The sequence below is a fragment of the Coturnix japonica genome, chromosome 30 (assembly GCF_054131305.1).
Source record: "Coturnix japonica strain WE chromosome 30, WE-NBRP24, whole genome shotgun sequence".
NCBI classification, from domain to species: domain Eukaryota; kingdom Metazoa; phylum Chordata; class Aves; order Galliformes; family Phasianidae; genus Coturnix; species Coturnix japonica.
In genome coordinates, this window is record NC_140692.1 from 2856135 (window position 1) to 2918352 (window position 62218).

At 45.0% G+C, this 62218-nt stretch overlaps 3 protein-coding genes, 3 long non-coding RNA genes and 1 pseudogene across 11 annotated transcripts; all 7 read left to right on the forward strand.

Moving 5' to 3' along the window:
• The first annotated feature begins 16884 nt into the window (after window positions 1-16884).
• LOC146755803 (obscurin-like) lies at window positions 16885-22228 on the forward strand (annotated as a pseudogene).
• A 635-nt stretch (window positions 22229-22863) lies between these two features.
• LOC146755804 (uncharacterized) lies at window positions 22864-26590 on the forward strand. Its single transcript, XR_014937930.1, has 3 exons — window positions 22864-23000; window positions 25433-25699; window positions 26323-26590. It is a non-coding gene; the product is annotated as an uncharacterized LOC146755804 (long non-coding RNA).
• A 4436-nt stretch (window positions 26591-31026) lies between these two features.
• Window positions 31027-35122, forward strand: LOC146755805 (obscurin-like). Its single transcript, XM_085525245.1, has 3 exons — window positions 31027-31254; window positions 31884-32150; window positions 34959-35122. The coding sequence occupies exons 1-3, from the start codon at window positions 31176-31178 to the stop codon at window positions 35120-35122; spliced, it is 510 nt and encodes a 169-aa protein (XP_085381371.1). The 5' UTR covers window positions 31027-31175.
• Window positions 35123-35554: 432 nt separating this feature from the next.
• On the forward strand, window positions 35555-36578 carry LOC146755806 (uncharacterized). The gene is made up of 3 exons (XR_014937932.1): window positions 35555-35869; window positions 36242-36310; window positions 36438-36578. It is a non-coding gene; the product is annotated as an uncharacterized LOC146755806 (long non-coding RNA).
• A 1454-nt stretch (window positions 36579-38032) lies between these two features.
• LOC146755807 (rho GTPase-activating protein 32-like) lies at window positions 38033-38979 on the forward strand. The gene is made up of 2 exons (XM_085525246.1): window positions 38033-38210; window positions 38530-38979. The coding sequence occupies exons 1-2, from the start codon at window positions 38033-38035 to the stop codon at window positions 38958-38960; spliced, it is 609 nt and encodes a 202-aa protein (XP_085381372.1). The 3' UTR covers window positions 38961-38979.
• A 4035-nt stretch (window positions 38980-43014) lies between these two features.
• LOC146755808 (uncharacterized) lies at window positions 43015-47132 on the forward strand. Of its 6 annotated transcripts, XR_014937899.1 has the most exons (6): window positions 43015-43149; window positions 43659-43849; window positions 43927-44054; window positions 44350-44757; window positions 46341-46483; window positions 46966-47132. It is a non-coding gene; the product is annotated as an uncharacterized LOC146755808 (long non-coding RNA). The 6 variants fall into 6 exon arrangements; XR_014937900.1 differs by lacking the exon at window positions 43927-44054 and having other exon boundaries at window positions 43647-43862; XR_014937897.1 differs by lacking the exon at window positions 43927-44054 and having other exon boundaries at window positions 43659-43862.
• A 202-nt stretch (window positions 47133-47334) lies between these two features.
• LOC146755809 (rho GTPase-activating protein 32-like) lies at window positions 47335-49275 on the forward strand. The gene is made up of 2 exons (XM_085525225.1): window positions 47335-47605; window positions 47816-49275. Exons 1-2 carry the CDS (start codon window positions 47539-47541, stop codon window positions 48271-48273), a joined length of 525 nt encoding a protein of 174 aa, XP_085381351.1. The 5' UTR covers window positions 47335-47538; the 3' UTR covers window positions 48274-49275.
• Window positions 49276-62218: the final 12943 nt, after the last annotated feature.

Consider the following 62218-nt stretch of genomic DNA (forward strand, 5'->3'; position numbering starts at 1 on the left):
TTGCTTTCAGTCACTGAATATACCAAGGCCAATTGCTATGTGTCATGGTTTTGTAATTTTGCTCTCAGTCTTCCACATCATAACATCATGTCAAGTATGGATACTTCTGTTGAATGTGCAGTCCACAGAAGAAGACTACATATCCCAGAGAACAACAGGAATAACAATAAGTCACGGGACCAGGACTCTATATAATCTCGTTCCCAGGTTGGAGTGCCCTCCTTCTTCTCTCGAACTTCTCGGAGAGTGGGAAGCGTTCCAGCCGTGTCGCCTAGAGTTCACAGTAGGCCTCTCGGTTTTCGGAGACTCTCTCTCTCTCTCTGTTTCGTTTGATTTGTTAGCCTTAATTATATTATATTGTGTTATCTTGTATTTCGATATCATATTTAGTAAAATAAGTTTTTCCTCCTTAGATTGTCGCTGTTTTATCCCACTCCCCTTTTCCCCCTCCTTTCCAGGCCCCGGGGGGGGGGGCGTGGGGTGGCTTCCCCTGTCACGGGCATAGGTAAATCTAAGTAACCCGTGACAGATTTTTTGGTGGAGAATGCGGGCATAGAGCTTTTTAGCTTTTAGAACAACTCTCTCTTTGCTCTTAAAGAGCTTCGTTACAGGAGTGTTGGGAGTGTTATCTTTCCGTAGCTGCTCACGGAGAACGTGACCTTGAAATACCAGACAAATTGTCAACATTAAGGGCTGCTGCACATTCTCAGCATTGCTATCTAACTTTTGTGTAGAAAACAAAGGGATTTCTTTCTCCCTTAGAGCAAAGCTAGCTAGCTCTGACTTTTACAGAGCCTGCCAGCTATGAATCCACTCTTCATCCCAGTTGCTCTGTTTAAGGGATTGAAAGCAATTATGATCTTCTTAAAGTATTGGTCAACTATTAACACCATAATTTGGTGTTGTGGAATTGTGCAGATATATAGCCTAATAAGGTGGATACTGATGGAGACACCTGCCTGGTACTTTTACGAGATGTGGTATGGTCAGAATTTTGGCATCTACACCTCAGATGGAATTGTGAATCTTACAAACACTTGCATCCCAGATGGAACAGGCAATTTTACAAATACTTGCATCCCAGATGGAACAGGCAATTTTACAAACACCACTATGTTTAATTCATTGTACAGGCTAAAAAAACCCTTTTTATTTAGGTTGTACTCTCAGATTTCCACACGCTTTTCAATAACTGAGATAGGGTTCATACTTGCATTCATGTTATCACTATCAATGCATGCATATATGTTCCTATGCATTCGTTCTATGCGGAAGTCTCCTCCAGAACCAGAGAATGATGACTGGCAGGGAATATGGAAAGGTTTAGGAAAAGTCTTAGAAGCATGGGGACCCGCAGTGTCATGGGATTTCACTCTTGAACACCTAAGGGACCCTAAGAAATTAAGTGAGTATTTGGGTCAGAGATCTAAGGAGGTAAACCTTATGTGGGGTTTGGCTTATGCATACCGTGCTTTGTATCATACTATTCTGGAGAGAGAGAGTTTCCGATCTGAGATTCAAGCCCAAGTTAATTCTGATCAGTCACAGGAGGCATCAGTAGCAATATCAGTTGCCCCTGTGGAAGGCAAGAAATGGAAACGGGTGTCCATGCGTCTAGAACGAAAAGAAGGAGAAGCACAGGGGGGGGGCTGCAGAAGACCCAGGTGCCGGGCATGGAGCAGTACCGAAAAAAGCAAAGGCAAAAACCAAGAGGCATGAAGAAGAGACTGATGATGAGGAGGAAATCACCTATTGTCGACCTCTGAAGCTGACTGAAATCCAAGGCTCAAGAAAGGAGTTCACACGGCGTCAAGATGAAGGTATCCTTGCTTGGTTGCTTCGCTGCTGGGACAACGGGGCCAACAGCTTGTCTCTAGATGGTAATGAAGCTCGCCAACTAGGAAGCATTAGCCCAAGATGCAGGTATCGACAGAGGGATTAGCAGATGTTCGGATGGAGCTGCCACTCTCTGGTTGCGGCTGTTAGAAGCCGTGAGAGAAAGGTACCCCTATAAGGATGCTTTGAAGCCTAAATTTGATAGTTGGAATACCGTCCAAAAAGGTATTCAGCGCCTGAGGGAATTGGCCATGGCGAAAATGTTGTACAGCCCTGATCCAAGCGAACTTGACCCTGAGAGAGTGAGGGCCGATCCTGACATGTGGCAGAAAATCACAAGTACAGCACCAGAGAGAATTGCACAGTCATTGGTATCAGGATCTAAAGGATTCGTGGACAGATGGCCCCGAGTTGTTGAGCTGATTATAATGCTTCAAACCATCGATCAGCAGCTCCCCCAACTGCATGCCGCAGTTTCTGCCATCTCACGGCTAGAAAACCGAGTAGATGAAATGTGCAAGAAATTGTTTCCATCAACTAATTGTAATGATCCTGTAATAGTATCAGAAACAACTGATGAAGGTCAATCCTCGTACGGGCCACCAGGTCTAATGAAGGATCTGATCAAACTAGTCCAGTCCTACTCCCCACCTGCATCATCAAAAGTCTCAGCTGTTAAACGCACACGCTTCCCAGCTCGAGCAAAGAACAACAGTACGATTGCACCGCGTGTTTCCATGTGGCGCTACCTACGTGACCGTGGAGAAGACATGAGGAAGTGGCATGATCAGCCTACTTCTGCACTACGAGCACGGGTGAAAGAACTGCTAGACATACCAACCACCAGTGGAGTTGCTCCAGTCATCACAGGTAACCAATAGAGGGGCCCTGCCCTCAGTCAGGGGAGGGAAAGGGATAATAGAGTTTATTGGACTGTGTGGATTCGATGGCCTGGCACATCAGAACCACAGGAATATAAGGCGCTGGTGGATACCGGTGCACAGTGCACCATAATGCCCTCCAGTCATGAAGGGACAGAATCAATCCATATTTCTGGAGTTACTAGGGGGCTCTCAAGAATTGACTGTGCTGGAGGCTGAAATAAGCCTCACTGGCAAAGACTGGCAAAAACATCCTATTGTGACTGGCCCAGGGGCTCCATGTATACTGGGTATTGATTACCTCAGAAGGGCGCATTTCAAGGATCCTAAGGGATATCGATGGGCCTTTGGGATAGCTGCTGTAGACATGGACAACATTAAGCAGCTGTCTGTTTTGCCTGGCCTGTCAGAGGACCCGTCTGTTGTGGGGCTGCTACGAGTAAAAGAGCAGCAGGTACCGGTTGCTACAAAGACAGTGCACAGACGGCAGTATCGCACCAACAGGGATTCCTTGCTCCCCATTCATGATTTGATTCGCCAGTTGGAGAATCAGGGAGTGATCAGTAAAACTCACTCACCTTTTAACAGTCCCATATGGCCAGTGCGTAAAGCCAGTGGAGAATGGAGGCTGACAGTAGACTACCGTGGCCTGAATGAGGTCACACCCCCATTGAGCGCTGCTGTGCCGGACATGTTGGAACTCCAGTACGAGCTGGAGTCAAAAGCAGCCAAATGGTATGCCACCATTGACATTGCCAATGCCTTCTTTTCTATTCCTTTGGCCGCAGAATGCAAGCCACAGTTTGCCTTCACCTGGAGGGGCATTCAGTATACTTGGAACCGTTTGCCCCAGGGGTGGAAACACAGCCCAACCATTTGCCATGGGTTGGTCCAAACTGTACTGGAACAGGGTGGTGCTCCTGAACACCTGCAGTACATTGATGACATTGTTGTGTGGGGCGATACAGCAGAAGAAGTTTTCACAAAAGGAGAGCAGATAATCCGGATTCTTCTACAAGCTGGCTTTGCTATTAAGCGAAGCAAAGTAAAAGGACCTGCCCAGGAAATTCAGTTCTTAGGTATAAAGTGGCAGGATGGACGTCGTCACATCCCAGCAGATGTGATCGACAAAATCACTGCCATGTCTCCACCAACTAGCAAGAAAGAGACACAATCTTTCCTGGGTGCAGTAGGCTTTTGGAGGATGCACATTCCAAACTACAGCCTCATTGTAAGCCCCCTTTATCAGGTAACGCGGAAGAAGAATGATTTTGCATGGGGCCCTGAGCAGCAGCAGGCTTTTGAACAGATTAAACAAGAGATAGCCCGTGCTGTAGCCCTGGGGCCAGTACGGACTGGACAGGATGTAAAGAACATCCTCTACACTGCTGCTGGAGAGAAAGGCCCTACTTGGAGTTTGTGACAAAGAGCCTCAGGAGAGACCCGAGGCCGACCCCTGGGATTCTGGAGTCGATCATATAAGGGGTCTGAAGAGTGCTACACTCCAACTGAGAAGGAGATCTTAGCCGCATATGAGGGGGTTCGGGCTGCTTCCGAAGTAGTCGGGACTGAAACACAGCTCCTTTTGGCACCTCGACTGCCAGTGCTGAACTGGATGTTCAAAGGACAGGTTCCCTCCACTCATCATGCTACCGATGTCACCTGGAGCAAGTGGATTACGCTGATTACACAGCGAGCGCGAATGGGAAACCTCAATCGTCCAGGAATCCTAGAGGTAATCATGGACTGGCCTGAAGATAAAAAGTTTGGAACATCACCAGCAGAAGAGGTATCACGTGCTAAAGAGGCCCCACCATACAACGAATTACCAGAAAATGAAAAGAAATATGCCCTATTCACTGACGGATCATGTCGCATTGTAGGGAAGCATCGCAAATGGAAAGCTGCTGTGTGGAGCCCCACACGACAGGTTGCAGAGGCCACTGAAGGTAAGGGAGAATCAAGTCAGTTTGCAGAGGTAAAAGCAGTCCAGCTGGCCTTAGATGTTGCTGAACGGGAGAGGTGGCCAATGCTGTATCTTTATACTGACTCATGGATGGTGGCAAATGCCTTATGGGGGTGGTTACAGCGGTGGGAACAAAATAACTGGCAACGGAGGGGAAAATCTGTTTGGGCCGCTGAACTATGGAAGGACATTGCTTCCCGAACAAAGAATATGGTTGTAAAGGTGCGTCATGTGGATGCACATGTGCCCAAAAGTCGGGCTACTGAAGAACAACAAAACAACCATCAGGTAGATAAAGCTGCTAGAATTGAGGTGGCTCAAATCGACTTGGATTGGCAGAATAAGGGCGAATTATTTCTAGCTCGATGGGCTCATGAGACCTCAGGCCATCAAGGAAGAGACGCAACATATAAGTGGGCCAGAGACCGAGGGGTGGACTTAACCATGGACGCTATTGCGCAGGTTATTCATGATTGTGAAACATGTGCCATAATTAAACAAGCCAGAAGGATGAAACCTCTCTGGGAGGAAGGGCGATGGCAAAAGTATAAATATGGGGAGGCATGGCAGGTTGATTATATCACCTTGCCACGATCTCGCAGTGGTAAGTGTTATGTACTCACTATGGTAGAGGCAACCACTGGGTGGCTTGAAACATACGCAGTACCCCATGCAACTGCTCGAAACACCATATTAGGTCTTGAGAAACAAGTCCTGTGGCAACATGGCACCCCAGAAAGAATTGAATCTGATAATGGGACACATTTCAAAAATTCTCTTATAAATACTTGGGCCAAAGATCATGGCATTGAGTGGATTTATCATATTCCCTACCATGCACCAGCTTCTGGTAAAATTGAACGATATAATGGGTTGTTGAAAACTCTGTTGAAAGCAATGGGTGGTGGAACATTTAAGCACTGGGAGAAGAATCTGGCAGAAGCCACTTGGCTGGTCAATACTAGAGGATCTGTCAATCGTGATGGTCCTAGTCAATCTAGCCCCCTACACACTGTAGAAGGAGATAAGGTCCCTGTTATACATGTAAAGAACATGTTGGGAAAAGCTGTTTGGGTCCTTCCAGCTTCTGGAAAGGGCAAACCTATCCGTGGAACTGTCTTTGCCCAGGGACCTGGGTGCACTTGGTGGGTAATGCAGAAGGATGGGGATGTTCAATGTGTGCCACAAGGGAATTTGATGCTGGGGGAGTGCAGTCAATAATTTTATGTATCTATATATATATATATATGTTTGCATGTGTAGTGTATTTTAGTTATTATAGTTGTACATTTAGTTATGTTACATGCAATTCTACTATTTAGCTATCACAATTTTACATACGTGTATATATATGTATATATATGTATATATTAACCATGATGTAATAATGTAGAATAAGGGGTGGAATGTCATGGTTTTGTAATTTTGCTCTCAGTCTTCCATATCATAACATCATGTCAAGTATGGATACTTCTGTTGAATGTGCAGTCCACAGAAGAAGACTACATATCCCAGAGAACAACAGGAATAACAATAAGTCACGGGACCAGGACTCTATATAATCTCGTTCCCAGGTTGGAGTGCCCTCCTTCTTCTCTCGAACTTCTCGGAGAGTGGGAAGCGTTCCAGCCGTGTCGCCTAGAGTTCACAGTAGGCCTCTCGGTTTTCGGAGACTCTCTCTCTCTCTCTGTTTCGTTCGATTTGTTAGCCTTAATTATATTATATTGTGTTATCTTGTATTTCGATATCATATTTAGTAAAATAAGTTTTTCCTCCTTAGATTGTCGCTGTTTTATCCCACTCCCCTTTTCCCCCTCCTTTCCAGGCCCCGGGGGGGGGGGCGTGGGGTGGCTTCCCCTGTCACGGGCATAGGTAAATCTAAGTAACCCGTGACACTATGCCAGGCACATTTATGGCATCAGTGAACAAATAATGAGTTAAAAATTGTAATAGACAGGAGCCATCTATTCTTTTAAAACTAGGTGACCAAAGAAGAATGGTCCCTCTAGAGTCAAGCTGTTTAGAACTAATAGCATCAATCAGTATCACATAGGTAGATTACTTCCCTGCTTTAAGACCAACTTGTGAACATTTGGTGCTCCTAATTAAGCCCTCTTGATGGCATTTTTGTCTGAGCCACGTGACATTTTGTGATAGGAGTTACTGCTAGTGTTCCCTTAACCCTACACCAAAGTAGGAGGTATCCATTCTCAGGGAATCATGCAGGCTTCCTCTGGATTTGATGCTCAGAGACAGCCCCAGAACTTTTTAAATCTTAGCTTAGCTCTCATCCAATAATGTTCATCAAACAGTGCAACTTGTCCTTTGGGGATGCCTTTGTTCTGCATCAACCAGTTCCAACGGAGTCTTCTCTGCTTGTTTTAGATCAGTTTTTCAACAGATAAAGCCAGGGTCTTTGAATTACAAAGTGAAATTGCAGAATGCATGATTCTCAACCAAACAGAACGGGAGGTGGAATGCAGGGTGAATACCTGAGCCAACACCACCTGCAAGAAATCCTTCAATATCTTAGGAATCTCTAGCCATCCCAAATCCAGTGTTGTGCTTGATCTATCATCTCTGCTGAGTTTTTAGCTAGCTGATGGTGAGCATCATGGTGGTGATGGGTGAGCAGTCGGACTAGAGGCTCTCAATCAACCTTAAGGATCCTGTGATTAGAGGAACATGAACGTGCTGTTAAAGGTCACAAGCACTGCACTGCAGCATGAACATACACAGTGAAAGGTTTCAGTAGAGCTTCAGTTCATAAATGAGGACTGGGTTATGCATAACAGGATCAAGATAGAAACCAGAAAACAGATCTTAACGCCAGGTTCTGTGAATGCAGCCAGCTGAATTTCACAGATATTGAATTTCAATGACAATTTCTTGTGTTATTTTACCCTCCAGCTCCACCCTGAACTGGAACAGGTCAGTGACAAGCATTACTCCTCCAGGCTTGACCTGACAGTGCTTTACTTGCACTATGAGCTAATGGCTGTGCTTACAGCACCTCAGGGAGACACCTCAGAGATCACAACGTCCTTCGGGTACAGCAGGAGACACTCAACTCTCCAAATGTGGAGTTTAATTTGTCAAAAGAGGAGACAGGATTCCCATGCTAAGAACTTAGGACCATTTCAGTCAGAGGTTTAAAGATGATGTAAGTGCTGAGGCAATTCATGAACTAGAAGAATGAAGCCCAGATGTCAGGGCTCAAGTCATGTCTCCAGCCCCAGCTGGAGATAAGGCTGTCTTGAATTCATCACAACACAGTTACATTATTTGCTCATACTGTGGATTTGCACAGGGACAACAGTAAGGTCAGAATTGCTTCAATAGAGATATGCAATCTTTGTCCTAAATACTGGAAAACCACAGGGTTGGACATATAAAATGAATTAAGTCTGAAGTGCTTTGCATGGATTGCGATCCCATGTTTGCCTCACAAACTTACCTGAGACTTTCCAATCAAAAATCAGAGTGTCATCTCTAATTTTGCAGAAGCATGTTCCCTTGTCTTCATTCGTTACAGCTGAAGCCACAAGCTTACGCACTTTCCCTTTATCTTCCATTGTGAATTTCTTACTGGTTGTGATTTCTTTGCCATTTTTGTACAAGTTCACCATGACACTGGCTTCAGAGGTCTCAGAAACAAATTCAGCTTGTTTTCCAGCAACGGCCCTGATAACTCCTCCAGTTGTCTCTTTGTTTATGAAGTCTGCCAGTGCTGAAACAAAATATGGACACACAAAATATGTATGATGGTAAAGAACTGCAGGGACATTGCTGACCATGAGGCATTCATTTATCATAAAACCAAACGTACACGTTTAATCCCAGTTCTAATTGCTGGATTCTAATTCAGAAGCTGGCAAATTGGCAGCTTTTATAAACCACGTACCAGATTACCTTATCTCCACAAGTTGAAGGACATACACTGTACAGGGGACAGAGCCAAAGGAAGAAGCCCAAGGCTTCAAGAAAATGTTTAAAATAGGAAAACTGAGGAAAGAATTGGAACAAGCAAACTAGAAGGAAATCAATGGAGGGGGTTCTATTACTGCATTGTAACCCCCTGGCAAACAAAATGAGCCTAAAAGATGGAGATATCACTTAGGACTGAAAAGAAAATCAGAATTCCTTTATGGAAATTAATTGGAGCGCAAAAGTTAGATGATGAAACTGGCCCCTATTAACACACAGTGGAACAATTGACTTCAAAGATTCAAAATCTCACCACTTTCTTAGCCAAAAGTTTAAGCCTATGGCCACGGTCCTATTTTACTCAGGGTAATGGAGTTTGTTTTCCAACTTCTTGTTAACATATCATTTCAAAACAGCGCACACAACTGAGTTGGGTCTGTTGAGACAGCGCAGTCAGAGCTGCTAAAATCAAAGTCTGGATTATGCATGCATTTGTTCTGCAGTTCCAAGAACACACATGTATAATACAAATTCAACAACGTTCTACAGAACGCCTGTCTTTTAGGAGCTCGAGAGCCAGCTGATGGACACTGGGATGCCTGAGATCCTGTCAATGCATTTAACTCCATCCTATCATACAGTCAAATTTCATTCATTTTTTCAGCAACTGTCTCTTATCATTGTAGTTCCCTCACCACTGCTGGATGTGAGCCCAGCCACACAAAAGCAGCTGCTGGTTTTCACTGCAGATACTGCAGGAAGGAGGAACAGCCTCCGGACTGGACCAGCTGAGCGTGGCCCTATCAGGATTTGCTCCAAAAATCTTATTACCAGTAGTGCTTCCTGCTGAAATACATGGGGGTCCTCCTTTGATTCCAACCCCAACCCACCTCACCATGCCCCCTGATAACATCCATCAGGGCCACATCTCCACAGTTCCTGAACACCTCCAGGGATCCCACCACCTCCCTGGGCAGCCTGTGCCAGTTAATTCTGTGGGCAGACCTGCCAGTATGAAATATTATGCTAACATGACAAAGAGAGAGAAGAAAAGCAAAATTAAGACTAGCTGACAAGCCTTGGCAGGAAGTTCTGCTCTCCATAAATTCAGTCCCATTATTCAATTCTCTTTGGAGATGTCTCCATGCCTCTCTGGAGTTTGTTCTTTGAGAAGAAGCAATTAAGTAAGCTCTCCAATGCCAAAGTGCATACACTACTCTAGGGCTTTGTTGTTTCTCCATGGATCAACAAGGGTGACAAGCCAGCAGAATATGATGAAGAGCCTCATTCATATTCAGTGTAAAAAAAAAAAAAAAAGGCAATTGTTGCTGGGAAGAAGGTGCATTTGCATTTGTGTCATCCGCAGAGGGTACTGCAGAAATGGAAAGTCTTCCACTGGAGCAAACAAAGGGCTCTCATTTATTGCAATCAAGGCCCAGCGTGTGGATCTCAGAGATCAGACCTACACCCTGCAGCAAAACAGAGACCTGCGTGGGAAAGTTCAGTTTCTCTCTACATCTGTGTAAGAAAAAGCCCACCATGGAATGACAGCTAAGTAAACATCCCTGTGACTCTTCACAGGTCTCTTCTACATTTGGGATCACTGCTACAAAAAGAGATGTTGACATCATCTCTCGTGGCCACCCTGAGAGAAGAGCAGGAAGGCTGGGATGCTCTTTTTCCTCTCTTTCCCTTGATTTCCTCTGGATCTTAGGGACAAATCACAGGACTGAACACAGAAATCAAATGGCTCTACAAAGCAGATTGGCCAGTTCAAGTCAAAACAGCCACTGAAAACACCCCACATGCTGTCTGACAACAGCTGGACTGTCGGGGAGTCAGGTGAATGCAGTCTGCTGGCCCTGGGCAGGAAGAGGACAGCCCAGACTGTCACATACCTTTCACTGAAAGCTGATAGAGCATTTTATCCCCCTCACAGATGCACTGACAACTTCCAGCATCATCCATTGAGACGCTGTGAATTTTCAGGGTGTGTTTCTTCCCCACAATGTGCAGTTCATAATTTTCACTGGCCTTGAGCTCCTTCCCATCCTTCATCCACTCCACAGTAGCGCCTGTGGCTGAAAGCTCAGCCTGCAATTTGGCTTCCTCATGCAGCCGAGCGGAGATCTTTTCTACATCTTTGCTCTTATTGGTAAATCTCACTGCAGCACCTGTCAGGAGCAAAGGCCTCATTATTTCAATTTATATCAGGCTAACGTGGTCAATGTTTGCTGCAACATCTCTGAAAAAGTATCACCTTCTGTTCCTGCACTCAGCATTGTGTCAGTGCTGAGCAATTCAAGATATTTCATTTGGTCTTCTTGCCGGATTTACTAAGTAAAAATCAACCAAACATCTCCTTCTACTGATTAAGAATGCTCTAAACATGCTTCTGCAGAGGTTTCCACCCAATGACAAACAGGTCCTTCCATAATGAATGTTTATCTGTTCTATTTGGTCATGCAAAGCTGATTGATACAGATATTATTGGAATGATTGCTCCCCTACTTCTAAACTATTCCAGTGCAATCAGAAAGGCTGTCTGAACCTGGAGCTGAAAGTACTGCTCTATGGTGATGCAGTGGTAAACCTGCTGACTGAATGCACTGGCCAAGAGCTGTGAACTGCAGACATTCATCAGCTGGCATGAAGCAATCTGGTTCAGATACCAAGCAGCTGGGTAGACTGGCTTACCCTACACTCAGTGCTATCATGTTTAGGTCATTACCAGGACTCACATCAGTCCATGGGATGCAATTTCAGGTATTTGGTACAGGCAGTGAATGCCTGCAGCCCCAGTTCTAATCATCAGATCACAGCAACTATGCCTTGACTGGAAGAGGAAAGGAGAAGGATCAAAGCAAATACCTCTCACTCTCATCTTGGTGCTGACATCAACATTTTTGGTAACAAATTTCACTTCTGCTCCATCATCGTTCTTGGTGATGTTCTTTATGATTAGGCTGTGAGTAGTTTGGGTTCTCTTGATGATGCAGGTCTCGCTTTCCTGTAAGACTTTACCATTGAGGTACCAAGTGCCGCAACACGTTGTTGTAAGGTCAATAGTAAACATGGCATCCCCTCCAGGTACAGCTTCACCAGTTGTTAGGGGGGATTTCACAGCCAGGACTGGGTCTGAGGAAGAACAACATGGATGTCTTAATGCTCTTTAGATGCAAGTCTGGTATCTCATTTAGAGATGGAAGATTAAATCATAGGGACATTTCTACTTCTCCCTATGCATGAGTGCTGGAAGAAGCACTTCTATGCTTCAAATCTGTTACAGAAAGTTCTGCCTCTTGCACATGTGAGATATCAAAAGATAAGGATATTCATGTCTCTGTCACAGAAACAGAACTTGTATCACTTTAGTGGTAGCTGGAAGTTGATAGGAGATAGGAGAACTAGGAATAAGGGAAAGCCTTTGGTGTGTTAATGCACTACTATCCTTAAAGTCAAAGGAAACATCTTTAGGGAACCAACACAGCTGCTCAGCTCACACTGACCCAATTTCCATTGGGGTTTTTGTGCTTACCAAGGTGCACGCTCCCTGGGAATTCCAGAGACGGGCTCTGTCCATGCGCATTGACTGCAGACACTCGGAACTGTTCATCAGCCTCTTCAGACAGATTGCTCACCGTGAACTCTGGGACAGGGACATGAGACTCGTGGCACCTCACCCACGTGAAGCCAGTTAGTTTATTGCCTTCCACAATGTAGCCATCTATTAGAATGGGGCGTTGCATCTTTGGAGGGGACCATGCCAGCGTCACTGAGGTTTCTGTTTTATTTTTCACCACGGGGTCAGCTGGGGGCTGGGTGGGAGGTTTTTGGGGAGCTGAACAGAAAGAAATACAGAAATATTAGCATAAGGTCATGTAGGCTGGAAAAGACCTTCATGATCAGCAGACTCAACTTTCAGCATGACCTACTGAGTCCCACCATTAACTACTGTGGTACCTGAGGACATACATGAAGCTTATTCCTGCAGGTATTTGCACAGTGAATATATTCACCCTCTGGTTGCTTTGGAACGTTTTAGAGGTTAAAATCCCATCAGACTTTTTCACTGTGTGCAGCCACTGATACAGGCAGGAGGCTGGGAATTACCTGATGGGCTCTGGTTACAGACTACTGACACAGTAAAGGATTGATTTCATTTCATTTTGGCCATCAGAAAGTTTGGTGTCTGGTTTAATTCACCCAATTATAATTTAAAACTCCAAGTATAATCCTATGGAGAGCAGCGCATTCAGGAGAACTCATCTCATCTTCATAAACCTGAATGAAATCACAGAATCCTAGGATCACGGGAGGGCTTGGGTTGGAAGAAACCTTCAAGATCATCCAGTTCTAAACACCCTGCCATGGGCTGGCTGCCCACTAACCAGCTCAGGCTGCCCATCACCCATCCAGCCTCGCCTTCAACACCAAGGACAGGCATCCACAGCTTCTCTGGGCAGCCTGAAATGGAAGCAATGAGCCACATGTTGAAGATACTCAAACATTCATGACTGTAGAGAGAGCCAAATACTCCATACATATTGCCTGACTGGTCAATGGTATTAAAATGCCAACAACAGACTCATCCAGCTCACTGAAAATGGTGTGAACATGGCGAAAAACACCTTCCTAAGATCCAACCTAAACCTCCCCTGTCTCAGTTTAAAACCATTCCCCCTTCTCCTATCACTATCCACCCTCATACACAGCCATTCCCCCTCCTGTTTATATGCTCCCTTCAAGTACTGAAAGGCCACAATGAGGTCTCCCCGCAGCCTTCTCTTCTCTAGGCTAAACAAGCCCAGATCCCTCCACCTTTCCTCATAGGAGAGCTGCTCCAGCCCTCTGACCATCACAGTGGCCCTCCTCTGGACCCACCCCAACAGCTCCACATCCTTCCCAGGCCTGGACACAGTGCTGCAAATAGGGCCTCACAAGAGCTGAGCAGGAGGGGACAATCACCTCCCTCTCCTGCTGGCCACCCCTTTTTCAGTGCAGCCCAGAACACGCATGGATCTATCTTTTTCATACGGATATTCCCATAGATGTACATATATATACCACACCTACACACCCACAATCTGCTACAACTCCATAGAATTATCAAGGTTGGAAAAGACCTATAAGATCATCCAGTCCAACCATCACCAATACTTCCCAGTTAAATCATAGCCCTCAACACAACATCCAAACTTTTCTTGAACTTCCCAGGGTCGGTGACTCTACATGAGAGAAAAGGGCACACAGATAAGGGATTCTGCATTTGCTATTAGCAGGGGTGGGATGAGACCGAGCACTGCCCCAGCTCCTGGGATAGCGCAGAAGGGCTGAGACCTTCCAGCTGCTTCCACCCAGGGTCACACAGCAAAGCCGACCCTGCAGGAGTCTGCATCATTCTTTGCATGGCATTGCTAAGAGGAAGATCCCCCCCCCTACCCTTGGCTCCACACTCCAGCTGCTGTCTGCCATCTGTAAAGCCACCACAGCTCTCCTACTGGAGTTCCCATCTGCACAGTGACAGCTTGGTTTCTTCTTACTGTCCAAACAGCCACAGCCTCAGTGCTTCTCAAATCTCCCCTTTTCAGCTGATTTCCTCTTTCTAGTGGCTGGGCAATTCCTCCCTCTCACAGTCATCCCTCTGCCCCACTCTATGCCCACAGACCCACAGAGGGCACACAGAGCCAGCCCTGTCCCAGCAGCTGCTGCTTCACATCTGACAGTCTCAGGAGCTGAGATCCAGGCCGAGACAGCACTGCCCAGACATGGTTTGTAGGACGTTTGTGAGAGGAAATAGGGAGGTTTGTGATTAAACCTGCCCCCTAAGGAGGAAGGCAATGCTGCCTGCAGCCCCAGCAGGCATTAGAAAACATTCCCTAGAGTCCCCATAAACTCCCTTTACAGCCCCTGCACAGCTCTATATAACAGTCTTACAGAACTACCTCTAGTAGAAGCAATCTCCACACAGAGATCCTTTCCCAGTGGCACTCAGCCCTTCAGTGGGGTCTAAGAGAGCTGCAGCCAGATTCAAACACAACTGCTCACACAGCTCAGCTGCCTTCACCTGTGCTCCTGACGCTGACACATTGCAGCCCCACATCCCCCTCTGCCCCCCCCACAGCCCCACACCCCCCTGTCCTCCCCGCACTCCCCATCAGCCCATCCCACCTCAGTGCTGCCTCTGTCTCTTCTCTCCTCTCCCCGTCCCAGCGTCGGCCTCCCCCGGCCTCCCATTGGGCAGCTGCAGCTCCGCCGGCTCCGATTGGCTGAGCCGCAGTGCGCGGGAGTGGCTGTTGTGGGGGGGGCAGAGGGGGATGTGGGGCTGCAGTGTGTCAGCGTCAGGAGCACAGGTGAAGGCAGCTGAGCTGTGTGAGCAGTTGTGTTTGAGTCTGGCTGCAGCTCTCTTAGACCCCACTGAAGGGCTGAGTGCTACTGGGAAAGGATCTCTGTGTGGAGATTGCTTCTACTAGAGGTAGTTCTATCAGACTGTTCTATAGAGCTGTGCAGGGGCTGTAAAGGGAGTTGAGGGGGAATCTAGGGGGCATATGGGGCTGTGGTGGGCCATAGGAGGACTAGGGGCTCTAGGGGGCTCTGAGGGTGTGTAGGGGTTGTGGGGAGCTATTGGAGGATATGGGCAGGTATGGGGCTTGAAGGGGTGGTGTATGGAGAGATAGAGGGTTGTGGGGGCCTTAGGGTGATATGGGGCTACTGGGGGCTGTCGGGGGCAAATATGGGGAGGAATATGGAGTTGTAACAGATTGTGGGGGTGTAGGTGTGGTATATATATATCTATATATATAGATCTGTCATTGTCTTCATTCGAAGAAATCTGAAAATAAAGAGTCCCAGCTGATAGTAAAGACTACCCAGAGGGATGGGATGACCATATGGACTGTAATGAGGATGCATTAGAATGTGTGATAAACACTGTAAAGCAGTGTTGCTCCGGGAAATGGCCCAATACGACACAGAAGCAGCTTTAAATATCTTCCAGTCACAAGCTGTTCATATCTAATGTCTGTTTTACCCAATGTTTTCCAGTTCCAGAAGCAGAGGATGCCTTTATCAACAAGCAGAAGGTGCAGAAGGAGGTGAAGGCTGCACCAACAGAAAATGCCACTCTGAGCTGTGAGGTGGCCCAGGAGAAGATGGAGGTGAAGTGGTACAAGGAGGGGAAACTGATCACCTGGAGCAAGATGTTCAAGGTGGAGTCAGAGGGCAAACAGCGTCGGCTGGTGCTGAGCCAGGTGGAGAAGAAAGATGCAGGGGAGTACAGCTGCGAGGCTGCTGGCCAGAAACTCACCTTCAAGATTCATGTCACAGGTAAGACAGGTGTTGTCTGAAATACAGCAGAGAACAGTAAAGTAAAATCTAGTTTCTATTATACAGTGATCCAGTTGCAGTAGTCTGTGCTGAGGATTTTTCCCTATACTTGATTGCCTGGGTTTGTAGAAAGTATTTGGTTTTAGTATGGCACAACGACCTGTTTCAGTCTGTCTGTAGAATAATAATTACTGATATATGTACAATGGAAGCAGTATTCAAGACATTATTCAAATCTCTCCTGTGCCTGAGATCCCAAACTGTAATTCCTGTTCACCGAAACATTTGACTAAGCTAAGTATGTGCAGTGAGGCTGGAGTGCATGTTGTACGTGCAGCCTTTCATGGCAGGAGAAGCAGGAACTTCTCCTAGTAGTACACTGCCTTTTTACTATGCCTTTATGTTGGAGGCTGCATCTGGATAGGTGAGTCTGCTACTCCCAGTAAGAGACCTGGTAGAGCTGACTATTCCCAGAGCTCAAAGTAAAATAGATATCTGGAAATCACACACAAAGAACAAAGGACTGCGTTGGTGAGCATATTTCCTTTGTGCCTTTGACAGTCACAGTTGTGGCAATGGTAGAGGCCATGAGGAGTCTGTTCAGGAAGCCAGGAGTACTGTTCTGGGTCATGAAAAGGCAGCCAGTGGTTTGACTATCACATGTTTATGTGTTTTGATGTTTCACAGTGGGTTTTAAGTAAAAGGAACTCAGGTTTTGGTTGCCTGCAGGACAGATGTTCTTTTGGGTTCAATATGTTTGCATAGTGACTTGCAACCATGGGACTGGTGTTCAAGGACCCTCTTGGTTCCTTCAGTTCCTAGGTTCTTTCTTGCCTAGATTTGACACTTAGTTTCAACAGAAGAGCTGATATTCTCTAGTGAAGGCTATTAGTTTGGGCACAAGTGGTAACCTAAACCTGTTCCAACCGGTATATAAAGACCTGCAAGATGCTCACATGTCAGTCCCTCAGTCAATACTTTTTCTTTTCTTCCCTCAGAGCCAAAACCTGTGTTTATAAACCAGGAGCAGGTGCAGAAAGAGGTGAGTGCTGCCCTGACAGCAAGTGCCTCCTTCAGCTGTGAAGTAGCACTGGATCCAAGCGAAGTAAAATGGTACAAGGATGAAAGACTGCTTGCCTCCTCCAGAAAGTTCAGAATGGAATCTGTGGGCAAAACACGGCATCTGGTTGTGGAGCAGCTGGAGAAGAAAGATGCTGGAGAATACATCTGCGAGGCTGCTGGCCAGAAGATGACCTTCAAGTTGGAAACAACTGGTGAGCATTCGCTTTGGGAGCACTAAGCAGCTGTTTATGTGGCTTAGAGGAAGAGGAAGTGAGCCATGCCAAAGGGAAGGTGGTGTGGTGCAGGAATGCAGTTGAGATCAAACCCAGCAAACGTTTCCAGATTGATGAGGAAGGGGTCAGAAGAACTCTGGCAATAAGAGGGATCCAGGCTGAGGACGAGGGAGAGTACTTCTGTGAGTCCAGAGATGACAAGAGCAGCATTAGCATCACCCCCAAAGGTATGTCTCTGGAAATGAAGGCTGGCAGTGTGGAAGGATCCTTGGCTTCCCTCATCAGCCATTACAACACTGCAAAGCTGAGTTCATTTGTGTGTTTATGCTGTTCTCTGTGTTAAGAGCCAAGTACAAAATTTCTTTCTCTCAAAATAACTGTGGAACAACTGCTTCTGAAGAGCACAGCAGTTAAGTGGGCAAATCAGCCTTCAAGGCTGGAATTAAGCATCCCAAATGTAAGATGGGATTTTTTTTACCCCTTCTTTGCCTCTTTTCTTCTTGCATCTTTGTAGATGCAAGGAGGATCTCCTCTACAGACAGGGGATGTGAGTGTGAGTTATGGTGATCACTTCCTGCGAGTCATAAAATCTGATGCTTCCAATAAAATCATTGACTCTGTTGGCTCTTTGAAGGTGCTCAAACATAAACGAGCTCATACACTTAGGGACACATCTTTTATGTGCTCCTAAGTGGTTTCTTCTTCTCCATCAGCTCCCAGGGTGGTGAAATTTGTTACGAGCCTCAACCACGTGGCTTCTGAAGAAGGCAAAGAGGCTGTGTTCAAGTGCACTGTTTCTCCCAGTGATGCTGTGGTCACCTGGTTCAGGAATGGTGTCAAGATTGAAGCCAGTAAGAAACTCGTGATCTCACAGAAGGACACCAACCACAGCCTCACCATCACCGATCTGACACTGGAAGATGCAGCTGAAATCTCTGCCAGTGCTGAGGGCGTAGAAAGCACAGCCAATCTCAGAGTCCGAGGTAAGGGGCTGTAATGCCCCATTGATAGGCTGTCACTGGTGCTGTGGTTTGTGGGTTTCATACTGCCTTTCCTCTGGTTATGGTGACGATATGGAATTTTGCTTCCTTAAGTAGGGTTCCCCTGAATGCACTGGCACTGGAACCACCATTTAAATTCTTTATAAAAAAACTGTTTTGTGGATTCTCTGTGTTCTTACTGTTATTTCTTCACATTGATCAGAGGCCTCAGTCTCATTCAAGAAGAAACTGGAGCCTAAAACTGTTGAAGAGAGAGAGACACAGTGACCCTGGAGGTAGAGCTGAGCAAGCCTGCAGAAGTCAAGTGGATGAGGAACAGCATTGTATTGAAGGCCAGTGAAAAAACAGAGATCAAAGCTGAGGGAACAAAGCATATCTTGATAGTTAAGGACATCTCCTTTGCAGACAGGGGCTTTTACTGCTGCAAGAGTCCTGACGACAAGAGGCAAGCCAAGATCAATGTGGAAAGTAAGTGGAATGATTGCAAGGTCTGTAAAGACACTGGATGTGATTTGAACTTGGATTCAGGTCTTCTCTATTATCACAGTGGCTACTGCTAGCCCTACATGCCATGGGGGCAGGGAGACACAGCCCTGGGCTTGGACACCATTGTAATGCTTGAAATAAGGTGAAAGAGAGGGCGGTCTTCCCAGCAGCCCTCAGCCATGTCATTGACATAAGCTCTTAGCTGATTCTCCTCTGGAATTTCTCACTCTGCTGCAGTCTGTTTTTCTTCATCTGTAAGGCTATTAGCAACCTATTCCCTGCTTATCCATCTGTTCTTCTCTACAAAGCATGTCTTTCAAAGCATCTCTTTATAAGCAGTCAGAGTTAAATGAAAAAATAAAAATAAAAACACAACAGTGCATCTATCTATGGATGCTTTCCTTTCAAGTAAGCTAACGGTGTCTCAGCTGTAGCCCTGTACTTCTGTCCTATTTCCTGCATCCTTTTGTCATGTTTGCTACGGAATGGACAAGGACAGAATTGAAGGTCTATCTGATTTTTGTCTACAAAGCCCCTGCCACCAATTGCTGCTGTGTAGGTCATCAACAGGTACTGAAAGGCTTGATAGCAGGCTTTGAGTACATAAAAGGCTCTTAGAAAGTGGAAGCAAACAATCTGTTCTCTGTGCAGAAATAATGGACTTCATTGCAATAACAAAGATGCAAGTTCTACAACAAAAAAGCTTTTTAATGGTTGGATGAGTGGATAAGTCATTTGGAGGGGCTTTGAAGCCTTCACTGTGGGTTTCAGGAAAGGTTAGTGAAATATCTGGGGCACAAAGAGCTGAGCATGTCCTGGAGCAATGGAGAAGGGCTGGATGATTTTTGCGGGTATTTTCAGCCGTAGAATTTTGTGTTCTGGTGGTGTCAGTACATTCTGTCGTACAACATGGACGGGTTGGTTTGTTGCATTGGTTCAGACTTTTGTACTAGGAGCTCAGCAGTGGTTAAAGCTCACACTTCTGCAAAGTAAACAAGCTCCTGCAATTCGTCTCTACTCTGTTTTAGCTGTGGATTAGCTTGACAGTTCCCTTCCATAAGCTTTATGGTTCCCTTCTGTAAGTCTACTTACACAGACTGAGTTGCTTAACTTGAAGTCTTGCTCCAGGATTTTGAGCATATTATTAGCAAAAATATCACAAATAATTTCACCAACAATTCTCCCCACCTATATGTAGCTTTCCTTTTTTTCACTGGCAGGTTTTACACTGGCAGATAGGGTGGGCATGTAGAAACAACCTCACCTTAATTCTCACGAAGCTCTGATTTCTCTGACTGGCCTTTGTTTTGTGATTCTGCATGCATGCCCTGTAGCTAAAGCCTGGATGTCTTCCCCAACACCTTCAGTCTCCCATCCTTACTTCAGTTACTCCATTGCAAATCTCTCTGCTAGTCCAAGAGAGTTTTTATTTTACCCCTGACCTTTAACTGAGTTAGTTCCATTAAGTGGCTGAAGCCCTAAGTGATCCAAGGTGAAGCATGATCCAAACTGGAATTTAGCTAATTGTAGTAGGGAATCCAAGCCTTAATGAGACGAGTTATTTAAAATATGTGTCCTCCATCTAAAACAGCATTGAACTCTTGCCCTGGTTTATGATAGAAGTGAGAGTTTAACAGCAGAAGTCTGAAGTTATGCTCCATATTTCTCATCACTCAAGAGAATATTTGAATATATTAATTTCTTTGGCTGTGTTAGAGCTCATAATGAGGTAAGCTGATGTTCTTTAAATGCTCGGAGTCTAGCAATGTGGGGAAGTGGACTGCTATTTGCTGTTGAGCTTTAGGCTAAGAAGCCTGATATTAGAGAACCGTGGACTTCCCCTTTCACTTCCCCTCTCCTCTCCTTCTTCCTGGACTGATCCCTCATGGTTTAAGAATGATTTCAGAGCAAGGTAAATGAGGAATAGCCATGTGAAAACCTGTTGTTTTATTGCACTATAAAAGACACTTATTCAAAAGACAAGTGTGTGTTCCAAGCTTAAGTTTGCAGGAGATCCTAGAAACAACTCAGATGCTCAAACCTGTAGTCTGGCTGAATATTTTATTGTCAGTTCTGGTCAGGAGGAGATGCTTGAGTAAGACAAATAAAAGGTCATGGGTAAGTTGGTCCTTCTTGTGATATACTTCTAGGCTTTCATCAGGGAAAAGCTTAATTAGTCCAAATAATTATAGGAGAAACCACACCAAGAACATGAGAGTGAAATTTCAAATGACGTGAAGGTAAATTTTACCTCGTTCTGCCATTCCCCAAATGTTTGTTTCCTTATGACAAGAAGAACTTTGCAAAAGTAATTTTTTTTTCAGTCTTGTGTGCAACACAAAAAGGGGTAAAATCTAGGAGGCCACCTGAAATCTTTTTTCCATCTGGAAGGATCGATTTAAGAGCACCCATGGACCTGGTTATGAACAAGATTTCTTCTTTGCAAAGGCTGTTGCTTAATTGGCAGATAGTGTACCTGGGAGAGGAAGAGGGAAGTAACTTGTTTTGGAAGTCCTGATGCTATTCAAGCATTCAAGGCCAGGCTGGATGGGGCTTTGTGCAATCTGGTGTAGAGGGAAGCATCCCTGCCTACAGCAGGGGGTTTGGAACTGGATGATCTCAAAGGTCCCTTCCAACCTAAACCTTTCTCTGATTCCTTTGATGATTCTATTTCTCAGATGCTGGTGTGAAATCTCCAACCTCTCCCCATTGTCTTTCAGTGCGGCAGATGAAGCTGGTGAAAGGTCTGCAGCCCCTGGAATTCCCTGAGAAGGGAACTGTCACCTTTTCGGTGGAGGTGTCCCATGAGGATGTGGAAGGGACTTGGCAGAAGGACGGCGTGCGGCTGAAGCCTGCACCAAATATCACGATGGGTGTCCAGGGGAAGAAACATTCCTTGACACTTTCTTCTGTGACCCTTGAAGATGCAGGACTCATTTCCTTTAAAGCAGAAGGCATTAATTCATCGGGGAGGCTCACTGTGACAGGTATTGGTTGGTGCAAGGTGTGATTATCTGCTCCTGTCCCAGATGACTTGAACAGCAGAACCAGCTTTCCTTCCAGCTGCAAAGAATGTTATGCACTGGGCCATTGCCACCAGAGTATCCCTCAGATATCAAGAGGATTGTTGTAACATGATTGTCCCTAGCACAAGTAATGATAATGTGCTCAAAACAATAGGTTTTTTTGTTGTTAATGACATGTTCTAGTAAGCATGGAGAGTAGGCACTGCCTTTCATTATTCCTTATGCCAGATGCTCCTAGAGACCTAATTCCCAACTAAATCCACATCCTTCTTTCTCCTTCTCAGAACTGCCTGTGAAAATCAGCAAACCATTGGCAGACATTAGCATCACTCAGAAGGACAAGGTCACATTTGAGTGTGAGCTGTCCAGGCCCAAGGTAGACGTCAAGTGGTTCAAGGTATGGCATGTAATGGTATTTTCCTTTCTGACTTCTCTGGAAATGAATGAGAGCCTTTAATTTCACTTCCAAGGGATGCAAGTCTGAGCTTTTGCTTGATAGCTTTTGCACTGCTCACTTTTCTTTATGCTCTTTTACTTGCCCAGATCAGCCCTCTTTGATATTATGTCCTGAGTTCATTTATCAAGTTGAAATGGAAGTTTGTTTTGGGTTTCATGTGAACTCCTGAGGTCTTGCTGCACAAAATATTGTTGGTTGGAGCACAGTCTTGAGCTTCAACTCTAACACAGAAATTCTCAGCCAGGATTTTGTAGCCTTGTTGTGAACTGGGTTTTTGGGGTGAAATCTCAGTTTTCTTTGCACCTGACAGTGTGAGAATTTGCTCTGGCACTTTGTGTACCTCCCCGGTGCTCAGCTGTTCCTTCCCTTACTTGGGGATAATGTCATTTATTCAAGGTGCAAACGAGCTTGTTAACAGTCCTCCGCAGTGCTTTAAGCTGTCATAGGTCAGCCAGAATTTCTGCATGTTCTATAGCCATTCCTACATGTTGAAAACACTGCACTGTGCTTAAGCTTCAACATATGTTCCAGTAAGCACAGTTCCATTAATTCTAGGGGAGTGGGTGAATTAAGCATAGATCTGAAGGCTCCCTTTGCTCAGTGCAGAGATGGAAGGACTCATGGAGATCTGACTTGATATTTTCCCTTGTAGGATTGGAAGGAGCTCCATCAAAGTAAAAAAGTGGGCATTACTTCCCAGGGAAATAAGAGAAGTCTCATTTTTCACAAGTGTGAATATGAAGATCAGGGAACATGCACGTGCCAAGCAGCTGAAGACAAGACATCAGCTACCCTAAAGGTTCGTGGTATGTTTACCTGAATGAGCAAATAAACTGTGTTTTGCACCACAGGAAAAAATGCTTCCTGGGCAGTTTGAGCATTTCTTCGTTAGTCCTTTTGGATACCTTTCTCTTTCTTCTTTATGCTCAAGACAGATTTTCCCTCCTTGTGTTGCACTGGTTAAACCCCAGTTTGTAGCTCATCACCAGGCTCTGAAGCATCAGACTGGTTACTGAACACACGGGTGCCCTGGTAAATGCCACCTGCCAAAGGGACTTCTGAAAGGATGCTTTTTTCTGATTTCCTACTAGATGCTGTCCTCATGTGGCCACTTGGGTTCAGTGTTAGCATGAACATGAACATGTGTCCTGTCCCATGACTTTGGTGAACTCTCATTTTCTCTCTCAGTCTGCAACCAGGTTGCGTTGCAGTTTCAGTACTGGCTGTTTTATGCAGCCATTCCATTTGTTCTGGTTTAGGTTCTTTTTTTTTTTTTTTTTCTTTTCTTTTTTCAGGCATCATTTCTATACAGTAGACAAAGCCAGCTTATTACATTTGATTTACAGTTTTTAGCTTTTGCTGGTAAGCATTTCAGCTCTCAGGCAGTTTTACCAACAGCTTTGAAGAGCTGAAATGAACCAGCCTGGACACGATGGTCTGTTTTTGTTGGTGTAATGAATTTATGAAGTTAAACTGATTGACCCCATAAGGTTTTACAGTGTATGACTCACGTCTGGCAGAGTTATCACAGCAATGAGTTTATATACTTAGCATTTCAGGAGGCAAATGGTTGGGGATACTCTTTCATTTGCTTGCGTCTCAGAGTGAATCACTAGTATGTGAACCATCCTTCATCTCCTTTGTATTGCTTTTGTGTGTGTCTGTGTGTGGTTTCCCCTGTGAATTTCATTCTTTCCAGTTATATGGAAGTTCTCTTTTGAGCAGTGAAATTAGATGTTCCATCATCAGTCATAATGGTAAAGCTGAGTTGCCACGTTATCTGTGTCCTTTCTGTCTGGCGTCTTAATAACTGCTGCCCCACCACAATATCTGTCTAATACTTCAGCTCCATGGATGCCTCCTTGTGCAAACTGAGAGCCTGTATTTGGTGTGCATAGATCTGGGCTTACATCTGTGCTGGTAAATGCACTAGTGCATGGGCTAAGCAGTCCTGCCTCCTGTGCTGTGGGCATTGAGATGGGGCTCCTACAAGCTGCCCATTGCAAGATATTTAGAAACTAATTGCTGCGGAGGTTTCCATCCTCTTTTCAGACTAACTAAAATTTGGTTAGTGGGATCAAAACAGAAGGGGCAGGGAGGGAGAGCTGACCAAGGACTACTGATGGAACAACTATGAATCCTTGGTTCCTCAGGATTCCCTGCATCAGCAGTTGGCAACAGGAGTAAGGGGGCTCAGGAGGACACTGTAGAGTAGTGTGAAAAATGAGCGAAGGGAGTTACTAATTGATGCCTCTTGGAAAGCAGTCCAAGAGTAGTCCTCTTCATAAACTCTCCCCTTGTGTGTGGTTTTATCTTTATGAGGTGTTCATAACGAGTGATGTGTAGATCTCCCTTATCTCATAATGTCTTTGCCTGCCTGCAGTGAATATGCAGGATACAGGATCATATACGAGCTTCTTTGAATTACTGCTCATGTCAGGAGATAAAATCTGCCTATTCTTTGAACTAACACTGGCGAGGGTTAGTTATTCTGGCTACCAAGAGAATGACACAGCAGACTAAACTTTTTCTTTTCCTTCTTTGTCAAATGCCTTTTCATCCAACGACGTGTCCCATAGAAATTCAGAGCAGTGTTGGCTGAGGGAAGTGGAAATATTTATCTCCTGCGTGTATCTGCCACCCTATTTAGACATGTCCCTCGTGGCAGAGCACAGAGATTGGAGGAGTTGTATTAGGCACAGGAAAAGAGCACAGGGTTGTTTTTTTTTAATATATACAATGTTAAGGTATATATATGATGTTAAGTGTGATGAAGAAAAGGGAGACATTTGAGTTAGCACACTACTCAAGAGTTCAGTCCCCAGCTTTGCCACTTCACTGCTGTACAGTGCTGAGAAAATTACTCCTTACCTCTGAAATTTAGCCATCCAAGTGGTAAAATAGGGATAACAGGTCTTCTTTTAATTAGCTCTTTATTTGCTGTGCGTTAGATCAAGTGCTTAACAAAGCGTCACCATCTAAGTAATCATTCATAGAAGAACTATCACTACTGAGTTAGCCTCTCTCACAGAAACTGTGCTGATCATTATATATATATATAACATATATATATATATAAAATATATTGATCAATATATATATAGATAATATACATATGTATATATATAATGTGTATATATACGTATGTATATATATAATGTGTGTATATACATACATACATACATACATACATACACACATATATTTGTTTGTTTGTTTTCCTCTTTTTAGAGCTGCCTGAGAGAACTGTGAAGCCTCTGCAAGATAAGATTGCACTTGAAAAGCATCGGGGATTCCTGGAGTGCCAGGTGTCTCGTGCCCATGCTAAAGTGAAGTGGTACAAAAAGGATCTTGAAATTCATCCCAGTGACAAATATGAAATTTTGAGCGATGGCGTGTATCAGAAACTCATCATCAACGATGCGAATTATGAAGATGAGGATACATACACTTGTGATGTTTTTGATGATAAAAGCAGTGCTCATTTCTTTGTTGAAGGTAAAAATAGTAATAATAATAAAATAAAATAAAGGCAGTGGAATGCAGATAGATTTATACAAAAGCCATTCTCGCTTACTTTGAAAACAAAATGCAAATTAAATGAATATTTAAATTCAGAGGGTTTTTTGTTTTCCCAAAGTCCACCGATATTTTTCTTGTTACAATTATAAGGGCAAGAACATCCTGGAAAATGAATTTATCCTAAGTAGAGCCATTACATTTGAGCTACAGGGACCTTTACTAGGAGAAAACTTGTTGTTCAGAGCTAAGTTGCTGTATTTAACCAAAGTAATTATCAATGTCCGTGTTTCATTGAACCTCTATTCCACTTCGTAATGCGAGGAGTTTGATATCGGGATGGGAAGGTCATGGTTTGATTTGGATGTTGGACTGGGAATCAGAAGATCTGGGCTCTCTTCAGGTTGTCAGTCTTATTGTCTGACTTCATAACAACATTCCTTTGTTTCTACTATTTTTTTAATGATGTTTTAAGGCATTTTGAGCTGATAGGTGTAGTGTTCATGTGCAGTAATGCTGACGTGAGTAAGTAGGGTGATAATGTAAGGGTTTTTTACATTCCTTCTAAATCTCTGCTTTCTCTTGTTCCATCTTTCTTAAAGAGCAATCCATTAATCTACTAAAGGAGCTGTGTGATGAGGATGTGACTGAGCCTGAAGAAGCCAAATTTGAATGCGAGATATCCATTCCTTCTGTGAAACTTCCCAAGTGGTATCTACGTGGGGAAGTCTTACAGGCTGGCATAACCTTTATTATGCAGCAAGAAGGCACCATCCACCAGCTGACCATACCGAAAATACCACTGATATGACAGGCACCATTCAGTTCTCAATTGGCAAATCCAAATCCACAGCCAATCTGCTCGTCAGAGGTAACATATCCTGGCTTGGTTTACATCATGAAGATGAAGAATTAATTAACGTACAGTCTTCCTTCACTGGGGTCGTTGAAATATTGTGTGTGTGTCTGGAGGGTCTGCTCCATTTCCAGTTCAAAGTCGTTGGACACTAAATGAGACAGCTGCATCTCAGTAAAATATGTGTTTGAATAGTTGTGATGTGCTTACTATTCAGATCTAAAGAGCTGTGGTTTTGTCCTTGGCTATTCCAAAGAAGTCAAATCAGGTGAAATTAATTGTATTTCTGAAGTAGACAAGCTAAGTTTGGTAGCACCTAAATTTGATGCAGTTTGTCATTGATTTCATCTGAAAGAAACTTCCAGGCTTTTTATCAGCTGTTTTCCCGTTGCAGCGTAAGAGTCTCCATTCACATCCTAAAGTACTTGTTATATTTTCAACTCACTCTTATTTGAATAAAAGCCTTAACTGGGAGCAGTTTAATAAGCACAGAACAAGAGCTGGACCTTGCATTTCGTAGATAATATACAGTATTACTTTATAGAAATGTAGTGAATGGCATTCCCTATAGGCAATTGTTTGTTTTATCTTTAGAGTGGTTCAAACAACCATTGTGAAGATGAAATTAATTGGGATGGAATACACACAAGAGACTTTCCTCTTCTTCCAATTGTCCTCATCCTTCCTTCTCTTCCACCCCTGCTTTGCAGATTACCATATACAAATCACCAGGAAGTTGGAGGACAAGACAGCTTTGGAACATCATTCTGTCATCCTGTCCTGTGACTTCAGGCCTTCTCAAAGGTTGTGAAATGTTTCAAGGGCCACACACCCATCGAGCCCTCTGAGAAATACAAGATCAAGAGGGATAAGCATTCAGCAGAGCTCAAGATTCTGATGCTGAAGCCCGATGATGCTGGTGTGTACAAGTGCAAGGCAGGAATTGCAGAGACTGAGGCCACGCTGACAGCTGAAGGTATGAGCAGGGAGGGTGGCCTCTTCCATGTCCTATTTCACCTCAGATTTCTCTTCTCTTGGTTGATTTCTGCCGTTCTCTCCTGCTAACTTTATAAATGTATAATCTTCACTGAGAAGATTACACAAAGATCATCTAGTCTAACCATTCTACCACATCCCAGTATGCGTTAGTAGTGTCACATACATAGTGACAGCGCTGCTTCTAGCCTCAAAATACGAAGAGATGTACTCTCCTGATGTAGCAGACTTTGTTTATATTACTGATAATACCTACAGCAGTGCTGATGTTAGAGAAATGGAGATCACGATTCTGAAAGAACTGAACTTTGATTTGGGATGGCCTCTTCCACTTCACTTCTTAAGAAGAGCATCAAAAGCTGGGGAGGCGGATGCTGAGCAACATACACTAGCAAAATACCTCATGGAACTGACGCTGATAGACTAGTGGTAACAGTTCACCTTGTTTCCCCACAGCCCGCAATGTAGAAGTAACGAAGCACCTGCAGGATGTGGAAATTGAAGAAGAGAGCTCTGCTGTCTTCTCCTGCGAGCTGTCCCATGATGACGAGGATGTGGAATGGTTCCTGAATGGCAACCTCCTTTACACCAACAATTACAATGAAATCAAGAACGCTGGCAATTGCTGCACACTGACAATGAAGCAGGTTAAGCCTGAGGATGCTGGCACAGTGACAGTGAAGTCAGACAAGGTGTCAGAAGGCGCGCGCCTGAAGGTGAGAGGTGGGTCTGATCACAGCCCTCCTGGATGCAAGAGATGCTAAGGAGCTCCAGTTCATTCTGTTGTGCAGCAGTCCTGCTTCTAAAGCTCACCTCTCTGGGGTGACAAGTCATCAGGGGCTTTCTTCCAGTGGAAGGTTCCATTGCAGCAGATATCAACGAAGGAGGATGGTTTTGGTGTCCTGCCAAAGCATTCCATTGCTTTTTATCATCGTTTTACTTAACACAAGGAGAGTTACAAGAGCAATTTCTTTTACTGCTTCAGTAACATGCAGTGTCAATTCTGTTGCCCCAAGGATTTATGACTGCAGGGAGAGATCATTCAGTGTGTGTTTTGCCTCTGGAATGACTAATGACCAGGCTGTGAGCAACCCGATCTAGCTGTGAGTGTCCCTGTTTATTGCAGGGGAGCTGGGCTAGATGGCCTTTAAGGGTCTCTTCCAATTCTAAGGATACTGTGATTCTAATCTGCTCTCCCCAGCAATTAAGCTCTTTTATTCTATGCGCTCAGAGTTTGAAGGATTTCCTCTTTCTCCTTTCCTTTGCATTTGGTGGATGTTTTTTCCCCAGTATAAACATTTGATGTGTGAAATAGAAGACAGATAAAAGGAGTCAATAAAAGAGGAAAATCAAAAGTGTTCAGCAGCTTATCCTCTTAATCCTGTGGCCTGCTGTATGAGCTCTGCTCCATGTGAGGGCAATGCCAGCTCTCCAGCTTTAGAAGAGCTGCATCCCAATAACTTCATATGATATCAGTCCCACCCACAGCAATGCAGGCTGTCCCTCCTGTTCCCTGTATTCTCCTACTGATTAGTTCAGAATTCCTTAAAGCGCATTCTGTCAAGAGACATGAAACCGCTTTAGGTTCTATATTGGTGTTGTCAGTACTGGTAAAGATTTATTGATCTCTCCTTAAAAAGCTGAAAGCAACTGGAAATGTCTCAACTTCTGTATCACGTTGTTCTGTTTTGGCTGTTTAATTGCAGTGAGGAAAAAGGACGGTGATGTGCTCACTTCTGGCAACAAGTATGAGCTGGTACAGTCTGGGAAGACCCTATGTCTCCTTCTGCATGACCTCGAGAAGCCAGATGCAGGTTTCTATACCTGTGATATTGGCACTGATGTTGCCAAGTCAAATGTCGGCGTTCAGGGTAAGTACTGTGGAAAGTAAAGGAGTGCTAAAAGCACATTCAGTGTGGTCACTATGTCTTACACCTATTCCCCCACGAGCCTTAATAGTTTCTACAATAGAAGTGTATTACTGCAATGTAGCGCAGTGATGTCTGGAAAATTCCCATTGCTTTTGATGTAAATGTATCTCCTTTTGCCATGAAAATCACCAAACATGTCAAGAATGTCCTGGAAATGTTTCCTTTCTAAACATCCCTAAAATGGAGAAATGGTTTGAACACCAGTAGGGGTAGGATGGTAACAAAAGAGCTAATAGAAACAGTTAATTTCTTGTCATAGGCAAAACCCTTTTTCTCACCCAGCTTCCTAGAGTTGTCCTCTCTGTTAGGTTTTTCCCTCTGTAGCTCATTGAATCTTCATTGTGCTCCATGGACTGAGCTGCTCTCCTTGTAGTTCTTCCAGAGCAAAGCCAAGAGATTCACATCTCTTTTTTTTATAGCTTTCTGGTAATTCTGAGTGGAGAATGTCTTAGAGAATACATCAGTGAGGAATGCAGCCATGTTCTGCAAATCCTGAGTTAAAACACCAGTCCTGCTACTCACGTCAGTCACAAATGCCTTTTCTCCATATAAACCTCATACTAACCTATCTCTTATCTTCCAGAGCTGAATATTGGCATTAGCAAACGGCTGAAAAACACTGAAATCCAGGAGGGAGAAGATTGTACTTTTGAATGCATTCTGTCCCATGAAAGCATTGATGAGTTCAACTGGACACTGAATGGAAGCAGAGTGGAAAGCGGTGGGCGATTTAAAGCTTCTAACGTGGGTTGGTAAGAGACTCTCCTTATCAAAAGTGTGACTCCTACTGACGCTGGGGAAGTCGTTTTTATTGCCCGTGGTCTAACCTCCAAAGCCTCTCTGTCTGTGAAAGGTAATGAGATGGGAGAGATTCTGGGGTCTGATTCCTTCAACTGTCTTCTGATAAGATTGTCATGAGAGCTAACTCATAATATGGTTAAAGTGAATAGCAACCTTCTACTTGAACCTTGAAGCACTGAGAATTTCTCTTAAAAATATGTAAAAGGAGGAACCATTTTACACAAATGTGAGAACTACCCAAAGCACTGGGGTAGTGTTGGAAATGGGCATCTCACTACAGCTTGTTCCATTAACAGTAAATCAGGAATGATCTGTTGAGGGAACTGTGGGAGCAAATATCCTCTAAGTATAAACTGAAGGGATGGCCTTCACATCATCTAGCTGTACAACAAATTCCTATCTAGAACATGTGCATCTGAGAGCATCATCCGAGGCTCCCAGTGTGATGAGTGGAGAGAAGAAAGAGGCAGTTTTCAGTCATGGTTCATCATCCTCAATGGGGTAGATTTAAGAGAGAATAAATGGTGCCTTGAATTCTATTGTCTGTACTTTGCAGATTACTGCTGGCTGTAGGATGGCCTCTGTTGCAAATGCCTCTCTAACTTATCTCCAGCATGTAGATGCGTGTATTTTGAGAGAGGCATCCTACCGTGTGTGTGTTACTTAAAAAGCATGTTTTCTTCCAGAAAAAGCTACTGAGGTTACAAAACAGCTGGAGGATACAACAGCAGCAGCAGGGCAGGACATCAGCCTAAGCTGTGAGCTGTCGAAACAGATGTGAACATCAGTTGGTACAAGGATGGCAAAGCAATCAGAAAAAGCCAGAAGTACGACTTGCAGCAGGAGGGAACTGGGGCCATTCTGATCATCCATGATTCTACTGCCAAGGACAGCAGGGAGTACACCTGTGAGACAGAGGACTCTGAAACAAAAGCCAGGGTTACTGCAAGGTGAGTTGAAAAGCACACTGGGGATGGCATGTAGAGAAGTCGAGGTAAATATCTGCAGCCTGTGGGTGATGTTTTTCTCTTCTGTTTCCTTGAGCAGGATCAATTCTTAGTTTTCAGAAAATATGATGGATTAAAATCTTTTCCTTAAAATAATCTGGAAACTGAATGATTCTCCAGTGTGATGTGGATCTGGGCAGCCTGGTCTGGTGGTTGGTGACCCCTTGGCAGGGGCTTTAAAACTAGATGATCTTTGAGGTCCTTTTCAACCCAGGCCATTCTATGATTCTGTGATCATTCTATGATTCTATGATCTTGGGTGTTAGTGAGCCAAGAAAATATGGCAATCTGAATTAGTCTATATTGAATATGTGTAATCTAAACTATATGCAGTTGATCAGATGAGATCCTACCAGCGCATGTATAATGGTATTAAACTTTCCAGATATCTTCTGGAATGATCAAGCCTATGTAAAGGGGTGGACTCTGTGGACTTCTTAGATTCTTTGCATCTCTATGTGATGTTCTAGAAGTGAGGGCAAAGGAGATTCAGGACACCTCTGTATGCTTGAGACTTGTTCGGGTAACAAATCCCTTTGTCCCACACCCTCATCCCCCTCTTTTCCTTCCAGAAAAACCTAATTACTTTATCAAGGAACTTTCAGATCTGAAAACTGAAGAAAGTGGAACTACAATTTTTTCATTTCAGTGCGAGAAATGCTCATACACCGTCATATGGAGGAAAGGCATTGCTGAGCTCAGGCCTGGCAGGAAATACGAGATGGCACAGAAAGGACGAGACCTGCAGCTGAGCATAAGAAATCTGGAGAAAAGTGACAGTGACGTGTACACCTGTGACATTGGTGATGCCCAGTCCAGAGCCAAGCTGGTTGTACAAGGTATGTGTGAGAGCCATATGACTGCGCATCCTGTTTCTCCACTCCCAAGACATTATCCTGGTAGAATTTGTACATTTATGGCAGGTCTTTGGGGCAGCAGCTGTCTGGCCTGAATAGCGGTTCACAAGCCATGCACAGAGCGAGCTGCATGGAAAGGGAAAGAACTACCAACTAGAGCAGTGCCATTGAGAACTTTATGTATCATTTAAAAACCAAAAATGCTGATGTACGGTGAGGCTGGTGACCCAGAAATCAGTGTGAACTTTCTATCTCTGACCTTTCTGAGTTAAAAATAGTTCTCTAAAGTTCTAGGCAAAAGTTCCCTGATGCAGCATTCTGGGTAGTTGTCACGGTTTAAACAAAAATTTACCTGTGTTCGTGACAGGGGGGCCACAGGCAAGCGAGGTGCTAGAAGGAGCTGAACCTCAGTCCCAGCTACTTCAGAAGCAGCCCGAACCCCCTCATACACGGCTAAGATCTCCTTCTCAGTTTAAGCATAGCGCTCCTCAGACCCTTTATATGCTCGACTCCGAAATCCCAGGGGTCGGCCTTGGGTCTCTCCTGAAGCTCTTTGCCACAAACTCCAAGTGGGACCTTTTTCTCCAGCAGCAGTGTAGATTATGTTTTTCACATCCTGTCCCGTCCGTACTGGCCCCAAGGCCACGGCATGGGCTATCTCTTGTTTTATCTGCTCAAAAGCCTGCTGCTGCTTAGGACCCCATGAGAAATTATTCTTCTTCCACGTTACCTGATAGAGGGGGCTCACTATGTGGCTGTAGTTTGGGACATGCATTCTCCAAAAGCCCACTACTCCCAGAAAAGATTGGGTCTCTGTCTTGTTGGTGGGCGGAGACATAGCAGTGATTTTGTCAGTCACATCTGCTGGGATGTGTCGATGCCCATCTTGCCGTTTTACACCTAAAAACTGGATTTCCTGGGCAGGCCCCTTCACCTTGCTGCGCTTAATGGCAAAACCAGCTTGCAAAAGAATTTGGATTATCTGTTTTCCTTTCTTGAAAACCTCTGCTGCTGTATGGCCCCACACGACAATATCATCAATATACTGCAAGTGTTCGGGAGCATTACCCTGTTCCAAGACAGCTTGGATCAACCAATGGAAATGGTTGGGCTGTGCTTCCACCCTTGAGGTAAACAGTTCCAGGTATACTGAACAACTCTCCAGGTAAAAGCAAACTGTGACCTACATTTTGCAGCCAATGGGATGGAAAAGTAGGCATTAGCAATGTCAATGATGGCAAACCACCTTGCTTCTTTTGACTCCAATTCATACTGGAGTTCTATCATGTCTGGTACAGTAGCACTCAATGGAGGTGTGAATTCATTCAGGCCACGGTAATCCAGCGTCAGCCTCCATTCTCCATTGGCTTTACGCACTGGCCATATGGGGCTGTTAAAAGGCGAGTGAGTTTTGCTAATCAATCCCTGATTCTCTAATTGGCGAATTAGCTTGTGAATGAGGAGCAATGAGTCCCTATTGGTGCGGAACTGCTGTCTTGTACCACTTTGGTGGCAATTGGTACCACTTGGTCTTTTACCTGGAGCAACCCCACAGCAGAAGGATCATCTGACAGACCAGGTAAAGTTGACAGCTGCTTAACACAGTTTGTGTTAACAGCAGCTATCCCAAAGGCCCATCGATAGCCCTTGGGATCCTTAAAATATCTCATCCTAAGGTCATCAATACCCAAAATACATGGAGCCTCTGGACCAGTCACAGTAGGGTGTTTTTGCCAGTTTTTACCATTGAGGCTTATTTCGGCCTCCAACATAGTCAATTCTTGGGAACCCCCAGTCACTCCATGGATATATATTGGTTGTGTCCCTTGGTGACTTGAGGGCATTAGGGTGCATTGTGCGCCAGTGTCCACCAAGGCTTTATATTTCTGTGGTTGAGATGTGCCAGGCCACCTAATCCACACAGCCCAGTATACTCTATTGTCCCTTTCCCCGCCCAGGCTGTAGTCAGGGCCCCTCTATTGGTTACCTCGATGGCTTGCAGCAACTGGAACTTGCCCCCTTTTGGGGCATGTAGCCCTGTCTTTCATGTCTCATGTCCAGTTCCACATGTTGTTTGAAGCACCATCTTAGAGGCAGCCTTTATTTCTCCAGCCCACCACTCTCTTGTACCACGAGAGCTCTCCTGCTTCTCGCTGTGATGTGAGACCAAATGGAAGGCCCTGCAGAAGTCTGGGTAGGTGATGTCAGTTGCTGTTCCTTTCCCCAACTGGTGCTGGGAAAAGCAGGGAATGGGACTGGGAGACATCCCGGCGGTGGGATCCTGCCTAAGCAGAACTGAATGGCTGTTCTGATCCATGTATTTTAACCTGAGTGAATCTGACACTAATGAGGGAGGTGAGGGACCTGTGGGAAGAAAATGTATGTGCCGCAGTTTGTGGTGCAAGGTGTTCTAGGAGCTGCTGGTAACAGTGCCCAGAAGTCTTCCTTTTTTGACGGGGAGAGGATTAACAACGTTATTTTAATGAATCTATTTCCTTTCTGTTCATCTTTCATACTACCTCTCAAAAAACTGTCTGTGGATTCTGTCATAGTTTTGTGCTGTTGCTGTCAATATTCTACATCATAACATCATGTGCAGTATGAATCATTAATTGAGGGTATAAATAGTGGAATCATGTACAAAGGAAAAAGGGTTAAAGAGAAAGTAAATTTTTGTGTGGATTCTATGCATTCTCAAGTAGTAGTTCTTGCTAAAGAGAATTCGTGTGCACTCTGTGCTTTCATCTGCACAAAGGATCTTGTAATCATCTCTGTCTGTGTTTCTTTTAGACCCAGAGATGGAGCAGAGAGGAACACAGACTTGGGTGAATCTTCATTCAGGAGCAGGGACACGTCATGCTCATCTGAGGTGTCTGGCTGACAGCAAGAGCAGAGAGGTAAGTTTCATAGGGTCGCGTGCCCATTTTATTTTATTTTTCATTCATGATGCATAGAGGCGTTCCCCAGACAAAGTGAGCATTTCTCAACTGGACTTTCTAGAAATGAGCTAGGCAGTGAAAATGGGTTTGAAGCATTCCTAAGAGCCCCGCAAGAGAATGCTGAGAGTTAATCTGGCACCCTCCTTTGGAAACGTCCGTTGTCTGTCAGCTCTTCAGCTGTGCCCTAACACCTCCCATTGCGCTGCCACACCAGGATAGAATTCCAAGCCCACACTGAGTCCTGGAATGTTGTGGTACCGTGTTGGAATCAGACGTGACCACGTGGTCTTGGCTCCCCGCCTTGTGGGGGGTCATGGTGGACCAGGCTGTTGGCCGTTGGTGATGTCATAAGCGTCTGGAATGAGGGGATGAGCGGTGCGTTCTGCGTTCCTTTGTGGGTGAGCTAGTGGTCGGAGTGGTTGCTTGATTTGTTGTTCTTGTGCGTTTAGTGTCGTTAGTGCCGTTAGTTAGTGCCGTTAGTTAGTGCCGTTAGTTAGTGTTGTTAGTTAGTGTTGTTAGTTAGTGTTGTTAGTGTTGTTAGTTAGTGCCTTTAGTTAGTGCCTTTAGTTAGTGCCTTTAGTTAGTGCCGTTAGTTAGTGCCTTTAGTTAGTGCTTTTAGTTAGTATTTTTAGTTAGTGCCGTTAGTTAGTGCCTTTAGTTAGTGCTTTTAGTTAGTATTTTTAGTTAGTGCCTTTAGTTAGTTCCTTTAGTTAGTGTCTTTATTGCCTTTTTCTTCTCACCGTCGTGCGCAGCAGCTTGTAGGTAAGCTGAGCTGGCGTGGGATGGATGGGTGGGCAGTGAGGTGTTGAGAACTGCTGGCTGTCGGAGCTCACAGCACCGTATTGCTTACTCTTGACCATCAGACATAATTTTCCCCTGGTACACACGTTCCAAAGGGGGTATCCGTAAAGTTGGCACCTGTCCCGTGCTTCTTCCATTGTCTTTGCTCAGTAGTGGAAGCATTGTAAAGTTGCTGGGCGGACAGGCATCACGTAGCCTGAGACTCAGCATGTCTTGCAGCAAGTGGATGGGACGGTTGTGCTGTGTGTGTTATTCCATGACTGTCTTAGCCCTGCTCACTGACCTGCTCTTTCTCTCTCCTCTCCTCACCCTCCGCCCACTGCCTCGGTGCAGCTTTTGCTCTCATTCCATCCGAGCAAAGCGACAACTGCTGCAGATAGCTTGAGGTGATCTCACTGCCAGGTACGTGCCATGATTTGTCCCCCCGCATGGTTTTGCCGCATGGTATGTGAATGTAGTTCTGAAGAAGTCTGTCCATACTGTGCTGTGTGAATAGAGAAAACAGAAGTGTGTTTCTGCTCTGTTCCAGCTCTTCACACTTGCTGTTATGGGTGCTGCGTGCAGTGAGATCAGCCGTGAGCCTGAGGTGGCGGCGACGGAGGTACAGTATGAAGCTCTGGCCGGTCTTTGTTCCCTGTGTTGAACCATTAGAAGGAGCTGCAGATGTACTCTCCTGCAGGAAAGAATGGGCCAAAAAGGGCCTGGCCACCTGTCTGTGCCAGTGCCATTGCTGATTAGTCTGGGTAGAGAGAGATGCATCTTTGCATGTCCTGGCAATGCACACCAGGAAGGGAAATAACTGTGATGAGAAGTGCAGCTCCTTCTGAAGTGCTCCTGATAAGGACGGAGCGCATTTGCTGCAGCTTTCTTTGCAGATGTGCTCCTCACCTTGAAATCCTCCTGATTTGTCCTCAGCTCCTGACCACGGCCTGTGCTCTGTTTTGCAGGCTGATAACATGCGGAAGCCGCAGCTGGTGCGTGCTATGTCATCTTTAAACGTACCAGCGATTGCGGCAGCCCATGTTATTAGGAGCCACGTCGCCCAGGGGCCGGATGAGCTCTCTCTGGAGGTAAGCAGTTCCAGGCGTTCCTTGTTGTTGTGCACAGAATTAGTATAGAGTGTGAACGCCTCGGGAATACTCTCATATTTTGTGTCGTAGAAGAAGGCTTTTCTTTTAGCTGTGCTGAAGCTGGGATTGATGTTTCAATCTTTTGCAGGTTGGAGACATCGTGTGCATTGTTGATATGCCACCAAAGGAGATGAGCCCCTGGTGGAGAGGCAAGCGTGGCTTTGAGGTAGGCACACATTTTTGACTAGAGAGCACAGCTTCAGTAGTGTCTAGAATCTCCGGTTGGAGCTGCTCTGCCTGCACAGGATGGCTTCTGGATGCAAACAGTTGCCCTGTGTCGGTGTCAGAGGACCTTTCCTTTGGCTCTGGGCTTGGGCTAATGTCCACCTGTCTTTTTGTTCTTATTACAGGTTGGTTTTTTCCCTGGTGAGTGCGTGGAACTCATCAGGGGAAAACTGCCCGAGTCCATCCTACATTCATTGCCAAAGCCAGGTGCGTATTTTACATTTGACAATGCGGGTTAGTAAAATGGGGTCTGAACATGGCTTTCAGGGGGTTCATTAATGCCCGAGTTGAGCAAGCTTAGAAAGAGAACTGCATTAAGCTCCTTGGGCACCTCCAGGGATGGGGAAAATCCGTTCTTGTGTGTCCTTGTTGGGAACATGCTTTCTGTTGTTACGTGTTCTGTTGAATGTGTTGCACTCGGCCTCGTCCAACCGAGCCAGGGCTGAAATGAACTTGTTTTTTTGTTTTGTTGCGCAGAGCCAAAGAAACGGGGCAAGTTCATCTCCTGCCTTCGTTCCCTGTTGAAGGCCTGCCCCAGGAGAGCGAAGCAGCCTGAGCCTCCAACATTCTCGGGATCCATGTCCCTGCTTGACATCGTTGAGAGGTATTTAGCCAACAGGACTTGAGGGCTGAGCTGTAGGAATGGAAGCATCCTTTGCTGTTTGAAACAGAGGGCTTTTCTAAGCTGTGTTTCAGCAGAAACCAGGCATTGACAGGAACAGGCAACTATTGGCAAGGGTTCGGTGCAGCTCTTCCCTCACCCTGCACCATGACTGACAGCATGCTCTGTTTTCTCTGCAGAATGAGTTCTCCCAATAAGAGGGCAGAGTCAGCAGCTTGCAGTTGGCGTTCCTGCTTCTGCCTGGGCAAACCATCCCCTGTGGCCAAACGCCAACTGCAGAGCAGTGCCAGGGAGCCCTCTGAAGCAGAAGTCTTGGTCCTGGCAGGTAAGCATGCAAATCCAGCTTTCAAAACACTGCTTGTCAGCAACACAGGTAGAATTCATGCTTTCAGTGGGCTTGTACATCCTTCTGGCATTCAAGCCTGTGCCTGACATCTTCAGTTGACCCCTGTCTTTCCCAAATGAGTCTCTTGTCAACACAAGAGCTGGACCTGCACGAGGATCACTTTCAAGGCAGTGACACTATTGCTAGAAGCCTATTTGCTTCTGCCCACCATCACTGCATAGCCAAATGTCAAGAACCTGTTTCATGATTCATCTTGTGAAACTTTGACACTAACTGCTGTGCGTCTACTCCTTCCTAGGTGACCCGAGCCCTTGTATATCTCCAAGACGCCGGGCATGTTACGATGCAGCTTCCTGTGATTCCATCAATGAAGAACTGTTACTAAGCACAGGATGCTGCAGTTCAGATGAAAGCCTTCCGTATAACATCAGTTATAAAGAGAAGAATGCCATCATCGTTGAAGCTCTCGTTCATCCCATACCTGCTGAAGCTGCTGACCTGAGCCTGCCAGACTCCTCAGGCACCAGCCTGAACCGAGTGCCTTTCGAGGACAGCCCAGCCCAAGCACAGCACGAGTGCCCCGACAGCAGCACAACCATGCAGGCTCAGGTCAGCATTACAGAGGAGAAGCCAAACATCTTGGAGGGGGAGGTAGAATCAGGCCAAGAGTCCCAGGCTCCGGGCAACAGCACGACTTCTGAGACACTCTCGTCAGACAACAGAGAATGAGTCCCATCTTTCCTCCAGACCTCACACCCCCTCCTTTTTCCTATTGAATAAAGGCACGCTCGTGCTCAATCAACGCCTTGACTGAATTCTGAGTTTTCATTCGCAGAGATTGGGATGAGTACAAGAAACAGCAAGACAGCTCAGCTTGCAACGCTCTGGCTGTGGGGTGCGTGCAGGGACACTGTAACCATACAGGGAAAGGCTTCCACTGCTTCCTCAAGCTGTAGTCCAGCCCTGCTACTGCTCTGTGGCACAAAGCCCTGAGGGATGTTCCATATTGTTAACCTAAGTGAAGCCAGCTTCATGCACTGTGTTTTGTTGTTGCTGGGTGAGAGGGGGATGCACGTTGGTGAGAAGATGAGCATTGCTGGATCTGCCACGAGTGTCCCTTCTGCCTCTAAGAATATGTCCTAAGTAGGATGTGAACACTGCTGGCACTTCCTCATTGCACGTGCTTGGAGGATCTTCAGTTCTTGCACATTCAGGATGTCTGTCAGTGACTACGAGGAAATTCTCAAGTGCTAGGAATTCCATGAAACAGTTGGAACGGGTAAGTGTCATCTTTGTACAGAAACAGCACGCCTAACAGTCTGTCTCACCACTCTAGAATTAATCTGAGAATAGATTAACAGCTCTTGTCAGTTCTCTAAGTCAGGTTTCATTTGTATAAATTTGAAATTCGTTTTTTAAACCAGTTGGAAATTGTAATATTATATTAGAGAAGAATTCACACTCAACTTTAAGCATCTGTGTTTTGATTTGTAGGTGGTTTTGCAAACGTAAATCTTATGCGGCATCTTCTTACTGGTGAAAAAGTTGCACTAAAAATCATGGAGAAAGTTACTGTAGGGGTAAGCCAAAAGGCATTTAAATATGAGAATATCTTCTGTTGGAGTTGTGGAGTTCTCAAGAACATGGGGGCAGGTGGGATGGTACATACGAATGCAGCCTACTGGTCCCATTGCCTTTTGAAAGATGCTGTAGAGCTGGAAAAAGTTTAACAGAGCACCACAAATCTTCTTCCTCGTTGTTCAGAGGGCAGAATTCTCTGGCTGTAAAATGGAGGAAGTTATTACGTTATTACATTACATTACATTACATTATTGTTATATTATTACAGCAACTTTACCAAAATGCCAATGAAAATGCTGAATGTTTTACTTTTCATTTTTCACAGCTCTGTTTCAGAATTTCTATGGGAGTGATGTCAGTCATTGCTGAGTTGATGTTGAATTGTGTACTGTCCCGTATGTGCTTGTTCTGTTCCACAGCAGTCAGATGTGGTACCTGGTATGTCACAGTAGTTAGCGATTTCATCGCTTGCTTTTATGGTCTCTTAAGGATGACTTGCCTCATGCTAAAACAGAAATTGATGCCATGAAGAACTGAAGTCATCAACGTGTTTGCCCATTGGATCACGTAAGAGAGACATCAAAGAAATACTTATAGTCATAGAGGTAAGAAATAGTTTCTGCTTTCTGTGCTGTCATTGTTACTTACCTTTCTCTGATACTCTCTAAATGCATTTTCAGATAACCTTATCTTACAGGGAAGCTGTTTGATTGCATTGATTCTAAGGACCACCTTTTGGAAGAGGAAGCTCCAGTCTTTTTTTGACATATTGTTTCAGCAATTGCTTATGTTCACAGTCAGGGTTATGCCCAGAGACCTCAAACCAGTGAGCCTGAACTGTAGTCAGTCTTCCATAAATAATAATGAATGTGTTTTTATTTTTCTGTTGGGAGAGAAAGTTACAGTACTCCACTCAATTCCAGTGGATTGCAGGAGAGATCTTAAGGCGGGAGAAGTAACACAAAGTAGAACTCATGGGTTGATTGAATTGATAGAATTATTTACTGAGATAAAGGATAATAGTTATGATGAATGCAAAAGCAATTGCTCACCACCTACCAATCAGTGTCCAGTTAGCCTCCTAGTAGTGGAAGAGATTGACATGAAGTTCTACCCCCTTCAAAACTCCTTCCACAATATGTCATATAGTATGGAATATCCTTTGGCCAGTTTAAGTCAGCTGTCCTAGTTCTGTTCCTTCTCACTTCCTTGGGCTCTCAGCTGAGATTGACTGTGGCTCTGTACAACGCTGCCTGGCAGCAACTGTAAGCATCACTGCACTATCTCCATTGTTTCTCTAGAATGAAAACGTAGTATTAAATCAGACACTGAAGAAAATAATTCAGTTCCAGCTGAAACTCAGAGAATAACTTGTGCTTAGGATTCTTTCCCTACAGGAAATGTTAGATAATTATTGCTATGTGGTACTGTGTTGTGTAGCTGAGCTGGATTTTGTTATCCTTGAAGAAGTATCTTCCTCTGAAAGGGGAGTAAAACATGATGCTCCTAATGAGCGGAGCAGAGACACAGATCTGATCTGAGTGTTGGTTTCCCATTTTTGTGATGCTCTTTGCTGCAGTTTGTATCTAGAGAGAAGCCCTTGTGGTGTCAGTCTGTTGTGTAACCTGCTCTAGTTTTGTGCCTCAAGGAAGAGTGATCCTTTAAACAAATGGTGGCTGTACAGAGGGTATGGGGTGAGATGCATTCCTCTGGCCCCATCCAATGGATTTTCTGTCACTGAAGACATGAAGCACAGGTTAGGTACTGGAAGGCTTGAATATTTCCTCACCAATAGGTTAGAGCTTGGCATTTTGTAAGCTGCTGGTATCTCTCAGTAAAGCAAATCATTACAGCACGAGCATTTTCCTAGGCATCTTATGAAATCCCTCTATCTAAGGCTACTGGAAGGCACTCTGAACAAAAATCATTCTCCCCAGCTTCTCTTCTCTGAGTGGGAGCTTCAGCCCCCTGCACAGGCTGGAGGTCATCCCCAGAACTTGCTTCAGGTTGTTATCCTTCCTGGCCAAAAACCAGATACAGTATTGTAGATGTGGTCCAGTGAGTGTTGAAGCAGGAATGACTTGTCGTGGTCTGGTTGTGCTGCTTTTTAATGCAGCTGATGATCTTGTTGTACTTCTTTTCTGTCAGAGCACACTGCTGGCTTGCATTCAGCCTGTGGTCTCTCACCACTTGTCCTCCTAGTTCCATACAGTTCGGTCTGTTCATTAAAATGTTTCAGTAAGTTGGTCTGGTCCTACGAAGCAGTATGACTGCAGTAAGCAGTGTACATGGTGTGCTGTGAGTACTGCACACATTCCTCTTGGCAGCTTGTGGAACAGACATTGTGCATTGTTTGGATTGTGTAAGCATTCCTGTTGGTCTCTTGTGATGCTCACCTTCTTAGAGCACCTTTCCATGTTTGGCTCTACATATTTTGGTACCTTACTTGTTTTTTTTGGTTTAGCAGGGAAGGTCTTCTTCTGAAGCATCCTCAGTCTTGGTCTGGGCAGCATACTTAGAAATGACATGGACGTTACATGAGTGGGTAATCAAAGGGGGAAAGATCTCACCTTTCTGATCTGTTTCCTTTTAGAAGACAGTCCTGGAGAGGATTTGCTTTCCTTGTTTCCTGGAGACTTGGATTCTTAGATGGTTTTGACTGCAGCTATTTCTGATGTTAATTCCTTTTTCTGTACTTTAGTAGCAAAGTGCACGTGGAGTGCTTTGGAATTGTCTGAAGTTGCCAGGTTGCTTGTGATCACATATGTAACGTGGAGTTATGTGTGGTGCCAGTGATAATTCAGTGTGATGAACTTGAAGGCTTTCAGTAGAATTGCAGCCCTAATAGAAACAATGACTTGAACTCTGGAATTCTGTGTAAAATCATTAGCTAGCTTGTGGTCCGGGTCTTCAAACCAAAGGCTATGAGGTGCTGCTCTTGTTGACACAGGCTGTGAAAGATGACTTGAGCTCTAAGAGTAATTTCCCTTCTGCTCTTGATATGAACGTCAAATCCAAAATTACAGTATTAAGAACATAATATAAAAGTTTTTGCTGCTGGCTTGTGGACCTGCATTAGCTGTTAGCCATAGTTTGGAACTTGCGAAGCAATCTTATTTAGATTTTAGTGATGAAATCTTTTGATGAAATCTTCCTTTTAATTCTGCAAAAGAATCTCAATGGCACATTTCTTTTTAGTCTGAAAAGGCTCTGACATAATGAAGATGTGCCAGACTGCAGCCATGTGCCAGATGTGTTTGGATCCATGGAATTTTCTGATGTAGCTTCAGTGTTTGAAGAATCTCCGCTTGATCTAAATACTCAGAGAACAAAGCAGGTGTGTAAAGATGTAGTGCTAGTTTCTTACAGAAAAAATATAGCACTTAATCCAGAAATTTACTTCTCATTGTATATAGTGCTTACTCCATACTTCAGTATCTAGTAAACCTTGACCGAAGTAAGATACAGATTGAGCAAAGTATGTTAAGCATAAATTTTGGTGCCTTCTACCTGTAGGCCATGGTTCATTTTACAAGAACCCTAACTCCAGTGTTTGGTTTGCACAGAAATAGCAAGCAAGGGAACAAGTAAAGGAGTCAGTGAGTATTTTAAAATGCAATGGAAAGTGATAAGGCACAGTTGATAAGATTTTGGAGTTAGGTTGGATGTACACAGAGCTTTAAAGAGGAAGAATCTTCAGGAATAGTCAGCATGGATTGACCAAGGGCAAATTGTACTTGACCCACCATTGCTAGGTGAGCTTCTGCTTTAAAGCATCAAGCTGCATAAAGAAGGCAGTTTTAAAAGCAAGCTTACCAATTCGTTTTTAACCAGTGATTTTTTCAGGAAGGAAAGCTTATAGATGCTGTTTGCTAATGGAAGATGGAGAGAGGAAAAGCAAGAGAAAGGCATGATGTGTGCATAGCCACCACATCCCATCTGCAGCGTTCTCCCCCTCTGCAAACGAGGAGCAGCTCATCAAGCTTGGCCTGGGCCATGGAAAGGGAGCATGCTAACATCTGGGCCAACCCAAACGAGTTAGTTCTGCAGGTTGGTTGTTTTCTGCTGCTTGTCTCACGTCCTGTTGCTTAGCGGTAGATTTGTTCATGTTCAGTGCCAACAGGAAACACCCAACAGGTGGGGTTTGCAGAGAAAGAGGTCCTGCAGGTCTTGTGTGACACCCATGGAACCGTAGCGAGGCTGCATGTGTGTAAAACACCAGGAATCAACAGAGGTGTGAAGGTGAGCTGTGGGCTGCAGTACCACAGGAAGGGATGTGTGTGCTCTGGGTTTGGATGCTTCTGTGTGTTTTAAGTGACTGAGATACCACTGCTCAGTCTGTTTGAGTGTATAGAAGAAGTGTAACATCCATTCTGATGGAGTATTGTGAACGGAGCCCTGTGGGTTTGAGACCTGCCTTTAAGCTTGTGGGCATCATCCAGGAGTTGGGGATGGGGCAAGGGAAGTTGGGGTGAGGGATGAAGCGTAGGAACAGAAACTTCTTTGGTCCATATTAACTCCTCCCTTTTTTGATTAGGAATCGATGTGGGTTTCTTTTATAAAGAAACAGACTCATTGTGAAGCCTGTGAATGAATTGATTCACGCCTGCTGATTGGTGCTGTTCTCTACAAGGAGCTTCAGTGGAAATGGACACTTGTGGTCCACTGTCTGGCCCCCTCCTATGTGCTCAGATCAGCCAAGTTGTCAAGGCCTGGCTCTTGGTTGGTGAGTTGTGCCAAGGTCAGAGAGTTGGATTTTCTGGGCTTTGAGACACGTCTTCAAGATGCACATTGTGTTATTTCTGATGTGTTGACCTGTTGAGGTCCAGCCCCAAATGAGGATTCAAGTACTACCACAGCAGGAATGGTTTAGATTGGAACTGGAATGCAGAAGGTTGGAGTCAGCAGGAGCAGGGAATCGATCATCCCCCTGTACTTGGCACTGGTGAGTCCTCACCTTGAGTTCTGTGTTCAGTTCTTGGCCCCTCACTGCAAGAAGGACACTGAAATCCTGGGATATGTCCAAAGAAGAACACTGAAGGTGTGAGGTGTCTAGAGCACAAGTCTTTTAGCAAGCACTATCTTAGAGGCAGCCTTGATTTCTCCAGCTCCAAGCTTTGTGCCACAAGAGCTCTCCTGCTTCTAACTGTGATGTGAGACCGTATGGAAGGCTCTGCAGAAGTCCTTCCTTTTCTTGACTGTATTTTGTGTGGCTTTGGACTTGTTTTCATCTTCCTCAAAGCCCTCTGCCCAATTCTGTGTCCTTCTCTGCAGCCATGAATTCAATATGGAGCAGGTTCCTGAGCTCAGCGTCCAAGACATTCACAGCGTGAGCTCCCTGTGTAAGATGTATTTCAGGGAGCTCCTGAACCCTCTGTTGACCGAGCAGCTGTATGCCAGGATCTCTATAAGCTCAGGGCAATGTCTTGGAAATGACACGTACCAGTTCCCTGGCCATCCTGGTTAGTGGTTGTAGCAGTGCCCCAGCTCTGAGGTCTTCTTTCTGTTAGCCCCATGAGTCACGTCTTTGCCACATCCTGCCTCTCACTGATGGCACTTGTGGTGGTGCCAGGAGGTGCTTATTTAAGCTATTCACAATGGTTGTGAGAATTCCTTTTCCTTTGCTGTTCTCCTGCGATTGGTAGAATGGGGTTAATAGCAAAGTGGACTTGGAGACGAATGCCTGCTGCGAGGAGCTGCACTGTGCAATCAGGCTGTAAAGCTGCCCAGTGCTTGCACCGCTTGGCCTTGATGGCACGGGCTGTGTGTATAATCAGGAGGGGTGTTAACTCTTTGAAAGGCCCGATAATATCAGTTCAAGAGGAAATGGTTTTATGTTGAAAGAGGGAAGATTAACGTTGGATGTTAGGGGAAAGTTCTTTACTAGGAGAGTGCTGAGGTCCTGGAACAGGCTGCCCAGGGACGTTGTGGATCCCCCATCCGTAGAGGTGTCCAAGGCCAGGTTAGATGTGGCCCTGGGCAGCCTGGTCTAGTAAATGTGGAAGATAGGTGGCCCTACCAGGCAGGGGGAGTGGAGCTTCATTATCCTTGAGGTCCCTTCCAACCCGGGTCATTCTGTGTTTCTGTGTTCCCCAGATGCCTCTTGGAAGGCATCAAGTCTGCCTCAGTGCTGACCACCAGTGCACTGTCCCCATGGGACTTAATAAGACACTTGATTTCTCTGGCAGGGATCTGCTCGGTGATAAACATGCATGCTAAGAACTTAGTGATAGTGTGGGCTCCAAACCTCTTAAGGTAAACTTCTTCTTCCATTTCAACACGATGCTTAGTTCTGCTGTCCCCCAACCCAGGTGCACAATTTCTAGATGACAGTTTCTACTCACTTGTTTAGCTGGGACTGCTGTGTCTCTGATCATCCAGGAGAATTAGTGGCATCACATCAGTGGCATTGCTGTTTGCCCACTGCAGAAGTCTCCAGAGCCCAGCTTGACAGTTTTTGGCTACAGAAATTCAGACTTGGGGAAGTGACCTCGGGGAAATGACTTGTAAGATCTGCCTTTTCTTCAGATCCCAGCAGAGCCAATCTTCCTGCGCCAGCAAAGCTGCTTGCATGGAGCTGCAGATACAGTCAGCTGTTGTGGAATTACTCATCAGCCACACAGATGTCATCTTCTGCTCCAAATCCACACCAGCCATGGGAGAGGGAGTAGGTGAGCATCTTCCTCCATTAGCTTGATCTTGATCTGACAGCTTCATCCAATCCAGGGCTTCTCCAAGACCTTTGAAAATTCTATTACTGCTGAGGAGACAGCAGGCTTCTGGGCTTAGATTAGAATATGGTGCCCCATTCCTGGATCCTTAGTGTGTCCAAACACAAACCTTACATGGAGAAAACCATCACTGCTGTTAAGATTTTTTGCAAGCAGTTGAAGCTTGATTGAAATGTGGCAGCAAAGCTTTCTGAAATCCCAGACCCCTAGTTTTTCTAGGATTTTTGTTTGCCTGTTTTTGATACAGTGAGCTGCTCTTAATTGTGGCTGTGTCCTTTGCCACGAGCATACCTCTGAGCACACGGTTATTTTGAGCTCCTCTTCTTCCAGTGTCTCGGATAAGCAAGTCTGAGAGAAATGCAGAACTGGGATGGCTGTGCTGCTGCTTCCTCCTCCATCTCACCTGTGGTTTTCCCTTGCAGGGCACAGTTCTCTGCCTGGGCCCAAGTCTGTGTGGGTGTCTCCATCCACAAAGCTGCTCACACTGCAGGAGGCACAGGCTGAGAGGAGAGGCCAGAGCAGCTCTCCTGTTGCAACACAGAGCAGCAAGATACAAGTGGAGGAAGGGCCTGCAGCTGTACTGAGGAACTTCAACGCAATCAGAGATGCTTTTGAGCTTCCCTTATGGCTGCACCATTTTCTCAGAAAGCAGTTACGCCTGCCAGCTCCTTTCCTGCTGCTGAGCCTTTGCTCACATGCTCCGCATCTTGCTTGACACGGTTGAGAGGAATGTAGCCAGCAGGACTTGAGGGCTGAGCTGTAGGAATGGAAGCATCCTCTGCTGTTTGAAACAGAGCGCGTTTCTAAGCTGTGTTTCAGCAGTAAGCAGGCAGTGCCAGGAGTAGGGAACTGCTGGCAAGGGCTCGGTGCAGCTCTTCCCTCACCCTGCACCACGACTGCTCTGTTTTCTCTGCAGACCATGTTCTCCCGGCAAGAGGAAGGAATCACCTGCTGGCAGTTGGTGTTCCTGTTTCTGCCTACGCAAACGATCCCATATGGCCAAACACCAATTGCAGAGCAGTGCCAGGGAGCCTTCCAAAGCAGAACGCGTGGTCCTGGCAGGTAAGGGTGCAAATCCAGCTTTCAAAGCACTGCTTGTCAGCAACATGGGTAGAATTCATGCTTTCAGTGGGCTTGTACCTCCTTCTGGCGTTCAAGCCCATACCTGACATCTTCAGCTGACCCCTGTTTTCCCAAAGGAGCCTCTGAAGCCTTTGCCTCCATGGGCAGAGGAAGTTGGATGCTAACCCCTGTGTATCCACTCCTTCCTAGGTGAATCGAGCTCTTGTGAACCCAGAAGAGCCAGGTCAAGTGCTGATTGCTCAGACAGTGCTTCCATCAACAGAGACCTCATGGGAAGCACAAGTTGCTGCAATTCAAATGAGAGCCTCCCGTGTGCCAGCAGCGACGGAGAGCAGGAGGTCATTGTTCAGGCACTCATTTCTCCCAGCTCTGCTGAAGGGGCTGATCTGAGCCTGCCAGAAAACACAGTCACCAGCCTGGACTGTGGCCTGGTGCCTTTGCAGAGCAGCCCAGACCAAACACAACCCGAGTGCCCCAACAGCGGCACCTCCAAGCAGGACGAAGTCACTGTCACTGAGGAGCAGCCGAGCCTCTTGGAGGGGGACTTGGAGTCAGGCCTCCAGTCCCAGGCACCCGGCAGCAGCACGAGCTCCGAGCCACTCTCTCCTCAACAGCAAAGGATGAGTCCTGTCTTTCCAAGTGACTAAAGGCACGCTCATGCTCAGTCAACGGGATGGGGTGTTGGAAGAAGAAATGCTTAGAAGAGAAAATTTCCAGTGTTCATTTTAAAATATGGCATTTTTAAAAAGAGAAGAAGATAGAATAAGCAGATGTTGACAGATAAAGGGCACCTCATCAAATTTTGGGAAAGTCCATCTTGAGGAAACTTGGATAAGAGCAGAAAATAACTGTTTATGGATATACCCAATCACTAAAAATACCACCCTGAGTGCCAGCTCATGGCCCCAGACCCTTTTCTTCATTTCAAGAGCTGTCATCACAGAGGGCATCTTCCTGAGCTGGAGACCCTGAAGTAAAAGAATCCTTGGTCCTCAGTTAGTCCATGTAACTGATTTGCCTCGGAGCTGTGAACGTCACAGTGCACTGCTGAAAAACTGGCAGAGTTCCCCTGGAAACCCTGATTTGAATTCAGCAAAGTTCATCAAATCCAACAAGATTCAGAGGAAATGTTACAGGAACAACGAGTTGATATTTTCTCTGAAACTTCCTGGTAGGAGCACTAGAAATGTGGTCAGAAGTCTTTGTGGCATATGTAGGCCTCTTTTAAGAGATCAACATCACCTTTTGCAAAACAGAAAGATGTGGTGATTTATTCACATGAATACTGTGTCTGAACTCCACTTGTACCTGCCAAAGATCCTGCTACCTTCTCAGCTCAGTGAAGATTTGGCCTGCTGTATGCCCTGAATTATGGTATGGTCTTACCAGATTTTCCGAGTGAAATAACACATGACCAAACACTGCTCCTACTTCAGAATATATCCTGAGTTCATCCCACCTAATACAGACAGAATCATCTTATGCTCTGTTATTAGAGTATGAGAGATGGTTTGCATTGTTGACTAAACATACTTTTAGCACCATAGAACCATAGAATATCCCAGTTTGGAAGGAACCCAAAAAGATCATCAAGTACAACTCCTGGATCCACACAGGACTACCCAAAAATCTTGCAGTTGAACTCTGTGTTACTTTGTACATTTCTTAGGCCAATTTTAGTGGTTGGGTTTTTATTCCAATTTTGGTTTTTGCCCGAAAATAAGAGTAAGGTTTGTATGTGTTGGAACAGAACAGCACTGAATGAACTGCAATGGAACCAAACTTTAAATTGCACACCTTGCTTCTGAAATTTGAGGAACTTGATGTGCAGAAGCAGCTCATGAATGCTGAGTTTACAACAGCAAACCTGAAACTACTTTGAATGAGAGGGAAGAAGCAGAAGCTAATTGTGGCAGGGTGATTCTCTTCATTTAATGCTTCCATTTTCTGTTTTGCCAGGGTTCACTGGATTTCATTTAACGTGAGGTTCTTAATGACTATTATATGTATCCATTTAGAGTGTCATTTAGCCAAAGTCTTTCTGAAACAGACAGGCCTTCCTGTTCTGGACTGTGAACACCGTGTAAGTTTTGCCTCTTCTGCCTTTGCCTGGTCTCTCAGTGGGTTCAACTTCTTTATTCAGTCCTAACTAAGTTTGGCCTGTAGGAAATGGAGAATATTCTCATCTGCTAGAGAAAGATGGCTTTAGAAACTTGGGATGTTTCACGGCACTGAGAGACCCTCCTGCTGCCTGCTTATCTTCTGTGATTTTGCTTCTCATAGAATCATAGAATCACAAGGTTGGAAAGGACCTACAAGATCATCCAGTCCAACCGCCCTCCCATCGCCGTTGCTGCCACAACCACATCTCATAGCTCCTCATCCAGACACCCAGAGCGTATAGTAAAAAGGAAAGTGAGAAATTAAAATTTCCTCAGCAAAGCTTCAGTCATACCAATAGTGGAGGGTAAGACCAGCTCCCGTGGGGCTTCACAGTCAGATTAGTACAAAACTATTCTCAAAAAGGATGCCATCACCTCCTGTAGGCTGAGCTGCCATATCTGCGGCACCTGCTGTGATTCTGGTGGTGGACAGCTGATTGATTCAGAGATGGCTATTTGTGCCAAAGCATTATTTCCATTTCTATGACATGCAGAACAGAAAACAATCATGGCACTCATTGCCAACTTCTTTTTCATAGAGCAGTGCTTATCAGAGGACTTCACTTGTCTCTCCTTCCCGAGCCTTGTTTCATCTGTTCTGCTTGTGGTGGGGCTATGAAAAACTCCTCTGATTGCTGTCCGCTTTTGGACTGATGCCCTATTGAGACAGGAGCTCACCTTCCTTTTCTAAAGTCCTGAAGCTTTAGAGATTCTTTTGGTAGCAATATGAATCAGTTTCTACAGATCGTTTTAGCTTTTGTACTGAGGAAGGATTCCACCACTCTGATAGTCAGCACGCCAATTACTGTGATGTGCAGCTGAATTGGGCTTTCCTACCTCCTCGTGGTTTGCTGCTGTGCCCGTGCAGAGCTGCAGCTGGGTGGAGTGAGACGCTGTGGTTAGGCTGCTACATGTAGGAGGTGCTAGAATCTCTTTGTTTAAATTTATGATGTTTTGAGAACTTGTAATTGCATAATATTCTGTGCCTGCTATAGATGAAATAAAAGAATGGATTTCTTTTGTTTTTCCTGGAGGATGAGATGTATAAGCCAGGCAACCCATGTCCTGTGGCATGCTGAAAGAGGAAAGCATGCAGATTTCTACATATTTGTGTCTGCAACTTACAGCAGAGTGGTTTTGGTTATCAGATGTTAGTCTTAAAAACTGAGATTAAATCTGAGATATACGTTATGTCCCAACTGCTCTGCAGCTTTACTTATCTGAACAAACTTTTGTATTTGGCTTGATAACAAATGAGGCAAGAAAACGCCTTCCTGGCACTCTGAGATTCCTGCCTAGAGAGCTTTGCTTATGTTTGTTTTTTAAGGCCTGTGTGCTTGAGGTAGATTTAAACTATGTGACAATCTTGGGTGCTTTTTCCCTCTTAAAAAAAAACCTATTTCACACGCTTTTATAGCAAACTTGCAAATGTGACCTACATTTCCCCCAAAATTGGGCTGCAAATGAAAGGAACCAGGGAGTCTCTGAAGACTTTTATCAGTATTCCTCCTGCCTCCTTGTGCTGCGGATAGCAGGCTCATAACTGATTCTTGAACATGTGAGGCTGTCACATAAACCTGTTCTTTCAGAAGTATTTATGTTAAGAATGACTTTGCACACATCCCCTTAACACCCAGGTCCAACACTCTGGCTGTCAGTGTTCATTCTGAACAACCTAAGGAGGTTCTGCTTTCCTTTATGATAGGTTTTCTTTGCAATCATTTTCAGATTAATGCAGACATAAGTTATTAACTAGAATTTCTTCTATTGGTAAAATGTGCGAACCACGAGGGTATTAGTATTATTTGTTCTATTAAATGTGCTTTAACCACTGTCAGACTGTGCAAACAATAACATGAATCAGTCTCACGGTGTGACTGGAACAAGGCTTTGTTTGCAGAAAGAAGAAATGTGCCCTACTGCAGCCTGGTGTGAGGACGTGGGAGCACCTGATTCCTGGTTTCGTTGTCTGCTGGCGTCATTTTGAAGTGTAGTTTGACCACTGTGAACAGACAGCTCACTCTTGGCAGCTGGTGCCTCTAACATTTAATTCTCGTGTATCGGTTCTTGTCTGCTTGGGTATTTTTCCCTGCTATATGGATACTTAACAATGTTGTTCTTAGGTTTTCACGTTCTTCTAGGCTGTACTCCTTCATCCTTCTATTTGCCTTTACTCTGGCAAGTACTAGTTAGACCATAATTGTGTTGTGATAATTGCTTAGTTGGATTTATTTTTATTGATACAGCAACTGCTGGTATCAAAAGTTGAGCACAGTATCGTTGAAACAAGGTAGCATGTGAGATAACTCCCAGTAAACCTTTAAAATGAAAGTAAATACCCATAATTAAACTATAGCTTGTGTGTGTTTGCACAGGACGAGGGTGGAGTGGCAGACTGGAGTTGCCCTCCCCAGGCACGTCATGGTTACGCTGAAGCACAGAGGGAAAGTTCCATGTCCTGGATGGCTTTACAGTGTCACAACATAGTTGTTGAGCCATGCAGCTTCACAGAGAGATGGCAAAATGCTTCTCCTTCCCAACTGTGTCATGCTGAGAGAGCGTTTGGTGGGAATAGCACTTCTACGTTGATCTTGCCAAATAATAAGTGGACCAAACTCCTGCTTGTGCTCATAGCAGAGTTGTCCCTTAACAAAGTTGCTTGTAGGCAGTTGAGCTGAGGGTCCCCCCTGAGTTGACATCCTGAGGATAATCTGGTAAAGGTGGCATGTGGGAGCCCTGAGCATGGCGTGCTCTCCGGGGGGTGTTTTCACTGACAAGAAAAATTACAGCCTCAGGATAAGCAGAAAGAGATGGAAGATGTTTTCTTGAATTGTCACAGCTGAAATCTGGCTAAAATCTATACTCCCTTTGCAAGGTTTCATTTGTTCTGCTATCTTGACAGGTAAGAGGCTTGGGCATTTTTGCATCTTGTTTTTTGTGATGTGAATTTGTTTTGCATTTTTTTTTAGTATCAATAAATTACAGGTTTTCAGTCTGTTTTCTAGAAGACCAGGAGGGAATTGATCGTCTTAGTCATCGTAGAGTCATACACAAAACAAAGTTTCATCTGGTTGTGAAGCTTAAAGCGTGCCGCTGCACAATTAGAAAGCAATTGCTTTGTACTGGGACTGTAACAGCACTCCCAGTTCTCACTTCATGTCTGCCTGTAAAGTACAAAGTTGTCAGTGCTGTTGGAGGTGCCCTGAGGGATGATGCTGACAGTTGTGTTGATGTTCCCTAGCAGCTCTGAAAAAAAGCATTCAGCGCTCTCTCCTTTATTTTTAATACAGTGATGTCACGTACATGTATCGGTGTTTAAATGCCTTTCATGTTGGGAAGTGGGATGTAGGGATATATTCAGTTTCAGGTTCCTTTTGATGAGTAATTTCATAGGCTTCTTTAGAAAGCAGGGCTTCTTTACTAGCAATTTAGAGCACTTGACCAAGACTTCTCTTTTGACTCATCTGTAGCGGACTGTGTTTCTTTGCACTTTGTAGAGGGACCCAAAAGCAAATGGTGAGAAGACCTCATGGCTGCCATAGGGAGAAAAACCAACCAGCGCCACCCCGACCACACCTGAGCTGTTTGTTACCAAATGTCTGTAATGTCAGTTTCATTGGACTGACTGGGAGCAGCCAGAAAGTCTGAGCAGGGCCACTGCTATGTAGACAAGCACTCTGTATGCAGGACTGCCACAGCTGAAGGTGAGACCATGTGTTTGTGTAGGTGCTGATTTCTGACGTGGATCCTTGATGTGGACAGCTGAGCAGAACTTAACTAATGGGGTGCTTTTGTGAAGTGGAAGGAAGAGCTGCACAAGCAGCACAGTGCTGCACCAGAGCAGGTTCACACTGGATTTGGGGAGAAATTTCTCTCCAGCAGTGTCCAGGAGGCGTTAGGACAGTGTCCTCAACGTGAACTGACTTGTGCTCAGCCCTGAAGCTGTCATGCAGTTAGACCTGATTATCTTTGTAGGCCTCCTCCCCCGATCTGCTATAAACACGATGAATTTTCTTCCACTTTTCTTCAGATTACATAAGCTCAGTGAAGGGTTTCTGTGCTTGAGAGAGATGCAGGATAAGAGCACAACAGCACAAGGTCTGCCTTTTGGCAGCTGGAGCTGTGATAATTCCAACATGCATGAAATGGCCTGATGTGCAGCGATTTAATTAATTGTGATTGCAGTCACATTTGGAGTTCAAGAGTTGCAGTTTGCATTTTGTCTGTGTCTTTTCTGGACCACGTGCAATTAAGTTTAAAATATTTCAGCATAATGTATGTAAGTGTACGATGAAGGACACTGCAGTTGCTCTTTTGAAGGTAAACATGTCTGTGTGTCCCTGTGTGTAGGTCCTGAAGCTGATCAGACATACTGTCAATAGTAACATCTTACAGATCAAGCTTGCTTGAGTTCTGATTCCAGTGATGTGGAGATGGGAGGAACAAAAGATATCAAAGCGCTGTTGCTATTCAGAAACATTCAGGTCTTGATTTTAGAAGTACTTCTTCAACTTCTTTCTCTGTAAGATGAAAATAAAACCAGTTACCTGTTGTTTTAAGTTCACTGCTGTCTCTAGGGGAAATCTTTCCTTACTGTTATATATTAATAGATTAAGTTCATCTGCAGGGCAAGTAGAAAGAACGGCAAAGACAAAGAAACCACACCTGGGTCTGCAGGAGCTGAATTAGTGGAGGTTCCCAGCTGCTGCTGCTCAGGAGGCATCACCCATAGAGCACAGGCTTGCAGGATATGATGCCTAATTGCTTGTTCAGTTTGTTTCAGAATAGCCTGTTATGTTTGAAGGACTTTTGTAGAACATGAAGTAAATTTATATTTTCCTTCTTGTTTGCATAAGTCCTCAAATTCTTGGCTTCCCAGGCTTTGATTGGAGGAGGTGCAAGACAAAGGAGCAGCATCTGAAAGGCACAGCTTTGTGGAAAGGCTCTTACTGTTCTGTCAGGACCTTAATGCAGCACTGCAGTGAAATGGCTGAGTTACTTGATCAGGCTTTACCTTCAAGGGTCAGTGTTCCTCATAATGAGAAACAGAAGGGTTTTTCGCTGTGGGAAAAACACTATAAAGAGCAATTAGAGCACAGAACCCTGAGCTGCATCTGCTGCAGGCTTCATTCCAAAGTGTTGAAGTCTGGAAGAATTCACTAAGTTACTGTGCGGTGTCAGCTCAGACATATGTAAAGTACAGGTAAGGATCTTCAAATACAAAACCACTCACATTAATAATCCCCAGGGGACATGAAGGAATGCAGGTCTCGGTGAAGGCAAACAGCATCTGTAGGCAGAAGGCCACGCATCAGAGACCTTTTCTTGTTGTTTGCTTGCATTGTAAGTGAAACATCTAAAATGACACTCCCAGAGGAGAATTATACCCAGGCAGTGGTGCACAGGCATGTATTAAAGTGCTCTTAGTACTTGTAAACACAATCAAATCAGATGGAAACATAGTGCAGAGTTCACTTCCAAAGGTCTTGAAGTTTGTTATTTTTCAGGCAAGATCTGATTGCTCAGGGTGTCAGTTTCATCACTATCAGGATGATTTCCCTCCTGAAGCAGAATCTGTTCGTCCCAGTCTCACAGGAAGGCTGAGGCTCACAGTCCTCATTTCCACATAGGGAAAACGGTCTTGTATTTTGTATTTTGCAAGTGTAGCTGCAGGAGAAAGTAGATCAAGTCTGTCTTTGATGCCAGGAATGAAGTACGAGGAACTGTGCTCGTTTCCCAGTTAAGGGCCATCAAGGTAATTAGACATCTTGAAGTACATTATACTTGATAGATCAGAATATTGCATCTCATTTAAATGTCAGTGGGGTCTTTTGGTGTTTTTTCTGCATCCATATTATTTTGTTTCCTTGTCTTTTGTTCTTTCTAGGGCTCATGTGCTTCTGTTACTGTCTGATTCCTTTCTCTGCTGTTGTTGTTTAAGGTTTTCAGGTATCAGGTGGAATATTTTCCATGAGTGAGTCCACAATAATAGTTTAAATGTCTGTGGGATTTTTTTCCATGGTGCACAGCAGAGGTTAAAGCAGTTCATCTGTCCTTGCACTTGAGGCCTGATTTATGCGCCCTAGCCTTCCACTCGTGACCAGCTGCTGTTCTGTAAGGTGCTTTCCTAAATAGCTCAAGTAAAATCTGAGCTTCATAAATAGGGAGCAAGACGATTGTTTAACAAGGAATGCTACTGTTTTCCGAATCCTATTATGTTCTTTATCAAGTACACTTGTCATGTGAGCCCTTTTACTTTCTCTTGGTGCTTTACTGTAAACAGAAGAAGTAGATTTGAGAGACCAGAGGAGGAAAAACATCAGGATGTTGTGTTCTCACTGGGTGAAACTTTGCAGAAGTGTGGAAGAACACATTGTTCATCATGTGATTCTTCCCTGTTGTGTTTGCTCTCATGCTCACATCGAATGACCGTCAAATTCCAGCTTCAAACCGGCACAGCATCACAGCTGATGGTTTTGCTGTTCAAGTTATTGGAAGTCTTATCTGAACTATGAAAAGTAGGGATTCTTTGCTTTCTGAACATATGGAGTGTGTTTGAGTCACAGCTCGATGCTTTTGTCCCTCAGCTGTGGCAGCTAGAAACTTCTCTTACGTGATAGCTGCCATTCTTATGCAGGCATCTGAATTTGACACCTCAGTTTTCAGGAGAAAAGTCTTCAGTTATTAATATTGCTTACTATGATTATAGCTGATAAGGAGCCCTTGTCACCAACCCTGCGTGGATTCAGAAAATGAATGATCTGAAAAAAAACAAACATGACAGCCATAAGGGGGAAAGAAGAAGTAGAATGTATGACTGAATAATGTAGGCAGTGGCACAGAGTAGGTGGCTTATTACTGTAATTTCTTAAATGTTGGTTGTGAGCTTATTTTGGGAGAGGCTTACGTAAATCAAAAGGGAAGGATGGTCTTTGATCAATCAACAGGTGAGCAACTGTGGGTGAGGGATGCTGGTGAGGAGTCAAGCTGATTGAAGAGATTGATGAGGGTGTAGGAGATATTTAGCATAAAGAAATCTTTGGACTAGGACAGAAAGTCCAGCCCAAGTTAGAATGATCGCAGTCTGTAAGTTCCTTCCTTAGTGGATTTTGCTGGCTAGAGATTTCAGATGTTTTCTTCCTGGCAATAAAATAGTTTCCTTCTAGGGGAAAAAAAAACCCAAAACATAACTGTAAACCCCACAGGATTATGATATCACAGATGTGAGAACTACTGACAGAGACTGCTGGATCTCCTTCATGGAATGGCTTTTAAACAGAACCAGGCGCAACCTTTTGTTTCTTTACGCTGCCTGTGGTTTGTCCTTTTACTCTGGGCTCCTTAGTACTGAATGTGCAGCTCCAGGGTTCTTCAGGAATGAATCAAGTGAAATGATGGATAATTCTCATGTTCTCTTTAAACGGCGAATAACAGAATTTTCATTTCTCCTAAATATTTCTGAGACAAAATAGTTAAGGACAGTGGAAGTGGTATTTCAAGTTACACTGCCAAAACATATCACAGTACAGTGCTACTGGCCTGGTTTTCCATTCTGGTCACCATTCCAATCACCAACATGCTGATCCTGTCTCCAGTGTCAGTCTTTGTGCAGTGCTGTTTTGCGCACTAAACAGGCAGTGTGCTGCCCTCCACACCACCCACGAAGGAGCTATGTGTGTGCATCAATGTGCTTCTGACACATTCTGTGATGGAAGTCACTATGCCGTAGGCCATTAAATAGATATGGTCTGAATTTGATTTTTTGTACTGATAAAGTTAGTGTTTCTGTCACTCTATGCCAGTAGTCCGGTGACTGGACTTAGAAAGCATGTCAGTTTGCTCCTGTAATTGCACCTAACTTTGAAGAATAATTGATTTTCAATACCATTGTTCCATAGTGCTCCTCAAATATTTCACAAATTAAATTCCATTTGAAATGCTTCAGGCAATCTGAAAGAGGAAACTCCCCTTAAAAATACCTGTTATGCAGAGTTTTCTAACTTCCTTGTTTGTCTGGCAGTGATTCAGCCTGGTTGATGCTGACTCAGTTATAACTCTTGTATGTGACTCTTTATGTTCCTGTTTTCATGCTTTTGTTTTATTGAGGGACTGGTTCTTCTGGTCATGGGTTTACATACTGTGACTCAGGTGCAATGCAGACAACACGGCAGTTACAGGAGAAAGCCTGTTAATATCAGGTATGTTAGTACTTACGTTTTCCTTGTGCCTTTAGCTGAGAAATTCATACAGTCATAGAATGCTTTGGGTTGAAAGGGGCCTTAAATTTCCAACTCCCTCCAACAGCTGGTTGTCTCCCACAAGGACAGGCTGCCCTCATCCAGCCTGGCCTTGGCCATCTCTAGGGTTGGGCACCCACAGCTTCTCCAGACAACAGTGCCAGGGCCTCACTGCCCTCTGAATAAAAAGACACACGAGGGTTGAGCAGGTGATCCAAGACAGCTGGCACAGCTTCACCAAGGGTAGATTGTGCCTGACCAACCTGGTGACCTGGTGACCTATGATGGAGTGTTGGCATCACTGCACAAAGGGACAGCAACTAATGGCATCTACCTGGGATCCTGCAAAGCCTTTGGCACGGCCCCTTATGCTCTGCTCTTGTATGGCCCCAGCTGGGGTAGTGCGTCCAGGTTTGGGGTCTTTAACGCAGGAAAACTGTGAACTTCTAGCGATGGTCCAGAGGAAGCCATGAGGATGCTCGAGGGCTTGCTGCTGCTATGATGACAGGCTGAGGGAGCTGGGCTTTTCAGTCCGGCTTCAAGGAGACCTCGCTATGGCTTTACAATACTTAAACATAAGTAGGAGGGGAATAACATTTTTACACAAGTGATAGGACAAGGAGGAACTTCCTTTGTATGCCCAGCAGAGGCAACGCTTCGCCCGCCCGGTGCCAGCCCTTGGTGCTCCTTGTGCCCCACTCCGCTCGCTCAGAGCTGCGTGCCGCTGCCGACTTGGAGCGGTGTCAGACGCGCAGCGGATGCTTTGTAATTTTAATGCTAAAACGGAGCTGTGCCCGAGGGCTTGCACGCACGTGCCAGGAGGTGGAAAAACAGCAAGCAAACAAACGCGGCCTTTCCAGCGGTGTCGGGGCTCCCTCAACTCTGCCGCAGGCAGGAGCCGCCTTCTTTGTTTTACTCCGTGTTTGGCTTTTCAGATGTTGGAGCGCTCTGCCTTTCATTAGTCTTGGATATGGTGAGGACAGGCCGTATCTGTTGGCTCCCAAGGGCTAAGAACCAAATGTTTAGCTGCTCTGGATAAACCTGGCATTGAAAGTATGTTTGTACAGCTGTCACCTTTGTCCCTAAGGCTATTTATTGTCTCCTGTGGTCAGTGGGTGTTTCTCGTGCATCTTTCGGAGGACAGCCCGGGAAGGGACACACCTTGTGGGAAAGGTTCTTGAAGTCTGTGCCCTTTTGACACTGTCCCGAGTGGAGCAATGTCCTGAAAACCTGCATTTTCCTCAGCCAGCATCTAAAGTTCAAAAGTACAGTTGAAAGTTAAGGACAGAGAAGTCGGGTTTTTTGAATTCCTTCTTATAAATGCATCAGTGTAGGTGTGTGCTGGAAGGGATTCAGAACGAATGCTGTCTTTCTCAGAGCTCTGTGCACAGCACAGATTCAGTGCAGCCGCCTCAGGTACCTTCCAGCATTCTGTCAGTCCTGCTTTCTTTCTGAACAGCAGCTGTTTAACACTGACCTGTTTGCCTTGGGGATTTCTGCAGAGGTGCTTTTCACATCCAGTGAGTTCACTTTTGCTTTGAAGACTGCAAAGCCATGTTTTGCTGTTGACGCTGGGTGAGTGTACAGTAAGAATGAAGTGACACAAAAGGCTCAGCTGACCTCACCTCTGCCTTATATGAACGTGTTCTGCTCGTTGGGGGTGCCAGGAAAGCAGTTCTGTCAAGTGCATTTGTCAGCAAGAGTTACCAGCCCTCGTTTAGAATCAAGGGTTGCGCAGATTAATTGCGTAGTAGTTTAGCTGTGCTCAGTGCAAGGAGTGCAGGAGTTGAATATCACTGAGTAACCGCAGGGGAACCCCGAGTTAATCAGTGTTCCTGCTGATGGTGAGCAGTACTGCATCACTCAGCAGAGCTGCTGCAGGAGTCCTTTGCAGCCTCCTATTTTTAGACCTCGGAGGAGGGCTGTGTCCATCGTCACACACGGTGACTAACCCTCCTGGAGTGCTCTGTGGGCCTATAAATACTGGGTGTGCTATTTCAGTCTCAGTACCTGTGAGGCAGATCGGTGCGTGAGGGCAGCTCTGTGCTGCTGAGGGCAATGTTCCGTCCCACACCTGCCCTCAGGTTACAGCTGGGCTGTGCTGCTGGGCTGTGCTCACACACAGAACCAACCCAGGCGGCTCTCGTTTCTGAGCCCTTGTAAGACAAATCTTGGCCAGTGAGAGTTTCTAAGGGAGATCTGCCCAGTCTGGAGGCGGAATGCTTCCAGCTGTTCATTGCAAACAGCAGACCTGCACTGAAGGATGTTACTGTTCTTAGCACTGTATATTGTGTGCGGTCTCATTGCTGTAAAATAACATATATGTACATATGTTTTAAGATATTGGAGTATCCCTACTGTTGTGGAAGTGTGTACTTAGGCAAGCATTATAAGTGCGAATGCAGCTATTTAACATGCACATGTAGCACTTCATCACTATTGTGATCCTATAATACAGCTGGCTGGTCTTTTTAATTCAGCTGGAGTACTTATCAGGAAAAGAGCTGAACTGGACTTGTATCTCACTTGCTGCTGTCTTGTAATATTGGCCCTTCTGCTTAAATTTAGCCCATCTGTATTCATATTCTCAACCAGTGACCAGCCTCTTCCTTTTGCTGTGTATGCGGCAGTGCCCAGCTACAGGCAAGGTAAGTGAACTTATAGGGCTGCTCTGTCTTTCTGTTCTTATTAAAGTACAAGCTGGATGAAGATTTCAGGGCTGTTTTGTGAGCTCTGACAACTTAAATGTGCTTAATGTTGCCAGGGAGAGCAAAGGAAAACTGTTCTTTTTATGTAGGTGTTGAGATGAAGATTTGCTGTGATGCTCTCAGCTTTGCGGAGGAACTTCTAAAAGTTCCTAATGTAGATTGCACCAGGTGAGCAACCTGGAAATTAAAAAGCCTTTGTTCCCATCTGCAGCTTTGGACAGATCACGTGCACTGCAGCAACTTACAGATCCTGAAACAGGCAAAGAAATAGAAAAAAAAAAAAAAGTTCAGTCTTTTGCTGTAGTCACTGAGCTGCATTGGATTCCTTCTGGCAATGCTGTATAGCAGCTGCTCTGTCAACTGCAAGACAGCAAAGTTGTGTCGTTTTAAAGATGGGGCTGTGTCTGTATGTTGGGTCTGCACGACGAGGGTTTGATGGCAGCTGCAGCAGTGACCTCTGGTGGTCTCCAGCAGCTGCCCCAGCTCAGCTCAGAGCCAGATCCACCCAGGACTAGAAGGGTGGTGCTGGTGGCCTGAGCTGAGCCTGAGCAGTGCTGTCTATGCTCTGGGGATGTGGGGAAGGTGTTTGCATTTGCTTTAGCTCTCACTGCTCTGATTTGTTACCAGCCGGTAATAAATTACAGCAATCAGTCTATGCTGAGTGTTTTGACGGTGACAGTAACTGGTGATTGACCTCCCTGTCCTTACCTCAACCTGTGAGATTCCTTTTCCTCCATCCTATTTCCCCCCTGTTCTGTTGAGGAGTGGAGCATGGTGCGGTGGAGCTGAGCTACCTGTTGCTGGATCACAACAGTGTGTGTGTGCTGCTGGGAACCTGTGTGAGGATTCCACCATCATTTTAAAAGAAATCTGAGCAGTGGGAGGACGTTTAAGGAGGGAGCTGAGGGGCTGCTGGGAGCGGCATTCTGACCAGCACAGCTGCAAAAACATGAAACTTTTTCCCTGAAGATTTGGAGGAAAATGTTGGTGTTTCCTGTTGCAGCAAGTCCTGGGAATGTGTAAATGGAGCAGAGAAAGAGAAGGGAGCCTTTATCCTGCCCAGCTGTATTTCTGAAGGTGGTTTGCAAAGCCTCTGAGTCATACAGTATTATCACAGAGTCCCCCCTCCTCCTTTTTTTTCCCTCCATTCTGACAGCTTAGATTTGGGTGGGAGAATTTTGCCCTCTTGCTCTCACCCTTCTTAATATTCTGCAGTAACTGGAATAAAAACATATAAAACTCATCATGCTCTTCTAATACAGAACAATGTGGCCTACAGCCTGCTGGAAGGAAAACTTGCATCGGCTTAGAGTATAAATGAAGAAGCTTGAGGCAGAAATTAAGAAGTAACACAAATCATCGGCATTTCTGATGGTACAGAAATGTGAATAGAAGGGCCGTGTTTCACTTGGAGATCATAAGCTCAGTCAGTGTGTCAGCGGGGTGACACGTTAGTGTGCAAGGTGTGCTCAGGACAAACGGGGG

What these genes read in the sequence shown, in the direction of transcription:
- LOC146755805 (XM_085525245.1), top strand. Translation starts at nt 31,176, where the DNA reads ATGATTCTACTGCCAAGGACAGCAGGGAGTACACCTGTGAGACAGAGG. An exon ending in AAAGCCAGGGTTACTGCAAG is followed by an intron (nt 31,255 to 31,883) that starts GTGAGTTGAAAA and finishes TTTTCCTTCCAG; the next exon opens with AAAAACCTAATTACTTTATC. An exon ending in AGCCAAGCTGGTTGTACAAG is followed by an intron (nt 32,151 to 34,958) that starts GTATGTGTGAGA and finishes TGTTTCTTTTAG; the next exon opens with ACCCAGAGATGGAGCAGAGA.
- LOC146755807 (XM_085525246.1), top strand. Translation starts at nt 38,033, where the DNA reads ATGACTGACAGCATGCTCTGTTTTCTCTGCAGAATGAGTTCTCCCAAT. An exon ending in AGAAGTCTTGGTCCTGGCAG is followed by an intron (nt 38,211 to 38,529) that starts GTAAGCATGCAA and finishes ACTCCTTCCTAG; the next exon opens with GTGACCCGAGCCCTTGTATA.
- LOC146755809 (XM_085525225.1), top strand. Translation starts at nt 47,539, where the DNA reads ATGGCCAAACACCAATTGCAGAGCAGTGCCAGGGAGCCTTCCAAAGCA. An exon ending in AGAACGCGTGGTCCTGGCAG is followed by an intron (nt 47,606 to 47,815) that starts GTAAGGGTGCAA and finishes ACTCCTTCCTAG; the next exon opens with GTGAATCGAGCTCTTGTGAA.